We start from the raw sequence: 72,089 nt of genomic DNA, 5'->3' as shown, positions 1-72,089 counted from the left end.
CACGTTCCAACACTTTCCCTACTTTTGCACTTATTGAAATGGGATTAGTAAATTTTACCACTCCGAAATCCAACACTTTCCCTACTGTTGCTCTCACTGCAGTGTGAATAGTAAATGTTGCCTCTCCGCAATCCAACACTTTCCCTACTGTTGAACTGACCATAGTGGGAATAGTAAATTTTACCCCTTGCAATCCAACACTTTCTCTACTTTTCAGTTTATGCAGTGGGAATAGTAAATTTACCCCTCAGCTATCCAACACTTTCCCTACTGTTGCACCTGCTAGAGTGGGAATAGTTAATTTTACCCCTCTGTAATCGAACATTTTTCCTACTGTTGAACTGAGCGGAGTTGGCATAGTTAATTTGACCTCTCCGCAAACACTTTCTCCACTGTTGTATTGAGTGTGTGGGATTTGTAAATTGTGCACCTCCTGAGTACGACACTTTAGCCCTGATTACAATGTTGGTCTGTGTTGCCTGTGACCAACACCGTTTCAGTGAGGATTGCCCGACCATAGGTCAGTGGTTTCGAACACCTGATTACGATCTGACCACACATGCAGTCACAAACTCCTATTTCTCGATGGAAGCTTGTGTTGCTGGCGGAAAACGCCTGCAGCACAATCCCACATTGAGAAAAGGGAGTTTGTGAAAATACTTGCACCATGTGGCAGGCCCTTTATAGTTACTGCCACAGGGTGCAGGAACTTTAGCCCCCCAGACTCAGATGCAGATGGCCAGGTGGGCCCTGCTTGCGGCCCCTAATGTCACTTTCCGACTACCTTTCCATGTTGGAAAGGGCGACATTGAAAGGCTGTCGGAAACCAACATTATAATCCCGACGGTAAAAAAGCCGTCCTTGTCCTAAGGGATTATGAGGAGCTTACGACCAACTAGCAGGCTCCATGAGCCCATTGAAATGCGTCAGTCGATCCCCCCGACTACTGCCTCTGACCGCACTCATCCTAATGCGTTGGTCTGACTGCGGTAGTAGATTCGGTTCAGATGGCAACCAACAAGCTGTTGGTTGCATTCCAAACCGCATCATAATGAAGCCCTTTGTCTACTCCTGTATAAATTGTAGTGGGAATAGTATATGTATTAAACCTTTTTGTAGTTTACTTTATATTGTTTACATTTATATTCATATGTTTTTGGTTATTAAGTTAATATTTTATTTATTTTTAGTAAACTGAAAATGTTTTTGTTTCATTTTTGATTTGTAATAAAAATGGTTTGTTTTAGAAAAAAATGTTATTAGATGTATGTTTATGAATTTATTTTTTACATTGCACTTACTAAATTTGTGAATTCTAATATAAATTAAAAATATTAATTTCATATTAAATTAGATATATGTAAATGCATACATATGTAATATTATATGTTAATTTTTTAGAATATAATTGATAATAAACACACACATATATATACACATATATATATATAGAGCCCATTCACTCCGTCCGACGTCCAAGCGTCTCAGCCACACTGTTTTCGGACCTCAAAAGACAAATAAGCCAAACCCAGATCTGGGGCGTAATCAGTGCTTTATTCCATTTGACAGAATAACACCCAGCAAGCCCGCATGATGCGTTTCGCCTCTAGCCAGAGGCTTGATCACATGATACATTGCTGCAATTGATGAGGGTACTTATTGAGCTCTAAAAAGGGGTGGCACTTGGTGTTCACGGCCTGCCCTTTTAACCCTTTATTTGCATAATGCCTGTGTTTTAACTGGTACGAATTACACAGAATTAATGGCACAGTGCCATTACAGAATTGATGGCACAGTGCCATTGTACCTTGTAATAATATCAGTATGTGCAAAACATAAACTGTGCAAAATACGCAATACGATAAATTAACATATCACATATATTATAACACAATTTGATAATCAAGAGGGAAATATTATTTTTAAAAATTGTGAAAATATTATATATATATACATATATATATATATATATATATATATATATATATATATATATATATATATATATATATATATATATATATATATATATATATATATATCTCCACGGCTCATTGTCGCAAACAAACCTGAGCCTCTTGCAGCAGTGGGCAGTGGCCGGGTCACGGACCCCTATTATCCACCACAATCGTTCCTTCGTCGTCAGTAAAAAACAATGCCACAGCCACTGGATTCTTTTACACAGCGTGTTTATTCAAGTTGGCTTTAGCCAAATCACTTGACGCGTTTCGAAGGAAACCTCCTTTCTCACGAGTTCGCATGAGAAAGGAGGTTTCGTCCTTCGTTACTGACGATGAAGGAACGATTGTGGTGGATATATATATATATATATATATATATATATATATATATATATATATATATATATATATATATATATATATATATATATATATATATATATATATATATATATCCTCCCACTCCAGTTCTGTTTGCCGCTTCTGCAGCGCTCGTTTCGGGTGCGGCGCCCTGCAGCTGAACCATGATGCTCACAATTTTCAACACAATTCCTCCGGACTGGAGGAGCAAAAGGGTCGCACTCCAAAGATCGTTTTTCAATTTTTGTTTATTTTTTACATTCTCTTAAATTTTCAGCAAAGGTAGATGTTAAGATCAACGCGTTTCGGTATATCCAAATACCTTGCTCACTATCAACTGACCACTTGGCTCCCCCTACCTAATGTAGTTCATAATACATCATATTACTTCCTGTTTGGGGGATGGTCAATGCCACTATGCTTTATGGGAGATGTAGTTTTTATTACTTATGCAGTTCTATTTCGCTCATTATTGTACTTTGCACTGATTACTCGCATTTTTACTAAAGCAGGTTGGTATATATTTGATGACCTCTAGGTATTAAATAATTCCCTCTAGTGGGATAATTTTGTAAAGACATCGTAAACCAAGGCATATTTAGCCCTTATCAGGTTTTAACAATTATGTTCCCTCTAGTGGGATTCTATCATCATGTGTTACACTTTTCAAACAATTTCATTACCATTGTAAAAGCATCGTAAACCAAGGCATATTTAGCCACAGTCAAATTATGGCAAATAGGTTCCCTCTAGTGGGATTATATTGTCATGTTCATTTTTCAAACGATCTCATTGCCTTTCAAAGGTACATTCCCACAATGGCTTAGCCATGTTAATATTCATGAAAAATGTATTACTCTCCCAGAAGTTCCAACCCGCTGAGGTATACTAATTTGTCACTCAGTTTTTCAATTATCATTTCACTTTTTCCATGTTCCTTCTCCATAATGGGTTTCTTAATTCATTAAATACAATATTTAGCAAAAATTCATTTAAGGAAGCAAAGTGTTTATAAACTTCAACCGGTATGGGACAGCAACCTTTTTTGGGGGACATGCGTCTGGTTCTGCAACAGAGACAGTGGGAGCAGAACCAGGCCTCCCGCCCGCAACAAAGGGGAAGAGGGAGAGGACGCGGAAGGACACCCAAAAACCGAAAAGGAGAGGAAAAATGAGTAAAAAGCAACAAAAGTGTAAAAGTAGGAACGGAAACGCGCAGCATGCGCCAGACGAAGAACCAATAAAGAATGAACTCCAGGTGGTAAATCTATCCAAAAGAAAGATTTCAGAGACAGAAGAAAAATTAGTCAAAAAGGGAATTAATTTCTGTCCTACAAGAAAAATGGATTTAGCTCAAGTTCGGATAGACTTTTATCTGTATATCAGGAAGATAAAACTGGCGAAACATTTTGCAGAAAGAGAAAAGTATGGAAAAGAAAAGACCCTTTGAATATAAATAGTGGGCCAACACTAACGGTCAGAGACACGGGAGCCTTCATGAATCTGGGGAATTTAAATGTGGAGGAAAATGAAGAAATCCCCCTGGAATTGGCATGTATACAAGTAGGAGCCGGCTTGAGTGGAAAAAAGCCAAAATCAAAATTTTATCCACAGTTGGTTCCAGGCAATAAAATCGACCTATTTCAGGAAGCAGTAACCCAAGACTTGTATAAATTAAAGAATGTAAAACATAAGGACAATTTAACAAAAAATGAGAGGGAGGCGCTTTTGGAATTATCTATAAGTGATCAAATAGAAATCAAAATGTCTGACAAAGGCGGAAACATCGTGATATTAGAAAAAACAGCATATATCACGGAAGCACATCGCCAATTGAGAAACACCGAACATTATGATAAACTAAAAAGAAATCCCACCATGGAGATTAAAGACATGGTGGATGCGAAGCTGGGAGAATGGACAGAGAAAGGCCTGATTGATGAGGAGGAGAGGAAATATTTGACGGTGGCACATCCAGTAACTGCAACTATATATTTCCTCCCGAAATTATATAAAAACCAAAAGATGCCCCCAGGACGCCCAATCTTATCTGCGAAGGGCTCTCTCCTAGAACCAATTGCAAATTACATTGATTCTTTTTTGAATCCTTTTGTAACGTGCCTAGACTCCTACATACAGGATACAAGTGATCTACTGAGAAAATTAGAAAATACACCATGGCAAGATACATACAAACTGGTATCAATGGATGTCATATTCCTATACACAAACATTGGGAATGACATAGGCCTCAAAGCATGCAACTTTTTCCTGAATGACAGAAGTATGGAATTTGGAAACCATAATCGGATGTTATTGGAAATGATCACTATATGTCTAACAAAAAACGTCTTTATGTTTGGGGATGAAGTATATTGCCAAAATAGCGGGACAGCTATGGGATTTTCCTTTACTCCCAGCTACGCCTGTTTAGCGATGGGATGGTGGGAGAAGGAGGTGGCGTGGAAGAGCAGTAATGAAGAACTATCAAACAAAGTCATTAGTTGGAAAAGATATATTGATGACTTGCTAATCATTTGGGATGGCAGTAAAGAAGAATTCCTGGAATACTTTGAGATCATGAACAACAGCATACCAAACTTAAAATTCAGTTATGTAATAAGCAATGAGCGAATAGTATTCCTGGACACAGAGATCTATATAAGGGAGAATCAAATTCAGACCACACTACATCGCAAGTGTACTGCAACTAATGCCACCTTAGAAGCTACAAGCTTCCACCAACAATCCCTCATCTCAAGTATCCCCTATGGGGAATTTCTGAGAATTCGCCGAATTTGCAGTGAAAATGATGAATGGTTTAAACACAGTGCTGCAACCACGGACAGATTCAAAAGGCAGAAATAAAACAAAGGCGTAATTCAAAAATGCTGGGAAAGAACAAATCAAAAAAATAGAGAAGAGTGCTTAGTAAAAAAACAGAAGGAACCCCTAAGTGAATCAGAGCCAATACGGATGATTATGGATTTCTCAAACGAAAGCAAGGAAATAGCAAACATTTTGAAACGTAATTGGAAAATCTTACAGCTGGATGAGACAGCCAAAAAGTATCATGGGAAACCATCCAACAATTACGTACAAAGAGCAAAAAATCTGAAGGACCATTTGATCCACAGCCATTTAAAAAAAACTAAAAATAAAGAGGTATGGTTAAAAACGACTGGATTTGTAAAATGTTCTGCATGCAAGGCGTGCCAAATAGCAAAACCAACAAAGAAGGTGCAAATGGCAAATAAAAAATCATGGGAAATCAGAGAACTAATCACTTGTAAAACAACACACGTAGTATACGTAGTGGAATGCCCGTGTCCCATGCGATATGTGGGCAGCACTGTGTGTGAATTAAAAAAGCGAATTCTGGAGCACGTTCGAGCTACCATCCATCAGGACAGAGCCAACGCGGTAGCCAAGCACATGGAACAATATCATCAAAGTGATTGGAATCAATTAAAATTCTTTGGAATTGAAAGTGTCCCCAAAAAAGAGCGAGGAGGGGACAGAGAAAGACTTCAAAGACAGAAAGAGTCGCGCCATATCCTGAACCTCAGAACCCTTACCCCGAATGGGTTAAATCTGTCGGAATAACTTTATATACATTTATAAACACTTTGCTTCCTTAAATGAATTTTTGCTAAATATTGTATTTAATGAATTAAGAAACCCATTATGGAGAAGGAACATTGAAAAAGTGAAATGATAATTGAAAAACTGAGTGATAATTTAGTATACCTCAGCGGTTGGAACTTCTGGGAAAGTAATACATTTTTCATGAATATTAACATGGCTAAGCCATTGTGGGAATGTACCTTTGAAAGGCAATGAGATCGTTTGAAAAATGAACATGACAATATAATCCCACTAGAGGGAACCTATTTGCCATAATTTGACTGTGGCTAAATATGCCTTGGTTTACGATGCTTTTACAATGGTAATGAAATTGTTTGAAAAGTGTAACACATGATGATAGAATCCCACTAGAGGGAACATAATTGTTAAAACCTGATAGTGGCTAAATATGCCTTGGTTTACGATGTCTTTACAAAATTATCCCACTAGAGGGAATTATTTAATACCTAGAAGTCATCAAATATACAACAACCTGCTTTAGTAAAAATGCGAGTAATCAGTGCAAAGTACAATAATGAGCGAAATAGAACTGCATAAGTAATAAAAACTACATCTCCCATAAAGCATAGTGGCATTGAAAACAGGAAGTGATGTGATGTATTATGAACTACATTAGGTAGGGGGAGCCTAGTGGTTAGTTGATCGTGAGCAAGGTATTTGGATATACCGAAACGCATTGATGTTAACATCTGCCTTTGCTGAAAATTTAAGAGAATGCAAAAAATAAACAAAAATTGAAAAACGACCTGTGGAGTGCGACCCGTTTGTTCCTCCAGTCTGGAGGAATTGTGTGGAAAATATATATATATATATATATATATATATATATATATATATATATATATCAAGCTCCTGGTTGACACACGCAGTTTGGAAGGCACACGAGCAGCTGCGTAAGGCTCAACCTGTTCCTTGAATCACTGGTACGGTAAACATCCGCCTGCAAGCAGAAAATAAATGCAAATCACTTTTTTGCCGTCGGAAGGGCCCCACCCCGCGAACATTGGGGGCCGTTAGGCTTGGTATTCACCTACCTGATCATGGGGCAACTGTGCTGGATTGAGGACAGTGACGCTTGTGGGGGCTCATCCATCCTCCGTTCAGCCAACCACGCCCTCGCCGCGATCCCCCGCATCCGAAGAGCGACTACATGAGGAAGGTCCTTCTCCTACCTGGCCGCCAAGACCTGGAACTCCCTCCCGACCGACCTGCGCCTGACCCAAGACCACCTCTCCTTCAGGAAGAAGCTGAAGACCTGGCTGTTCGAGCAGTAGTGGCACCCCCCCCCTACTCCCAGCGCCTTGAGACCCTACGGGTATGTAGTGCGCTCTAGAAATGTCTTTGATTGATTGATTGATCCAGAGCTTAAAAGAAATGTGCTTCCATTTGAGGATAAATTTTGGACACTCCAATTCCCAGAAATCACCACAGTTCCATTCGGACAGCCCATCTGGGCGTGGCAGATGTTAAATAGACGTTAAAAGCGATGGGGGAGTGTTCATCATGGTATTGCCTCTGAAGAAGTGAATAAACGAAACGCGTCAGGCAAAAAAGTGATTTGCATTTATTTTCTGCTTGCAGGCGGATGTTGCCCGTACCAGTGATTCAAGGAACAGGTTGAGCCTTACGCAGCTGCTCGTGTGCCTTCCAAACTGCGTGTGTCAACCAGGAGCTTGATATATATATATATATATATATATATATATATATATATATATATATATATATATATATATATATATATATATATATATATATATATATATATATATATATATATCGATATTTTAGACACATATTAGCGACAAAAATATTTTTTTCTCGATATTTTTGTCATTTTAATTTTAAGTATAGGAAGTCTATATTTTTTACTTCAATTTTTTTGACTCTATAATTAAGTATGTAGATATTTTGGTAGTTGATATTTTGTCAGCAAACCTTTCAAGCTAGCTTAATGCTCACAGAGCAGTAGCATTGTAACAGTGAATGCCTGCATTTTTACGTTTGGCAAATCCAACCTCAATACACAGAGAATGCGCTTTGGGTCATTACCATTAGCGTGATTTGGCGAGCACCCTGCAGCCACATTGTCTATCACAAACACTTTAATCTGCAGTGGTTTTTAAGAGAGACTGCTCCGTCTTCTGGCCCTGTTTAAAAATCAATGCACAGAAGTGCATACCCCTCAGCGCCCTTACATACTTGGCAGTATATACCGAGGGGTATGCACAGCAAAGTAATATGCAGTGAACCACTGCATACCACTCAGCAATAGTGTCCTTATATACTCGGCAATAATCATTGCAGAGGAGGGGGGTGGAGGGGACCAAGGTACATACTTGTCAAAGAACTTACGGGGATGGGGGCACATCAAACATAGAATTTCTAGGTGGCACACATATCTCTCCACATATTTATTCCAAAGTCCGCAAACTGATGCCCATTTTCGAGGCTGGCCTCTCGCTATGTACACAGTCTTTTACCCAAAACCTACACCAATCCAGATCATTTTTCCAACTCTCAAGGGTAGGAGGCTTCTCTGATCCCCATTGCTGAGCAATGTTCCTTTTTGCACTCATGAAACCTGGGGGCCCATTAGGATGGCGGGTGGATCGCCCCCGCCAGGCCGGCGGTAGCCACCGCCGGCCTGGCGGGGGCGATCCGCCCGCCATCTGTCCTGGAATGACCCCCGCCATATTAGTATTGCTGGGGGGTCCGTGGCGGACGGAAAGCCGGTCCGCTGCTTTTACGCCCCGGTCGCCTCGCGACCGGGGCGGAAAAGGGTCTCTATGGTAGCAGTATCTATCAGACACCGCCAACCATATTAGGATGGGATTTATTAAATGACTTTCTGTGGCGGCAATGCCGCCACGGAAAGGCATGTGGAGTCTGCATTGGGGGCCCGATACGGGCCCCCATGGACTCCGGGGAGGGTGGGGGGTGCACATGGGGGGTACCTATGGTACCCCCCAGCAGTTCCATGCACAGCATGGAAGGCACCGCGCGGTGGGAGGTGCACTTGGGGGGGTACTTATGGTACCCCCCAGCAGTTCCATGCACAGCATGGCAGGCACCACGCGTGTACTGCATGCCTTCCCGCGATTGTGGCGGGCGGTGCTGAGTGCACCGCCTATCACAATGGTAGGAATGCAGGATGCGCCCGCCTCTGTGGCTGGCGCATCCTAATGCCAGGCAAGGGACCCCCGCCCTTATGGCGGGCGGTCCCTGGTACCGTGAGGCTGGCGGGCGGGCAAAGTCCGCCTGCCATCCTAATGGGGGCCCTAGTGTGGTCCATTGTGTTTGTGCCAAGTTAAGATCAGTCGGCTCCCATATATTATGGAGACATCTCCTTGCCTCTGGCAGCACAGCAACCCCCAAAACCTTCCCCATAGTGTTATGGATCTTACCCCAGTACTCGCCGATATATCGACACTCCCAAAGGATATGGAGGAATGTACCCAGAAGACCACACTTCTGTCTACAAAATCTTACATCCGATAACCCCATCCAGACAAGGCGGGGGCCTGTGAAATTAACTCTGTGTAGTATTTTTAACTGAACAAGCCGCAATCGTGCTGGGATCGCGACCACTTTTGGAGTGGACACAGCCGATTGCCAATCCTCATCATCCAATTCTATGCCATCTTGCGTCCATTTATCCCTCAGTTCCCTAAGTAGCTCCGCCCTATGATTTATTAATTTCTTATAGATCAGGGAGATGTTTTTTTCGGGAAGAGGACCGTCTAATATTCTATCCTCAAAAGGTGAGGCCTCAGGTAGGTCCCCATCCTCAGGCAGGGCTGCTTGCAATGCATGGCGGATTTGTGCATAGCGAAAGTACTCAGTTCCCATCAGCCCGAACTCGACCCGCATTTCTTCGAATTGCTTGATCTTCCCCTTGCCCCAGATATCTTTAATGGTCGAGATCCTTCTCAGATCCCACTTATCAAATCCTCTTGTATTCCAAAGCTTCCCTAGACGTTCCGACTCAAACAGTGGGGTAGCTAGCGTCAGCCTATCCCTCCATCCCAAAGAACTCGTGGCATAATGCCAGATCCGCACTACATGTTTAGGTGGCCCTGTCAAGTTCAGCTTTGTTGACTTAGAATACAGTGCCCTGTTGTAACTACCTCCGGGGAGGAGCCACCTATCCATCGCATATCCGGGATCGGCCACTGATCCATATGTTCCCTGGTTGGTTGCAGCCAGCTGGGAAGCCCAGTAATATTGTTTGATGTCTGGTAGGGCAGCTCCTCCATCATACCATGGAAGCGTCAGTTTTGCTAAAGCAATACGGGGCCTGCCCTCCCACAACAAACTACGCTGCAACCCTTCCACCTCACGGAAATAACCAGCCGGCTCTGCATCCAAAGTATTCTGAAGGGCGTAAAGGAAACGAGGAAGAGACATCATTTTAAAGAGAGCCGCTCGACCCAACAACCAGAGGGGAAGTTTCCTCCAATTGGCAGTTTCGCTCCTAAGCCTCTGCAAAGGGGGAAGGAGATTCTTAGCATACCGGATCGCCGGGTCCAGAGAAATAAAAATCCCTAGATATTTGAACCCGCCTGTGTTAATTTGAATAGGACAATTTCGCGGAGGGACCGGGGTCTCACCCTTAAGAACAAACAAGAGAGATTTCCCCCAGTTGATGGAAAGCCCGGAGTTCCTACCAAAGGAGACCAAAACATCACACACAACAATGAGGGACTTCCTAGGGGAGGTCAGATAAAGTAGAATATCATCCGCATACATGGTCCTCCCAATCAGGGGACCACCGAATGCTTTGAATAGATGGCTCCCAGCGAATCCAAGCCGCCAGGGGTTCCAGGGCCAGTGAGAAAAGAAGGGGAGAGAGGGGACAACCCTGCCGAGTGCCCCGTCCTAGAAGAAATGATGCTGAGACATGGTTATTAACCACTATCTGAGCGAGCGGCTCAGTGTACAATAAACGCACCCAGCGAATAAAGTCGGGCCAAATCCAAATTTAGCCAGGACCGCCCACAAATAGGGCCATTCTACGGTATCAAACGCCATTGTTGCATCAAGTGAAGCGATTATGACCGGTTCTTGCAGGGTGTGAGCCCTGGCTATCACCCAATGTAACCTACGTAGATTGTGGGGAATAAATCCCGATTGATCCGGATGTAACAGTTCACTGATCACCATAACCAGCCTATTAGAGAGAAGCTTGGCGAGTATTTTGGGCTCTGCGTTCAAAAAGGAAATAGGCCTATAAGAGGCACAATTTATCTTTGGTTTACCCTCCTTATGGATTACCACCACCGACGCAACTCTCTGATCATAAGGCAGTATGCCCTTCTCCCGAGCCTCAACAAACATATCTTTAAGGCGAGGAGCAAGCTTATCCGGCCTAAGCTTATAGTTCAATTGGGAGCCCATTGGGTCCTAGTGCCTTACCCGAGTTCAAGGATCGAATAGCTTGAGCTATTTCATCAGTTGTCAGGGCACTATCCATAAAATCACGGTCTTCATTGGACAAATACGGGAGTTGTATGTCCCGAAGCAGCAAATGGGAGTCCTCTTCCGGCCAATCCGAGACTGAGGTATAGACAGTTTGAAAATATGTCGCAAAGCTATCGACAATACTCTGGGGATCAGTAAGCAACTCTCCCTCGGCTGTTACAAGTTCTGGGACAACACGCTCCGCCCTGTCCTTTTTATCCAACATGCAATAATTTTCCTTGTTTTATCCCCTAGATCGTAAAGCCTACCCTGCTGCTCCCTTCCGAGAGCCCTGGCATTATAAGTGACCAGAGATCTATAATCATGCTGCTTAAGGTTCAGAATATGCAATTTAGCCCGAGTTACCGCCCGCTCCAGTTCTCCTTCCAAGCGACCAGTCTCAGTCTTTGCTTTAACAACATCCTTATTCCTTTCCTTTTTCGTTCCAGCTATCAATGCGAGAGCCTGACCCCTAATGACCGTTTTAAAGGCTTCCCAGAGAGACACAGAGGAGGACACCAATCTTTCATTCTCCAGAAAATAGTGGTCTAGAGCCTTAATGAGGTCCTTACGAAGTTTGGGGTTACGCATATACAAGGAATTGATAGGGGATACCCTACCCGCCGATCCCAAAGTGACACAAACCCGAAACCAGAGCGGGGAATGGTCGGAGATACCCCTGGCCACATGAAAAGCTTCAGTTATATAAGATGCATGGGCCTCAGGTACCAAACAATAATCTAAGCGGGAGAGACTGCTGTGGGCACCAGAGTGAAAAGTGTATTGCCTCTGGTCTGGGTGGAGCAATCTCCAGCTATCCACTAAACCCATTGCATCGAGAAAATCGGGAAGCCATCTCTGGGCACGCCCCATATCTCGCTGGGGATGTCTATCCATGACTGCAGAAACCACTGCGTTGAAGTCTCCCCCCAAAATCAATAGCCCTATCAGCAGGTTTAACAGGAGCTTTCCCAGATCAACTAAAGTAGTGGCTTGCATACCCGGGGGGACAAACGGCACCAAGAGGGTAAAAACATGCTCCTCCCAATGACCCATCAACCCAGCATATCTGCCCCTGTCATCCTCTAAGGTAGAGTCAATCACCAATGGGAGCGCCTTTCGAACCAGGATACCCACCCCTCTGGACCCAGATGTGAATCCCGTATGGCACACCAACTTGTACCCCATTCTATGCATAGCCTTACAAGAATTTCCCACTAAATGTGTTTCTTGAGTTTCTTGAAGCAAGACCACATCCGGCGCATGACATTTAAGATACTGAAGAACCACACTATGTTTTTGTCCCCCAACTCATTTACATTCCAACTCAAAACCTTCAATTCCCTACCCCTCATCATTATACATGAAAAGGGAGCGAAAATCCTCTGTCCGTCGCATGCTAGTCAAACATAATGTAATGATGCCATCAACAACAAAAAACAAAAAAGAAAAGCAACAACACACAATTAAGAAGTCAAAAACTCCACATACACCCAATCCCTCTCCCCCCACCTTGCACCTCTGCACTCGGCTTCCGCGTATCCCCAACTCGCAATGCGCCTTTCGCCCCATAATCTAACTCACCAACTATCTAAAGGTAGAAAAGAGTAGGAAGGCAGCTCCTATAGACCCCCACCGTTACCCCATAGCAACTATTTCTGTGCCTAATTCGGACCACTGCCTAAAAAAGGCACTGTGCCATCCCACCCACGGACCCAAGCGGCTCTTACTACTCCTGGTCCTGTTCTTCCCCCTCCTCATTTTCAGGTCTCTCAGCCCCTGGCTGGGGCTGTGTTTCCAACCAGTCCGAGGCAATGTCTGGATTGTCAAAAAAACAGGTTTTTACCGTTGGCCTCAATCCTCAGCCAGGTCGGAAACAACATGGCATATTTCAGGCCCCTGTCTCTGACCTTTTTCTTGATCGCCAGGGATTCCCGGGAAAAAGGAGAGGCCGGTGTTCTCAAATCTCAAAGGGCCTACCAACCTGGAGGCTTGCAGGATAGCGTCTCGATCTCTGAAATTAAGTACCTTGCGATCATCGGCCGGGGTAGCCCCAGGCTTTTGTCTCCCACCCGGGACACTGTGTGCCCATTCGATAGTAAAGAAATTACTCAAGCCTTTGGACTGAAGGTGCTTGAGAACAAGGTCCTCTACAAACAAATCCGGTGCTGGGCCCTCTGACTTCTCCGGTACACCAACAATTCCGACGTTGCATCTCCAGGCCCTCCCTTCGTAATCGTCCAGTTTCCGCTTCGTAAGATCCCCAGCTCGTTAAAGATCCCGCACCTCTTACTGTAGTGGCGCCACATCATCTATTAAGCTAGCAGTTTTAATGTCTAGGGACTTGACCTTTTCACTGGTTTTGGTGAGATCGGCACAGAGAAGGTTGACCTCAATGGTCACCGCATCCAGTTTTTGATCCAGCGATTCCATTTTCTGCCCTAAAGACGTTTTCATCCCCTCTATGGCCGCCATCACATCCAGCAAGGTAGGCTCTGGCAGGGCATAAGTTGAATCTCTTCCCGGGTTCTGCACATTCCTTGAATGAGATGGGGAGCCCCTTGGCAGCGTGTACCGGTCCAGATTATTGGCCTGGACATAACGGGATCCTTTAGTAGACCGAGATTGTGGCTTCTCGCTTTTGGGTAATCACGGAGCCAGCTGGTTACTTCCGGGTCCTGCCGCAGCTGTTTATCAATTCGCGGCTGGCCACAGCCTCAACTTTAGCCCCAGGCTTTACCACGACGGAGACCCCAAATCTTATTGCCTCTAGCTCCGATCCCCGATCTCACAGCGGGACCGGAGCCGGGCACCTCAGGAGTTTCCCTTACCCGCTCCTAGGGTCAGCGCATAAGGAGCGTATCAGGATGTGGGGGTGAGGGTTCAGTCACGGCGGAGCTACTACCCTCCGTGGGCTTATTGGGCGCACGCTCGGCTCCCCCCCCTTGCATAATTTTAATGTAATTCCATGGAATTCCCCAGATTCAAATCCCACCAATTCCACCCACCCCAAATAAATACATCCTTGATCTTAGTCCCCACTCAAAACGTACCTACTTTACCCACTGGGGGCGGGACCTAGAAGCAGACAGTCCCGGCGATGCTTAGAGGGTGATCTGGAGGAGGGTGGTGGGGACCTCGATTTGTATTCAACATGGAGCTAGCACCTACAAACTATTATCCAGATGGGACCTCACTCCCCACGCGACCACATGCCGTGTTTGGCAGCTCAGATAGTTGCTGGAAGGGATTGCGTTGAACGAGGCACACTCCCTCATACTTGAAGGACTTGCGCACACATTCAAACCTTTTGGCGGGAAATTCTTCCCCACTCCCCCCCGTAATGATCCATCTTGGCCGGGGAACAACCTTTATAAGTGCTATTACAATGTAGACTTTAAAACGAAAACCATTACAACGCATTACACTGGGGGGACATCCATCTTGGCCACCAGGGAGACTAAGGGGCCTACCTACTAACTCCCCCATCTGGAAAAATGGTATCTTACTTCCAACTAGTTGTTGGACTTAGCATGGCTCAGTGTGAAAGCCCCTTACGATAGCTTCCAGTAAGGTGGTGGGTGCATATATGGTCAAATTATGCTATCGAAGAGTTGACGGCATTGGTTCGTGACCTTATGTATACATTTGAGAAGACCTGGGGCCCCTTTGTTACATATCTGAAAAGGGCACAGAGAGCAGATAGGAGAATTTCACCTTTAGTAAATCTAGTCCTATGCCAATCTGGCATTTTGCAAACTCTTCTGATCGAAGATGAAAGCACCTGACAGGCCTTGGTGCATCGCTTTCTACCGGCAGCCGCACTGACCGATCTGCACTAGTAATCCCATCATTAATTGTAGAGGGCACGGGCACCTCAATCCCAAGGACACATTATATGCACTTTCTGTAATCCTACTTTTAGCCTTGTGCTATCTATTTGGCACTGTTGTATAGACCAGTGGTTTGGGCTTCCCACTCTTGCTTGTTACCCTGTACCACTTTTCAGTTTTTTTTAATTGTTTTCAAATATTTTATGATTTTCTATGCAAGAAAAACGGGAAATTAAATTGTTAAAAAAAAATTGGCATCCAAAGTGCAGTTAAAGTAAACACCTTTTTTAAAGTCCCACTCTAAAAACGTGTTCTCACTGAAGAAAAAGCAACTATTTTGAAGCAGATGTGACCATGTGCATTTGCTTTGTGCAGTCACTCAAACTAAAGAGAGCCAGTGGGTAATGCGGGTTGACCTATTGCCACATGCACTATACTATGGTGGGAAGAAGAAAAATGTGAATGACAACTCAACAGAAGCTGCAGCTGCTGCCAAAACAAAATGGTGGGGCAGTGCGGGAGCAAATAATAAAAAAATTAAACACATCTAACTGCTTCCGCCGCTCCGTCTGCCGGACGCCTCAGTGCTCCTTTCTTCCAGAAGTCCCTGGGCCAGCACAGGCTCCCAGACTCCCCACCCAATCCAGACACTGCTCTCATGCTATGAGAGCAGCGCCTGGATTGGTCTGAGCGGCCTTGTTAAGAGCTTATAAAGGGACTGGGAGCCTGTGCAATTTCCCCACCCAGCTGTACAATGCAGCTAGGTGGAGAAAATCTAAGTGCACATGTCTGTTTGGCCGGCCTAAGACGGGCGGCCAAACTGACCTGCAGACATACAAGAGCCCTCAACTCCTCTTCCCAGTCCCTGGCTGGTGTCAAGAGGATTGCCAGCCCCCTCCATTACCCCCCCCCCCTCCCCCCCCCCCCTCCGAGACTCTGCAGCATCGGCTGCCGGTGAAAAATAAAACCACAATATAATTGCTTTATCATCATTTTAATTTTCATTCTCAGTGGGGCGATATTCCTCCGCCATTGTGGAGGAGCCACTGCTTTTCAACAGACCAATGGATGAAGCATGTGGTTCAAAAATCCCCCTGCCCATTACTATTATGTATGGATCTTTATGGAAAACAGTATCTGGTGAGACAGCTGACTATGTCTCAAATGCCAGGCCTGCAACATAATACTCCCTCCATGCAGTGTTTTTTTTTTCTTTTAGTGACCTTTTAGTACAAAATGTTGTTTTGTTCTCAGAAAAGGTCAGTCTTTAGCAACCCCCAGGGATCTGCAAAACTGTGATAAGCTCCAAAGGCCAACATGCCACATGCAATGCCCACAACTGGTGCTGCTGTTATAGCCAACAGCTGCATTTTAGCATTGAGTAATACCAATGCAAACAAGCATCGGCAAAGCCAAATTCAAGTCAAATGGTCAACATTAAGTGGAATCCTATGATGTTACTTTTATTTTCCATCCAACCAGGTGCACGGCTGCCAAGTGGCTCATTTAATGTGTGACACCTTCAGCCAGTTATGGATTTTTAGCCAACTTCTTGTAGCCTTGATTTTACCATTAGAGGTTCCCCTTCGAAAGTAACATCCAGGCTTCTACAAATCAATATAATGCAACAGGAATTTCAGATTTTTGTGGACTGTAAAAATGGCAAATACCAGCAAGTAAAAGCCCAAAATTCCCAACTTCCAAGATGCTAGAACAGACTGAAAGTGTCACATATGACACTGGGCCTTTTACGCCTATTTATGCGTGTCTGGTGCTTGCATGTCAGTTGTGTGTTTCTGCATGTGTGCTCTTTGTGTTATTTGTTGACGTGCATGTAGGAGAGTAGGATCTGCTTACTATGGTTACCCCTACTTTTTGCTGGTGTTTCACTGTTTTCGACTTTAGTCTGGCTGGGACCCTAGTGCTCACCAGGACCCCAGCCTAGCTTCTTCCTCTCTAAATTGATTGCATGTACATTAGATGCACTCCAGATTGGTTACTGGGTTACCCTTGTGAGTCCCTAGTATATGGTACCTTAGGTACTAAGGGCATAGGTACCCCAGTGGCATACCAGGGGCTGAAGCATGTAGTATGCCACCCCTGGGAAGCCTTCCAAAATGGCACCACATGTCTGCTACTGCAGCCTGGGTAAGGCGGTGCATGCACCCTTTACTAAGACATAGGCTACCTATATCTACATTATATCACTGACACATATAAACCTATAAGTCATTCCTTGGACAATAGGATTCCTGTCACAGAGAGGTGTAACCACCTCCCCAGGCAGACTTTAGTGTATTGGGGCTGGGTGGGTGCATTCAGAGAATGCTTTCCAGACAGTGCTTGGGGCACACTTGTTGTCCGTGTGCATACCCCAGTTCAAACCAGTTGCAGGGGCACTCAGCCCCTGCTCTGGCGTGAAGCTGGACAAAGGGAAAGTGGTGTAACCACCCCCTCCCTGGGTCCACCCATAGGTGGGACCCAAGAGTTAGTCCAACCCCTAAACTTAGTATAAGTGTAGGAACCCAGTCCTTTGGACTTTAGATTACCCTGGACGAAACTCTGCAACTTATATTCTGGACCTTCAACATTCTATTTTGACTAGAAGATGGAAGAATCTCCCTTGGGGTCAAGGAGTGACTCCCCTGTTCAAAAAGGCACCAAAGAAGCATCTTGCAGATCTGCATTTCCGGGGCTCCCGCCGGATCCCGAAGGATTTGTGACACAGGACCCAGACTTCCAGACATCTACGACACGAGATCACAGCAAAGCTGAGACCCGCAGCCATCATGAGAGACGCGGAACTGGAATGCCTGGATGCAAGTGCATTGACTTCCCGAGTTTTCCCGAAGTTGTACATTGGGCTACTTAAGTCCAAGCCCGAGCACCATCCGCACCAAGAATTGTGGGCCTACACTCCACAAGTGTTCTGTGGGCCCACCTTTAGCATTTCCACTTGAGGCTCCTTCACGATCCCTGATCCGTTGACTGGTGGATCCCCATGATGGTAACTCTTCTGTGTCTTGGGCTTTCCTCGTTGCTCCAGACGTGCCTTGACTCCCCTCCAAAGGGTGAGTCCCTCAGATCTTGCTGGTCTGCACCAAAGCTAATCTTTGCTTTCTGCGTGGGTTGCTCTTGCCAAGGCTTGTTGGGTCCAATACGGATACGGACACTGCAGCACTCGACATCCTTCATGGGACAGCTTGAATCCAGCTCCTGGTCATCGTCGACGACTCCTGGTCTTCGTGGCTGAAGAGTCAAGTTTCACCTTCTTCACCTGAAATCACCCATCATTGGTTGGCATCTTCTCCTTGCCTTCCTGGTCACTGGCTAGTGACCCAGACTCTGTCCCCCCTGCTTTCAGGTTCTTCAGATCTTTGATCCACCATTGGATCCATCTGTACACTTTCCACTTGGTCGCCTGCAGCACTTGCTCGCCATTGGAAACGACAATGAAACCAGACACAAAAAGACACCTATGTACCCGGCTTCCCTGGGTAAGGTAACTCGAGTACTGCGGTGCTCCCATGGGTATTGACTCTAAAACTGCCTAGTTCTAAAGGGGTTTTGTCCTAGTCCACTCCTAAATGTCCTTATCTTGTAATTTTCCAACCACAACTTTCCCCCTAGAAGTTAATGGTGATTGGCGGCTGTGTTTAGACACTACATGCATCCCCAGTGGGTCCCCTCTTTCAATACCTTGGGTGATTCCTGGTGACCCCAGCAGTTCTAAAGACTCTAGGGCTTGTATCTATGTCAGTTGTGGTTCTTATACCACTTTCTTAGTATATGGTTTCTGACGCCCCTAGGGCTAATCATATATTGTGCTAATTTAGTGTGTGCTAAATAAATTTACTTGTGTACTTTTGCCACTAGTCTCATAAAGAGACTAGGGGGATGTGTTTAGAATAGATACATATATTTGTATTTATACCTGGTGTGGTTCACCTTTCATTTGGTTATTGCATGAGATTATAGACTGGTACAACAAGCTGCTTTACATTCCTTCAAGACTTAGCTTGAAGGCTGCTCTCCACAGCTACCACTAGGATAGCTTTCTATAAGGTTGTCTTTAACCTACCATCAATAAGGGGTCGTTTGGGCTGGTGCAAGGTGCCCACTGGAATAGTGGACAGCATGTGCCAGGCCAACTTCTCGCATTGGTGTCCAGCGTGTGGGATTCCAGATTGACATTGTTTTTCAAGATAATCTCAAGTGTGTGATCATTTGAAAACCACTAAAGGTACCAGAGGTACATATAATACAAGCTTAAATACAGTAAGTTCTACTGAAATTAGAGTAGTGTGTCAAGGGCTTAAGCATACCCTTTCTACAACTCAAGAGAGTCCAGCAGGTACCCAACTAGAGTAGGTAGTGCATACACCACACCTAACTAGATATGTCTTGAAGGCCAGGAATCAGTGGATCCCTGCCAGATGTCATTAAAATACAGACATCCAAGTATGACACATTCCCTTTTCAAGAGTTAAGGGCTCTGTGTACTATGAGGAAATTGAAGACACCAAAAAATGCCACCACCCAACACCTCAGGGAGGTGTTGATGCTTGATGACCAGAGAAAGGCTTCAGAGCCTGAACGGGTAGGCAGTGTGGTGGATGCAACTGAAGGGGAATAGGCCAGTGGTACCAATCCACAGGACTCAGACTCTGAAGTTGACCAGGGAGGTGACTATGACCTAGACCTGGAGAACCCAGCTCCAACTGGAGATGTAGATGGCCAGCAGGGCCCTCCCTTTGTCCCTCCAGGAAGAGGTGGTGGTGGGCCCAGGAGATCCAGATCACTTTCAGTGGAATCTGATCACTCTGACTCATAAGTAGGGACTCCTGTTTCCTCTGATAGGAGAGTCGCCTCCAAGGAGAGGAGAGAGAAACAGCTGGACTTTAAAAGAGCCCAGCTGGAGATAAGGAAACAGAGTGTACCCTTGGAAAAGGAGTTCCTAGACCTTGAAAGACAAAGGAAAAAGATGGGACTAGAGTCCCATGGTGGCAGCAAGTTCCTCAGAGATAGGAATAGGTCTTATGACCATAAAAACGTAAGCAAGATTGTCCCTCCCTACAAGAGTGGGGATGACATCCACAAATGGATAACTGCACTGGAGAGGGCCTTCAAAGTACAGAAGGTACCCCAGGGGCATCTTGTGGCTCTCCTTTGCAGACAAATGTAGAGACAAGCTCCGCACAGTAAGAGAAGAGGATGCTAACAATTACAAACTCCTGAAGAGTACACTTATAGATGGGTTTGGCCTAACCACTGATCAGTATAGGATACAGTTCAGAGATACCCAAAAGGCACAGACTCAGGACTGGGTTGACTTTGTTGATTATGCTACTAAGGCTCTAGAGGGCTAGTGACTGGGCAGTAAAGTGTGTGACTATACAGGATTGTATAATTTGATCATGAGGGAGCAAATCCTTACAAATTGTCAGAATCAACTGTTGCATCAGCACCTGGTAGACTCTGAACTGATCTCTCCCAAAGAATTGGGAAAGAAGGCAGACACATGGGTCAGGACCAGGGTGAAGCAGAAGGTACCGAACCAAGGTGGTGACCAGATGAAGCAAGATCCTAATAAGGGTGGGGAGAAGAGTAAAGACCAGAAGTCACCACAAGGTACCCAAAAATCTTCTACTGGTGGGGATTCCCAATCTTCTGAGAAAGGAAAAGGCCAACAGAAACCATGGTGTAAAATTGATAAACAGAATAGCCATTGGACTAGTGATTGCACCAAGAAAGATGCACCTCCAGCCACCGTTGCCCCTAAGGCAACTGTCCCCCTAGTTCAGCTTCAAGTGGTGGTGGTACTCAGCAGAAGGTTGTAGTAGGGTTAACCCTGGGTACTGAGATGGGCTCTGGCCTAGTCAGAGCTCCAACTCAGGCTGGGTTAGTCGGTGATGGAGGCATAGATATGTCCTCCTCTGTAAGTCTCAGAAATCTGATCAAATACAGACAACAGCCTTTAATCAATGAAAGTGAGACCTTGGCCTACAGGGACACAGGGGCAAGTGTCACAATGGTGACACCAGACTTTGTGGACCCTGGACAGATCATACTTGGTGAGACTTAACAAGTGACCAATGCTAGCAATGGCAGGACCAACCATGCCCTGGAAGTTGTTAATTTCTCCTGGGGAGAGGTAACTGGCCTTAAGAAAGTTGTGGTTAGTGCAGACCTCCCTGTTGAATGCTTGCTTGGCAATGATTTAGAGACTTCAGCCTGGTCTGAAGTGGAGTTGAGGACTCATGCAGAAATGTTAGGGATCCCTGCACTTGTGTTTGCTGTGACTAGGTCACAGGTCAGTAAGTCTAACACTGAACAGGCCCTGGATTCTGGAATAATGGACCAGGTGCCTTCCAAGAAAAGGAGCAGTAGGGTTAAGGCAGTGTCTTCCGCCCTGACTCAGAGTGAGGATCAGTCTCTGGAGGGAGCTGATTGTGAGCCTGAAGAAGGAACTGTCCCAGAGGAGCGTGAGCCTGATCAGGTTGAGTTTGTGGGGACAGGGGGCTCTTCCAAAAGCAGATGTGAGTCAGGAGCAGCTGAGCTGCCGTTCTCTTGAACCCCTCAGACAGCAAGCTGCTGCTGAGGCTGCTGGGATTGCTAGTGGCACCCAAAAGATTTATTGGGATGATGACTTCTGTATTCAGAGAGTAGAGACCCCAAGCCTGATGCAGCCAGGAGGTTGGTTGTACCTTTGAAGTTCAGTGGCTTCCTATTGACACTAGCCCATGATATTCCTTTAGCAGGTCACCTGGGCCAGAACAAGACTTGGAACAGAATTGTCCTTCACTTTCACAGGCCCCACATGTCTGAAGACACAAAGGAGTTTTGTCGCTCCTGTGTAACCTGTCAAGCCAGTGTTAAGGGAGGTGGCACCACAAAGGCCCCCCTGATACCACTACCTGTGGTGATGGTTCCCTTTGAGAGAGTGGGGATTGACATTGTTGGACCAATGGATCCTCAGACTGCATCTGGGCACAGGTTTATCCTAGTGGTGGTGGATCATACCACTAGGTACCCAGAGGCAATTCCCCTAAGAACCACTATAGCACCTGTTGTAGCAAGAACCATCTTGGGAGTTTTATCAAGAGTGAGTTTCCCTAAGGAAGTAGTATCTGACAGAGGTGCAAACTTTATGTCTAGCTACTTGACTGCAATGTGAAAGGAGTGTGGAGCGAATTATAAATTCACCACACCCTATAACCCACAAGCAATGGTTTAGTTGAAAGATTCAACAAAATCTTAAAGGGTAGGATCAAGGGTCTCTGAGAAAAGCTTAGGCGGAGATGGGACATCCTGCTACCCTGCCTTTTGTTTGCATACAGGGAGGTTCCTCAGATGGGGGTTGGTTACAGCCCTTCTGAACGTCTGTTTGGGCATGCTGTAATAGGCCCATTGTGTCTGGGGAAGGAGGGATTGGAGTTACCTCTCAAACCCCCTAAACAGGACATAATGGACTATGCACTTGGTTTCCACTCCAGGATGGCTGAGTATATGAAAAAAGCGGTCCAAAAGGGGGTGGTGATAGACGGAGCATCTGAACCAATCAAACACTCACACCCAGTCAACAGATCTGGGTTTAATCCATCAACGTTCTTTAGCCCACTCTGCCACCCCAGTTCAGACATGGCCATATGCAAATCAGTCTCACCCTGTGCCTCATGGGAACAGTCCAGCCCGAACTGCCAAGCCATGCCTTCCCTGGACCGGAAACAAGCTTCCTAGGACCGGTTTCTGGCATTACAGCCGTCTTCAGCCAGGCTTGCTTGAATCCAGTGGCAAAGTGAACAAGGGACTCACGTCTGAGCATACCCTGCCAACGTATGGCAAACAAAGCGGTACAAAAGGGGTGGTGATAGAGTCCAGCCCGAACTGCCAAGCCATGCCTTCTCTTGACTGGAAACAAGCTTCCTAGGACCGGTTTCTGGCATCCCTTTTGTATCGAGTATATGAAAAAGGCAACTAAAAACCTTTGGGCTAGCCAGGAATTACAGAACGCCTGGCATGACCAAAAGGCCGTACTGACTGTTTACCAGCCAGGGCAGAAAGTGTGAGTGTTGGAGCCTGTGGCCCCAGCAGCTCACCAAGACAAATGGAGTGGACCCCACACTATTGATGAACAGAAGGGAGAGGTTACCTATTGGGTAGATCTTGGAACTCCCAGGAGGCCCCATAGCGTGCTTCATATCAACAGATTGAAACCATATGTTGACAGGGCAGATATGGGCTTGCTCATGGCTACTGATAAAGGACAGGAGGAAGAGAGGGACCCTCTCCCAGACCTGCTCTCTCAGAACCCTGGTGATGGATCAGTAGATGGAGTAGCCTTAGCAGGAAGCCTCACTGATCAGCAGCAAACTGATTGCAGACAAGTTCTCCAACAGTTCAGACATATATTTTCTCTGACTCCAAGTCAGACTACTAAGCATGGGCGGAAAATCCGTTCCGCTCGCGAATTTTGCGGATTTTCGCTAAATTTGCAATCCGCGAACGCTCGCGAATTTACTGAAAATCCGCAAATTCGCACGCAGCGGATTTTTTTTTCTTGGTGATACAATTTTGCGGCGTGCGGTGTAAGTTCGCAATTGCGAACATGCAGGCAGCAACAATCTCGCACTCGCAAAATTACAAAAATTGCAATTCTGCACAAGAAATCCACTAGCAAGCAGCATAGACCTTCTGAAAATGATGATTTTTATCAGAATAACTCCTCAGGTTGACATTTGCCTGCACTTTTTGGATTTGAGGCCTTTTGACTTTCTTTGGATCACTTTTGGATTAGAAATCAACATTCACAAGTAAGCTTGTTTGGGGCATTACAGTTGCTGTAATGCTGTTCTGCAGAAAAATGAGTTTTGCAAAAGTGAAAGCATTCAGCAGGTTCAAAAGTACAAACCCATCATTAGTAACCATTCCCTGTCGTGCTTCCTGACTGGGGCCCCTCCAGAGTTCAGTTGCTAGTTGCAACAATTGTATGACCCTGCTCTGACCCTCACAGCAGGCTCATAGAATAGCTACAAGTAGGCCATAAAAGGTCCTGGAAAAAAAATTGCACTGCAACAGAAAGCAAATTACAGATAAGGAAGCAGGTGCCAGACTGGAATTTTAAAACAGTGACACATTAATAAATCAACCCCAAATTAATTCATGTCAGTTGAAGCAGGGCTGGTGTGCTTGCTTTTTCCCCCCATAATCTACAGTGATGATGAACCAGAGGGTGGCATTGATGTACCAGAGGGTGGCATGGGTGAAACAGAGGGTGGCAGGGGTGAAACAGAGGGTGCTGGGAACCTGTGATGATGAACCAGACGTAGAAACAACATAATTGCGACCGTTGCGAGCCGACATGTAAGTTCGCAATTGCGAACTGGTACAAAACCCTCGCGAACTGGCAGAAATCCTTGCGAACACACAAAAAAATCCGCAAATTCGCGAGAATTCGCTGACTTTGCGGATTGCGAGTTCGCAAATTCTCAAAATTCGCGAACGCCAGATTCACAAAATTTGCTCATGCTTACAGACTACCTGGTGCACTCATGAAGTGGACACTGGGGGCAGTCTGCCTGTTGAAAATATGATTTACAGGCAACCTGATCATGTCAGGGACTGTATCAGGACCGCGGTCCATAAAATGTTGGATTTGGGAGTAATTGAACCCTCATGTAGCCCTTGGGATAGTCCAGTAGTCTTGGTACCCAAACCTCACACCCAGGGTGGTAAGAGAGAGATGAGGTTCTGTGTTGACTACAGGGGTCTCAATGCAGTCACTAGGACTGATGCCCATCCAATTCCAAGAGCAGATGAGCTTATGGATATGTTAGCCTCTGCCAAATTTCTGAGCACATTTACTCTAACAACTGGCTACTGGCAGATCAGATTAGCTGATGATGCAAAGCCAAAAACAGCATTCTCAACCCCCCAGTGGACATTATCAATTTGTGGTAATACCCTTTGGTCTGAAGAATGCACCTGCCACTTTTCAAAGGTTGGTGAACAAAGTAGGCCACAGGTCAGTAAGTCTAACACTGAACAGGCCCTGGATTCTGGAATAATGGACCAGGTGCCTTCCAAGAAAAGGAGCAGTAGGGTTAAGGCAGTGTCTTCCGCCCTGACTCAGAGTGAGGATCAGTGGACAAAACTCTGCAACATATCTCCTGGACCTTCAACATTCTATTTCGACTAGAAGACGGAAGAATCTCCCTTGGGGTCAAGTAGTGACTCCCCTGTTCAAACAGGCATCAAAGAAGCATCTTGCCGGTCTGCATTTCCGAGGCTCCCGCCGAATCCCGAAGGATTTGTGATACAGAACCCAGACTTCCTGACATCTCCGAGACCGACACGAGATCACAGCAAAGCTGAGACCCGCAGCCATCATGAGAGACGTGGAACTGGAACCCCTGGATGCAAGTGCATTGACTTCCTGAGTTTTCCCGAAGTTGTGCATTGGGCTACTTGTAGTCCAAGCCCCGAGCACCATCTGCACCAAAAATCGTGGGCCTACACCCCACAAGTGTTCTGTGGGCCCACTTTTAGAATTTCCACTCGAGGCTCCCTCACGATCTCTGATCCGTTGACTGGTAGATCCCCACGAAGGTAATTCTTCTGTTTCTTGGGCTTTCCTGATTGCTCCAGACGTGCCTTGACTCCCCTCCAAAGGGTGAGTCCCTCAGACCTTGCTGGTCTGCACCAAAGCCAATCTTTGCTTTCTGCATGGGTTGCTGTTGCCAAGGCTTGTTGGGTCCAATCCAGATACGGACGCTGCAGCACTCGACATCCTTCATGGGCCAGCTCGAATCCAGCTCCTAGTCATCGTTGACGACTCCTGGTCCTCGTGGTTGAAGAGTCAAGCTTCACCTTCTTCACCTGAAATCACCCGATATTGGTTAGCATCTTCTGCTTGCCTTCCTGGTCACTGGCTAGTGACCCAAACTCTGTCCCCTCTGCTTTCAGGTTCTTCAGATCTTTGATCCACCCTTGGATCCATCCGGACACTTTCCACTTGGTCGTCGCCTGCAGCACTTGTCCGCAGCTCGCCATTGAAAACGACGACGAAACCCGACACCAAAAGACACCTATGCACTCGGCTTCCCTGGGTGAGGTAACTCGGTTACTCTGGTGCTTCCATGGGTATTGACTCTAGAACTGCCTACTTCTAAAGAGGTTATGTCCTAGTCCACTCCTAAGTGTCCTTATCTTGTAATTTTCCAACAGCGACTTTCCCCATAGAAGTTAATGGTGATTCGCGGCTGTGTTTAGACACTGCACGAGTCCCCCGTGGGTCACCTTTGTCACTACCTTGGGTGGTTCCTGGTGGCCCCAGCAGTTCTAAAGGTTCTAGGCCTTGTATCTATATCAGTCGTGGTTCTTATACCACTTTCTTAGTATATGGTTTGTGACGCCCCTAGAGCTAATCATATATTGTGCTAATTTACTGTGTGCTAATGAAGTTTACTTGGGTACTTTTGCCACTAGCCTCATAAAGAGACTAGGGGGAGGTGTTTAGAATAAATACATATATTTTATATATATATCTGGTGTGGTTCTCCTTTCATTTGGTCATTATATGAGATTAGAGACTGGTAAAACAAGCTGTTTTACATTCCTTCAAGACTTACCCTAAAGGCTGCTCTCCACAGCTACCACGGGGATAGCTTTCTATAAGGTTGCCTTTAACCTACCATCAAAAAGGGGTCATTTGTACTGCGGCAAGGTGCCCACTAGAATAATGGACAACATATGCCAGGCCAACTTCTCAAAGTGCAGACTTGTACAAAACAGTTCTTTGAACTACCAATCAAAGGGATCACATGAGTCCATATGGACAGCTGAAAATGCTCTTCTTTATCTTCCATATTATCAGGCATGTACGGTTTGATCAATCAATCAATCATAACATTTGTATAGTGCGCTACTCACCCGGAAGGGTCTCAAGGCGCTGGGGGGAGAGTGGGGTCTGCTACTGCTCGAAGAGTCAGGTCTTGAGTTTCATCCTGAAGGAACGGTGGTCCTGGGTTAGCCAGATGTGGATGGGGTGGGAGCTCCACGTCTTGGCCGCCAGGTAGGAGAAGGATCTTCCTCCGGTGGTGGCTCTGCGGATGCGTGGAACCGTGGCGAGGGCGAGGCTGGTGGAACGTAGCTGGTGGGTGGGAGCGTAGAAGGTCTGGCGGTTGTTGAGGTACTTGGGTCCCAGGTCGTGGAGGGCCTTGTGTGCGTGGGTGAGGAGTCTGAACGTGATCCTCTTGCTGACGGGGAGCCAGTGCAGGTCTCTCAGATTTCCGGAGATGTGGCTGTGTCAGGGGATGTCCAGGATGAGTCGTGCGGAGGCGTTCTGGATGCGTTGGAGTCTTTCTGAAGTTTGACTGTGGTTCCGGCATAGAGGGTGTTTCCATAGTCCAGTCGGCTGGTGATGAGTGCCTGGGTGACCGTCTTCCTGGTTTCGGTGGGGATCCACTGGAAGATCTTTCGAAGCATACGCAGGGTGTTGAAGCACGATGATGAGACGGCGTTGACTTGTCTGGTCATCGAGAGGGAGGAGTCCAGGATGAAGCCCAGGTTGCGTGCGTGGTCCGTTGGCTTGGGACCGGTGCCCAGGGCGTGGGGCCACCACGAGTCGTCCCAGGCGGAGGGTGATGGTCCCAGGATGAGGACTTCCGTCTTGTCTGTGTTCAGTTTCAGGCGGCTGTTCTTCATTCACTCGGCGACATCTTTCATCCCTTCGTGTAGGTTGGTTCTGGCGGTGGCTGGGTCGTTGGTGAGGGAGAGGATCAGCTGGGTGTCGTCGGCGTAGGAGATGATGTTGAGGTTGTGTTGGCATGCGATGGCTGTGAGGGGACTCGTGTAGACATTGAAGAGGGTGGGGCTGAGTGATGATCCTTGTGGTACGCCGCAGATGACTTCGGAGGCCTTGGATCTGAACGGGGGGAGGCGGACTCTCTGCGTTCTTCCGGAGAGGTACGAGATGATCCATTCCAGTGCCTTCTCTTGGATTCCGATGTTGCTGAGGCGCTGTACTAGGGTGCGGTGGCAGACAGTGTTGAACGCTGCGGAGAGGTCTATGAGGATGAAGGCCGCTGTTTCCCCTTTGTCGAGCAGGGATCTGATCCTCTGTGGCTGCGATGAGGGCAGTCTCGGTGCTGTTGTTGGCTCGGAAGCTGGACTGCGAGTGGTCGAGGGATCCGTACATCTCGAGGAAGGCGGCAAGCTGTCTGTTGACGGTCTTCTCGATGACCATGGCAGGAAAAGGGAGGAGCGAGATGGGACGGTAGTTCTTGAGGTCGGTGGGGTCCGCCGTTGGTTTCTTCAGGAGGGGGCTGAGTGCGGCGTGCTTCCAGCTCTCTGGGAAAGTGGCGGTGTGAAAGGAGGTTTAGCCTTCCTAGCATATATGTTCCTTGTATCACAGATACTCGTCCTGTGTTTATGATGTCAAGATGTCTATTAGGCAAAGACCGACCATTGAATGAGATGAGCTGCTCAGACGATATGCGTCAACTTGAACCCTCTCACACAGTGCCGACAGCAACACGTTAACAAGGCATCTCCGTATGATAGATCGTCATCTTCTCCCATGACATGTTCCTTTCTACACACCATCCTATGCCCCATAATGCACCTAGCCTTGTGCCCCTTGACTATCCATCACCCAGTGCCCCCAACACATGGAACGCTCCGGAATCTTGTGATGAACAAGATGCATTGTTCTCATGAGGCATAAGTAAGTATGCACTTACTAATAAATCTGCATCCGACTGTATACCATTCTGCATCTGATGGACTCTGGAAAAGGATTACTGCTGGATTCTGTACCACTGCATATGTAAACCTAGCAAAGATAACTGATAAACAATCACCCACAAAGCGTTCTGAGAAGAAACAGCTCAGAAGAGATTGGTACTCAGCAAATCCATTGCTTGGAAGTGCCTTCTCCTTTAGGCTCAGATTGTGCTGTTGAAAAATTGTGAGTGACGAGCACAGCTGCCTCTCAGAAGGTACCATACTGCTCTGGAGAATAATGTCTCTTTCTTAATAGAGCTAATAGCCCCAGTTACAGTCCGCAATCACCCTTCGATCCAGCCTTTAATCAATAGTCCCATCTCATAGAAGAGGCTTTGATGCTACAGAGCTAATGATTCTTAAAAGCACTTTCATTACATCTCTTCGTTGCCACGCAGAGCCTAAGCTAGCTCCTAAAATCACAGTAATACTGCTTTGGATATAAACTAAATCTATTTCTGTTTTAGAAATGCTGAACTTCTCAAACCACATTCATGTCATCACATGTGTTTTAATAGCAGATCCAGTCCTGCTACAACAGCACCCTTGAGCCCAAGACCTAGTGAAACCGTGTTAAACACAGGTGGATGCAGGCTCCACACTTTACGAAGCATCAGTGGTTAATTTGTAAAAAAATAAGTTGCAAGCCCCCCCCCCCCCCCCCCCCCCCCCTACCGCCATTGCCCAGGAGGCCACTGTAGCTTCTGCAACCAACTAGCCCTGCCAATATTTCCAGATACCAGTATAAACACAACATAGTAAGCATTGCACTCCAACAAATGTGACCGCTTGGACACATCCAGACCACTCAAAGCTCTAAGAATGGTCTGGGCATGTTAGAGCTTGGTTTTTAATGTATATATAATTGTTAAACTGATATGCTCTGTTCAGAAATAGACAGGCAGCTCCATCATGTGGTGGACTGTCGTAAATAAGTGCAGGTGTTAAGAATTAAGTGCTGGTGTCGAGCAGCTGCAAATACAAGCACATGTTAAGCACTTTGAAGCCTGTTCTGAGATACAATGTTACAATGTTACAATGTTAGTTGGAATTTGTTAAGCGCTCGTTCGCCCGGAGGCTTCATGGCGCTGTAGAAGGAGCCAAACAGGACAGTCAAAGGACAAGCAGTGCTATCAGTAGTAAGCTTGAGAGAACAACCAGGTAAAACTACTGAGCAGAAGATGAGTTAACTAAGCATTTACTATGTCTATGCAACTCCCCTCTACTGTTTAGAGAACTAACACTTGCCTTGTTCATGGCAGTGATTGGCCTATTTAGAGTCTGAGTAGAGGGAATGTTTATTTTAACCACACTTATGTAAAGATCAAAAACGTCCTGGCCTTGGGGAGAGAGGAATCTCCTTCATGGTGAGCTATGTTGCCTTGTGGTGAAAGCCAGAGATACCTAGAATCCACAAAGCCAATCCACCTGAATTCGACAAAGACCATCACCATTGGATATGGAACGTGAGCACCATGTACGAGACAGGCAAGACAACCAAAGTGGCAGTGAAAATGAAAAAATACAAGCTTGCCCTGCTTGGCATCAGCAAGACCAGATGGACATGGTTCAGACAGAAACAATTGGCTCCAGGAAGAATTCTGCTGTATTCTGAACACAAGGAAGAAAATGCCCCACATACTCTGTGAGTAGCACTGATGCTAACGCAAGAAGCCAACAGAGCTCTGATTGAATGGAAGCTCACAGTCCCAGAATCATCACATAGACCTTACGCAAAAAGAAAAGGAGGATCAACACAAATGGAATCCAGTGCTATGATCCTACGAATGACAGCAAAGAAGAGGATGTTGGACCTCAATGACAAGGTTGAAGGTGACAAGACTGAGCACAAAGACGTCAATGGAAACCATGTCCTAGGTGACATGAACAAGAATGGTGAAAGACTCGCAGATCTCTCTGCCATGAACAGTCTTATGATAGGTGGTACTGTATTTCCACACAAATGAATACACAAGACAACATGGGTGTCAACAGACCATTCAACAGAGAATCAGATCAACCATATCTGCATTGTCAAGAACTTCAGAAAGTCCTTGCAGGATGTGAGAGTGATGAGAGGAGCGGGCGTGGCATTGGAACCAGACAGTGATATAACACCACCCTCCTTAACCCCTTCAGTGCGGCGCGAATTTTTCGCGCTGTGCTGAAGGTTCTAATGGGCCTATCGGCTCATGACGGAGCGGTTCCGTTATGAGCACAGCTCAACCGACGCTCATGACGGAACCGTTCCGTCATGAGCATGGAAGGGGTTAAAGATGCACAAAAATGGAGTGAATACGTAGTCACCCTCAATAAGAAGTTTCAAGTTATGTAAAAACGAGAGTATTTCCGAGATCCAGTAAAAAGTCAGAAGAAGAATCAAAAACAGTGACATTACCCTGCCAGGAGGTACTGCGTCTCCACAAAATCCAAGAGAGAAAGAAAAAGAAAGAAGCAGTAAACACTATCCGGAGAAGAGAAGAAAAAGCAAAAGCTCAAAACAAATACACCAAAAACAACAAGGAAGCAAAGAGAAGCTTAAGAGCAGACAAGCATAGATAAATTGAAGGTCTTTCCACAGAAGACCAGGAAGCAGTAAGCCATGGAAACTTGAAAAAACCCTACAACATAACAAGGAATTTCTCTTGCAGATACAGCAAACCAGAAAGGCCTGTTAAAAAAAAGCTGAGGAGACAGTCATGGCTAACAAAGGTTAACAGCAAAATGGGTGGAGCACTTTGAAGAACTTTGATGGCCTATATCCCAGAAGGGCTAGTAGGCATAAGTGAATATGTACACTTATGAAAACTAGATCAAACCAATTATACCACCACACCACTCTACCACAAACCTACTAACATCATCCTGCCACAGCACTACCAACACCCTACCACCATCCTATTACTACCATATGCCACCCTTCCACTACCACCACCCAAACTACCGCCATCCTATACACCACAACCACCCTATCCACAGGAGCAGCTTCTACCGTATAGGGGTTGTGGAGTGGGGAGGGGTCGGCCACGTGCACAACTCAATTTGCATTGATTTTATGAGTTGCGCTGCATCCGGGCAGCCAGCGCTTCACTCGCACGGCGAAAGGAGGGAATCATCACCTCCTCTACCGTTCATCAAGTCCGATTACTACTTGCACGGACTTGACCAGCAATCGGGCGGCACCCAATCAGGCAGAGGCACCTCCTCCTGATTCAGATACTCTCTACCCCCACACACCTGTCTTGAAAAAGACCCGCCGCGACCACCAACTGGGGCGCATTAGGGTCAAAACATCGACACCCACCCGAGGTCCAGAACCTCCAGGATCTTCCTAAAAGAACACTAGGATTCCTTGGAAAAAAATTGCTTCTGGCCATTCTAACTCTCGTACATAGCTTGTATATATGTATTATTTGATTTCACTGTATATTGCTTCATGCACTGAGCACCCATCACCAATTGTCACCAAATTTCACTTGTTATTGACGGTCCAATTTCGAATCAAATGTTATCATTGAATGAAGTAATTCAGATGTAACATGAATGAATTCTGATATAAAAATGTTCAAAACCATCACTTGGCTATATGAATGTTATCATTAGATTGCTTGAGCATTCATTTCTCATTGCATATATGTATCAGAGAGCTTCTAATTGCTAATTGCATTCAATAGCAATGTCAAAGTAATTTGTCTTACCCAACAGAGCCATTTTTGTATTTAACGTGTCAGCAGACCAGCCCCGCCCCACACTAGGAAACGGAAATCTAAAATGATAATAACGTTGGTTATTATCATTTCCGTTTTCCTTTAGCTACTGCTCGCAGAGCAGTGGAGTGACGCTCCTCCACCTTAGGGGAGGAGCCTCTGCTGCCTAACCACCACCAGATCCACCCTAACTACCACCACCACCTTATCAAGCCTACCACCACCTCCCTACTATTACCATTCTATCATCACCACCACCCTAATCACCATGACCCAAACTGCAAAACCCTCCTAACCACCACCCTACCTAAACAACTGTAACCACCCTACCTTAACTAGCACTTCCCAATCCGCCACCATCATCCCACCACCTCCTACAACTAACCTAAACACCACAACCACCCTAATCAACCTATCACCGCTCTACTTACCACAACCACAACCACAACTGCCACCTCTACCTTAACCCCCAACACCACTCTACCCACCACCCTAACCATCACCATCCTAACCACGACCACCTGCACCTCATCATCCCCACCAACCCCCTTGCCACAAACACTCTAACCACCACCACCCTCACCAAAACCACTCTCACCAAAACCACTCACCACCAACAGCCTTACCACCACCACCATTTCACTCAAAATGGCTCTCAATTCTTCTAGAAGCTCTTCATTTTGAACACATTACTTGAGTGTTGTGTACATGGAAAATGGTGGCCTGTTTGTGTTTGTTTACTCTCATGTTACCTGGGATAACTAAGCATTAAGGGGCAAACTTAAAATCCCATCTATTTGTGCAGTAGACTGGCTAAGTAGACTGCTGCGGCAATGCTGTTTCCATTCCCTATAGCGCGGGGACACGCCGATTTGCGTAACCAGGCGCTCTACAAGCTTCCCTAATATTATTATTATTATTATTATCTAGGTATCTAGTAAAGACTCCGAAACCTTTACACTTCTTCTATAGCAATCTGCCAACCTGTCGGCCTATTCTATGGAAATCAATATATGAAGAATGCAAAAGTAATTTAGGCCCTGGAGAGCATCCCCTTACGTTCTTACACATCCTTATTAGTTTTAAATTCTGTTCAGAGTTTCCTGAGGGAAAAGTATTTGAAAAATAAACAGTGGCATTTATAAGGCTTGAAAACATTAAATTCAAAGTCCATTTCGATGAGATATGTTTGCTCATCTTCCACTATCTGAAACGTCTATTTTACTTGACACGTTGGTCCAAATTATGTGCCATGGTGGGTTGTGATTGGCACTTAAGAGATTGCCAAAATGTGATTGGCACTTAAGAGACCAATGGGTGAAGATGGCTGACCCTTGTATGAATGTGTATACATGTATGTTTTTTTATGATTATTTTAGGAAATATGAGACTGTCTAGACAGCTAAAGCTGTCTCCATGTGAGCATGCAATGTAAACACTTCATCCAAGTGATTATTTCATCTCTGAAATGTAAACATTTTAAAATAGTCTTTTATAAGTTAGATACAAGGGAAAGCGTGGCATGTGATGTGCGTTTATCAATACTCATGTTAATGTGGGAGTTAGAGTGATTGGAATAAACTCCCTCACACCCTCCCAAGGACTTTTTTTTACAGAATAATACAGTCTGGACACCAAGATATGGTGGTAGAGTCTTAGGACATTTGTATCAGCTCTAAATTAAAGGTCAATAACAGGTATCGAGTGGAGGTGTGCGGACCCCGCAGACTTTCACTCCACTGAATTCCGTGGAGTTATCTAAAAGCGCTGCGAGATGCCATCGAGTTCCGTGAACTGCTGAGTTTGGGTATGTTACGTTGCTTGCGTTGATGTTTTTTGCGCCTGGAGCTTGTCCCAAGCTGTAAAATCAAAGTGACTGGCACCACATGGGGCGCCAGAAGGCGCTGCTTCTTTCTGCCGCTTCAGTAGATTTTTTACTCGAGCAGCCGGTTTCTAAACGCGAGTGGCAAGACGTAGTGACCTCCCCCGAGCACCGGCATTGAGAAATCTGACAAGGAGGTGGTCTAGCGCTGAATTTTCTTGGTCATCAACTTAATGTTGGAGAGCCGCGTGTGAGAATAAACTCCACAAAATGTAAATAAATGTTGATGTGGGTGTACTTGTAAAGCGCACTGCAACTCCATGGAGTATCCTGGCGCTGAAGACCCCATCCTGGTTTTCCCGGTGAGATGGTCACTTTCTGGGTATCTTCAAGGTGAAACCAGGCATCCCCGGGGGGCCGTTGGAGAGATGAAGCAAGCTTAATGCCCAGAGTTTCCAAATGTGTTCCCTGGTTAGAGTAGGTACAGAGGCGAGAATCATCGAGTCTGTTTTGACCCTGGTCCATGAGCCTGCCACGTCAGGAATTGAACCCTGGTCCTAGGCCGTTCTCTGCTTACGGGTCTGCCGCCTCTAACCAGTTAGCCACACCACTCCACAACACGCCGGTTGGTGCAGTTTTTCCAAAACTCCATGCTCAAAGCGAAGCGGGCATAACTTCACGAACTCTGCCAGAGGAGCGGAGTTTATTGTCCACCCCTAGTTTTAAGGCTGTTCATTGGGGGTCAGTCCCAGCATGCCAATGAAAAATATTCAATGACTGGCAGTAGCCATTTAGAGCGTGATCTGTAATTACACACAATTGATGAAACTCTCTTTTTACCAGTTTCCAACTTACCTTCCAGCATAACTTTCCACCAAAGGGGTCAGCAGTGAGAAATTAACATTGGCCTATTCATTGATCAGCTCCGAACATGGAGGGGGAAGTATTTTATTAAAGTGCTCTGAAAGTCAAAAATACACAAGGCAAATAATTTGGGTTAATGGCACTGAAATAAAGGGAAGGTTAAAAAATCAATTAAAAATTAAACAATTTTTCCAGTTCTCCTTTCACCCTTTTAAATGTATTCTTGCGTTTGTCTTGCCCAGGGAGCATTTTGGTCTTGCAGTGGGTTTCATCCTTCCTCTTCATATCTAGGATTCTTTTTTTGTACTTTATTTCCAGCACTCCATCGGAGTGCATTAATTTCCTTGATCTCTCTCCCCCTCAGCACTCTCTTTTAGTGCCCTCCTCTGCTCCCTGTCACAATGTATGAACGTGTATCAGCAGCTATTTTGGAATGTTTTTTAAAAAATATATATATTTTTATTGATATGTGTTCGATGTTTAGTACTATTAAGGAACAGTTATATTATATTGCTATCTCAACTACTGCTGCCAGTGCCAACCACTATCTTACATGTCTCGGACAGTCTTCGTCCGCCGGGATCAGTAGTAGGAACCATTTACGCTCTATCGGTACCTATATGCCCATTACTGCTGCCATCACATCTCCTACCTTCCGCCAGTATACCTGTAGCACTGGGCATTCCCATATTAAATGATAGAAGGTCCCCTCCAATCCACACCCTCTATGGCAGCATGTATCTTCACGACGTCCCATTCGGTGCAACACTGACCTAGGATAATACACTCTGTGGAGAATTTTCAATTGTATTAGTCGGAACTATGCTCATATTGCAAACTCTCTCTGACCTTGTAGTACCTCCATCCAATCTTCATCTTCCATCGGGTCAACGCCCCCACTCCCAAGTTGCCCTCAATGAGCCTAGTGTGTCTGGGGCATTATTAAATATTTTCTTATACAGCAAGAAATTGGCTTTTTTGTGCAGCCGTTGGGTCAGTACTCTATCCTCCAGTGGAGACGCTTCTTCCAGAGTCTCTCCTTCACGAATATATTTACATAAGGCATGTCCGAGTTGCAAGTACCATAGCGCATTCCCCCTTCCCCATCTCGTATTCCGTTTGTAGGGTCGTAACCGTGATATATGCCTGTCATCTCCATATGTCCCCCAGGTTCTCAAGACCCAACAGCTCCCATTTAGCAAAGCTCTTTAGGTCGCCGACTCCCTTCAGACGATCACTGTCCCATTGCAGTTTCATCCCTGTGAGTTTTCCTTCCCAGCCCAGATATTTAGTTGCAGCATGCTATGCCTGTGTCACTGTACGGGTATGTAACACTAGGCTCTTCATTACTCGCTAGAAATATAGTAACGCTCGAGGTCCCTTATTACCCATGGCCAGTCTATCCACCCTATATACCGGCCCATTCTCCGAACATCCACCCATTTACAGTGACTAATTGGGCTGCCCAGTAATAGCTCCGTATGCCGGGTGCTGCTAGTCCCCATTCATAAATTCCTTTCTGGAGTTTGCTCAACGCTATTCAGGGTATGGCTCCGCCCCATAGCAGGGCTCGCAGCTTAGCGTCTACTTTTTAAAATAATTAAAGGGGCTCCTTATATGGTGTATTTTGCATTGCATATAATATTCAGGGGAGGGCCATCATTTTGAACAACGCCACACGTCTTATCATTGTTAGAGGGAGGGTCCACCAGTGCTTGGTGTCTACAATCGTCTGTCTAGCTGTTAAGCTGGTATTCCAGGTTATGACAGTAGAACTCTTGGGTGTCTTTCGTTATATAGATCCCTAGATATTTAAAGCCTTGTTCTACAATCTGTACTACACACCTGGTTGTCAACACAGGACTTCCCCCAGCTCAGTGGAGGAGCAAGGACTTGTCCCAATTAACTTTCTACCCTGATTACTCCCCGTAAATGCGGAATATTTGCAGTATCCTGTCAATTGATTGTCTCGCTCTCCTGACATACATGAGGATGCCATCCGCATATAACGAGATACGTTCTTCCCACTCCTCCCCAACTGGGATCCCTCAGATCAAAGGGCTGTGGCGTATCCACGCAGCCCAAGGCTCCAAGACCTAAGCAAATAAGTTTGAGGACAGTGCATTATAAAATGTCCCATATTTTGATGCGATTACCCTGGACACTGTGGCATTGACTCTTATCCAAGCCAATGGTTGTTGGTAGCTTAGTTTCACCCACCCTAAAAATCTCGGTCCCAGGCCAAACTGATCCAAGTCAGCAAAGGGATAATTCCATCTCGACACTATCAAAGGCCATCCTGGCGTATGTGGACAGGAGGGCTGTCTGGTTGTCAGTGGTCGTCCCGGTTAGATGAAGGACTCCAAAAAGCCTCTGAAGGGTCAGTCTGGTTCCTCTATGGAGCATATACCCAGATTGATCTAGGTGTACAAGTGAGGTAATCACTCTGGCCAGGCGCATGGTTAGTAGCTTTGCTAGAACCTTTACTTCATAGTTGAGCAGATAAATTGGTCTAAATGACTGACATTCAATTGGTGGTTTACCTACATTTGTATTACGGCTGTTACCGCGGTTCTCTGATTTATCCCTTCTCACTTTGCCTCTATCAGCATGCCCAGGAGGGGCTCTGCTGTCTCGTTCAGCATAGATTTGTACATCTCCACAGGGAGACCGTTCAGCCTTAATGCTTTGCTCAATTGAAGAGAAAGAGATGCTTCCTTTATTTCATCAATTATTAAATCTTCCTCTAACATCATTCTATCCTCTTCTGATAATCGTGGTAAGGTGATATCTTGTAAGAAATCACTACAGTACTACTCAGTTTTCATGGACGAAGAAGTGTACCTTTCCTGATATGTCTTGAATCTCCCTGCCACTTCTGTCCTGTATCGTATTTAAATCCCTCCTCATGTACCATCGGGGACCCATCTGCCATTCCTCCTCCTCTTATCTATCCATGCCAACAGTTTATTCGCCTTGTCTCTGGTGTCATAAAGTCTGTGCTGTGTGGCTAATGCCTGCGCCCTGGCCCCTTCTTCTAACAGGTGACGTAACTCCTTTTTAAATAGCCGTAGGCACAGTCGCTCTACTCCAGATCCAGATTCTTCCCTTGTCACCCCCAGACTCCAAGTTCATTTTGTTCTTCTCAAGGGTGTGGCATTTATGTAGCTTTTCCATCTTCATGGCGCCTACTTGTGCTTGGCCTCTGGCCCTAAGGACTGTTTTGTCAATGCCAATGCCAAACGTTCTTATAAAGCGCAGAAATCACCGTAAGGTCTCATGGCGCTTTTAAAGGCCTCCCAGAGAGTCACTTTAGAGTAGACAGATCCCACATTATCTGTAAAGAATTATTCTGCTCCCTTTCTCGTATCCTCCCTGAAGTCCCCATCTTTGAAATACCATGGGTCTAATTGTGGGGGAAATGCATTAACTTTCTTGGGGCCAGTCAGCCTTGCTTCTATTGGGGAGTGGTCTGACACCTCTCGCCATATGTGTTCTGTCTATGAATTCCCCTAGGCCCGGCCATTGCATTATGAGCTAGTCTAGTCTGGAGAGGTTCCCGCTCGCTGCCGACATATGAGTGTATTGCTTCTTGGTGGGGTGCTGATGCCGCCATATATCACCCAGGTCCAAAGCCCCTAGAAAGCCCCCTAATCGGCCTACACTCCTCCCTGACATTATACACCTGCCACATCCATCTCTGTCAATAGAATGTCATTCATATCGCCTCCTAATATCAGCCAGCTTTCTGGGAGTTCCAAGAGATGGGGGCCCAGTGCTTCCGGTGTGATGTAACGTAGCCCAGGAGGCACATAAAATGAACATAGGTTTAATCTCTTCCCTTCCCAGGTCCTACTAACCGCTATGTATCGCCCTGATGTATTGGACCAAACCTTTTCCTTGAATAAAGGGGAGTTACCTTCTGTGGAGTCCCCCACGCCCCTGGATCCCGTTGTGTATCCTGCATGTGCCAGCAGAGCAGAGCCATATCTGTCCAGAGTTTTACAATGATTACTCTTTAAGTGTGTTTCCTGTAGACGAACAACATCCGGCATATGCCATTTAATGTATTGCAGGACCCCTGATATTTTAAGTTTACCCTTGAGTTTGTTCACATTCCAGGACCACACCTTTAATGAGGTCATCTTCGCTTTGTGTCCAGCCATGGGTGAATTGGTCTCTGAATCAATTGCCCTGGCAATGTCTGTTGCTCTCTTGTATCCATGTTGCATTCTTTATATTGTAACTGTCTCTTGTTCTGTATGTACTTTCCCTGCATTTTCAACATTACTAACAACTTACCCATGTCCTTCTCCTCCCCACTCTGCTACCTTGCTATTAAGGTTGTGCCATCCCCCACTTCCCAACCCGCATAGTGCCTGCGTCCCAAAACTTGCATCCCACAACTATGTAGGGGTTTTTTGGGCCACCCCAATGTGGTTATAGCACTAAAGGAGGAACAAACACAGAAAACCTGGTATTGGGATCAGACCCATTCGAAACACTCATATTTGAAAGTTCCCTTGCTGTTTCATTGTGGTGAATGAGAACCTCATATCAAAGGGTCTTGGCGTAGCCACGCCACCAAAGGCTCCAAGGTCAAAGCATTATAAAATGTGTCTGCCATAGATTCAAAATCAGTCTCAAAAGGGTCTTTCACTCGACATTCCTCACCACCACCTTAACCTAGCTCGCTCCTTACTCGGTCCCATTCCCATTTACTCATGGAGCTGATTAAGGGACCCTTTCCGCAGCTCGCAGGTCCTGTTGTATTATAATGCGTTTGTCCTGACCTTGAGGCCCTTGACCTCGGCCTAGGCCCTTGTCTCTGCCTCTGTGCCATGTTTTGACCTCTTCAATCACACGGACCTTTGCAGGGAATAGCCTCCTATATTTAAGGTCTCTGTCTCCAAGTTCCTTTTTTACTGCTTCGAAACTTCTTCTTTGCGAATGTTCAATGAGAGTGAAGTCTGGGAAGAAACAAATCTGGGCATTTTCAAGTTGCATGTCCCCTGAGGTTCTGGCTGCTTGAAGGAAAGAATCATGGTCTCTATAGTTAAAAACCCTAGTGATGACTGTCCGCGGGGGTAGGTGGGAGGGCATTGGGAGCGGCACAGGAGCACACTAGGCCCTCTCTCTCAAGTACAATTTTGAGTCTCTCGGGCGTCAGTGTGTTCATGGTGAGATCTTCCAAAAAAAGATCCAGCCTAGGCCCCTCCAACCCTTCCAGGACCCCCACCGCCCTGATGTTATTCCTTCTTGCCCTTTCTTCCTGGTCTTCGAGCTTCGCCACCATTTCAATGGCCTGTTGCGTTAGTGTCTGGACTTGTGCTTCCAGACGATTCATCGTGGACTGGAGTTGTGTTATGTGTGTTTCTGCCAACCGTGACTTTCTCCGAGAGTTTGTGGAGATCGGCTCTATGTAAATTCACCTTGATCTTTACTAAATCGATTTTGGGCTCCATCATTCCTTTAAATCTCCGATAGCCATCATGATCGCTCCCAGTGAGGACTCTGCTGTTTCCTCCTCTTCTTGAATTGTGGGGGGTGGGGGTCGGGGGGGGGGGTTGGGGATTGCGCAGTTATCCATCTTGCTGGACACCTGGGCCTTTTAGCTTCCCCATTTCACCAACGGTTACTCTTGGGGGGGTCTCCGCTTCTTCCCCGGACCCAGAGGAGCTAACACCTCTTCTCCTTTGGTGTGGGGTATTGGATGTTTTAGCAGTTGTCTCTTGTTTAGGGATGGGTAAGTAGTGGATCTAAATTGACTGCCTTTGTCAGGCCCTGTCTCCTGTTCGGTAGCTCCATCAGTTCTTCTGGCTGCTTCCGCTTTATCTTGTTTTGTGTCTTGACCGTTCTCTTCCTTGTTACAGCCCTTCTCACCCTCACTTCTTGGATTTCACTGCCTCTTTCCTTTTCACTGGGTTGCTTTTCTACTGTGTTAACCGCCCGCTCCTTTACATTCAGGGCGTGTTCACGTCTGTCTTGTCGGCCTCCTCATCTTTATACGAGTTTAGGACTCAATCTCGCTTTGCGTCCAGCCTAGTTCACTGCTATGCATTTCGTGTGTCTCTACTCCTGGAATTGTTCTCGGGTGGCCCCCTCGCCTGTCTCTACTTTTTGTTTGCTCAGACCACTTCCAGGCTGGGCGGGCGCAAGCGGTTTCTCATGGTGTTATATGGCGCCTTGGGACATTATCGACATTGCTAAGTTAGCATGAGCTTTGCTGCCATGATGCTGCTTTGGGGCATGTTACTACATGCCTTTGTTTTTACAAGACTCTGTTTGTGCCTTTCACATGAGAATGGGCTACTTTTCGCATTCTCTGCCTTTTGTGGAGTTTATTCTGAAAACGATGTGCAAGGTTGATCAACAATGCCCCTTGTTATTCTGTTCTGATCAGTCCCTAGCACCTAGACATAACATGCTACACACAGCTGCAGTACTGAAGACTGGTGCTTTGATATTACATTGTTGCATGTTGTTTTAACACACTTGGAGAAAGCGGTTCCATGGAGAAGAGCTCTGCTGTTCCTACGATGTAAACCTTACATCCAGGCTTTAAGATATGGGGTCTGCTGTCAAAGATCAGAGATCGTCCTTTTTTATAAAATAAACGTCTTCTTACCAAGGGGAGGGTGGTTAGGCCTCAAAGCCGATATTTCCACAATCTTTTTAAAATGACTTCTCCCTTTTTATTCTATGGAATTGTAACAATGCTAACTGTGCTGAGTTTATGCATTTTGCTGCTAGTAGTGGCACATATACTGTATTGTAGAGCACAATAGTTAAAATAAACATTTTTAACTATTTCAGTGACTCTGCCTATTCTCATTGTGGACAAGTACGAGTGAGTGAGCAAAAGAGTACGTCTTGCTCCCGCGATTCCTGAGAGAGTCTGGAGTGTCGTGTTCTGGGTTGTCTAATCATTTGTAGCTCTGTGATCTTTGTAGGAGAACGAATGAGATGCTATAGCTAGCCGGTTTTGGATTTTGGGTACTGATGTGGTAGTTTGGTACACCCCTATTCACGGAGGTCCTGTTTTCCTGCTCATAGTTCTGTGCAGAATCCCTGCAACGCCGGCACTCCAATGCATGCTGCAGCCCACCTGGTGCGCTCTGCTGATCATGTAAGCAGCCCACGCCCTTCGCACCCTGCCACTCTACCTTCACCTCACTGCGTCTGGGGGCTCAGGCGACAGGCTTAACTATCTTCTCTGCTGTCCGAGTTTAGTTTGCGTTGTTTCTTCTGGACTTTCTTATTATTCGTCCGGATCTTGGAGCATCACCATTCCGTTCCTTTTCCTCCGTTGTGGTGTGCGGCTGGGTCTACTTGTGACAATTACTGGTTGAGTTGCGCTGAAAAACGGCCCGGATGTTCCTGGCGTCTACCTTTCTTTCTTATTTTCGGTGCCTCATTTTGGGGTCAGCAACTGAGCGCATTACGGGGATCAATCCTTTTTCCTGCCGTAGCTCGGTTCGGACGTGGCCATCTTCCTCTGCGGCCAAGCCACGCCCCCCGGATTGGGTTATTTTTTAATAAAGTACCAAGTGTACATGCACGCAATCGACAAAAAGCACTGGAAAATCCAATGGCTCAGCCTTTTAGAGCCAAGGCCCATTGGCTTTCAAAATGCTTGTTTGGGACTGGGACATATTTTTCATCATCAGTTTAGACTAAGGGCAAGAAAGAGAAAGCCAGAAAAGTAAGAATGAAGAGAGAAAGACAGAAAAAAGGTGATAAAGAGACAGGAGTATGTTGTAGAAACAAAGATGCATGGAGTAAACTCAGGAATAGACAGCCTTGGTATTTTGCAACCATTAGCATGCTCAGATCTGCACAGACTTAAAAATTAAACACTGACACCACGCCATACACCACACAGATAGCATACTAATTCCGCACAGTCAGCTAACACCAACAGTTCGTCCAGTTTAGAAATATGGCCATTGGCTGGATGTATCAAAGGGTTTTTCCAAAGTTGTGCCTGTGGCAACATACAATAGAACATAGGGGCCCATATTCTCAACTACCTCAGACACATAGCAAATGGCTGTATGTCAGAAAAAAAATTATACAAAAATATTGTGGCTTAAATATCGACTACAAAAATTATTGTGTAGATAAGTGAATATAGGTAAATAAAGATTGGCTAATCTTGACTCCACTGCTAGGTACCTCAAAGATATATATAGATTTTTTCAAAGTACATATATGTGGAGGTAAGTTCTACCTAAACTTACCTATCTAGTCTTCTTTTCTTTATATTTTTGTAGTCAAACACCACAATATTTTGTTTAACAATATTCTGACAAAGATATAGTGTTAGTAAACCTTACCAATCAACCCAGATGGCACCTATTGGAATAAAACATATCTGTACACATGCATCAAGCACTCTTACTGGGTGCAGGGAAAAGATTGTTTATGTACAGGAGGGGGACCTTCTTGTACATAAACAATCTTTAAATGCCATTTGTCCCACTTACATGTGTGCTGCTTAATGCAGCACACATAGAAATCACAAAAGGGATTTTTTTTTAAACATTACAAATACAAGGCATTTCGCTTTTTCCATGTGTGCTGCACAAGGTAGCACACATGGATGAAGCAAAAATGCGTAGAAATAATGCATTTCTCCTAGTTTCGCCAGCTTAAGACCAGGTTTTCCCTGTTCTTAATTTTAATGCTGCCTCGCTTTTACGCTGCCCTTGTAAATAAGGCACAACATCAAAATCAGTGCCTGTTGCAGTGGAACGCCCAGCGCAACAACCACTGCCCACCCTTTCACGCTAAGCATAGCATGAAAAGGGGCCTTATTTACAAGGCAGCATTAAGCCAAGTTAAGTGGCTTAACTCTGCCTTGTAAATACGGCAATGCCCCTATCGCCACCACAAAGTCGTAAACAGTGACGGTGTGGTGTCTATAGGGGCTTGTACATATGCCCCTGAGTATGATGAAACTATGAGTAGCACTATAAAAAAATTATATGTTTGCCAGAAAGGTGCTGTAGAGAGATGAGGTGCATTGTTGGTGAGTGGTAGTGAGGGAATTCATGGAGGAGGAAACACTCATTGTTTTCAACATTATTTGCCGGATATGGCTCGGGATATGTGGGTGACGGTCGATAATGTAGTGTACCAGATTCCAGAAATTTCTGTCAGGTGGTGGGGGGACCCGACATTTAAAAAAATTCAGCTGGGGGGGGCTCAACCTTCAAAAGTTTGAAGACCTCTGCTCTAACCTGAGACAGTCTTTTTTGATGGTATTGGAACTTTGACATTACTGTGCATACTTACTAATGGCATAATTGTGACAGCGTGCCCATAGGCGAGACCTTTTGGCTTTGCCAGTGCTTTTTTAAATTTATCGATCTCTCTTGAATAGGTAAAAAAAGGTTTTATTTTCATTTTGTAGTCGCACTTGCATAATAGAGCATGCACAAACCTTTAAAATGGCACACCTGTGTCAGTGAGCCTTATTGTTTACTTTGTTGATTTTTTTTTTATTTTCGTCACACTGCAAAGCATCTTGCCATCATGGCTAATAGTCTTTGACAAAACTAATAGGTCACAATGGAGAACTCTATTGACTTTTACAATGCTTACCACATACTGCTGCGCTTTATGAACATAATGCCACAAATAAGCACATTTTTATAAAATATTATGGCAACATTGGAATAAAACTGTGCAAAGTATACAGGTTATTCATAAAAAAACTCCCTTGCAGGAAGATTACTGTAAGAAAAGTAGCATTTTCTGCAGTTTTCATCTACCAACAAATATTTGAGCAGATTTTTTTTCTAGGGGTGGACGGAACTCGCATGGTTTCACTCCATGGAATTCTCTGAGTTACCAAAAACCTCAGTGAAATTCTGTGGAGATCCAATAGTCGCAGAATTTTGACACATCGCACTGATTTTTAACGCCAGGAGCTTGTTCTGTGCTGCAACATCAGTGCAAATGGCACCACAGAGTGCACCAGTGGGCGCTGCTTCGTTCTACTGCTTGAATACATTTTCGAATTGAGCAGCAGCTTTCTCAATGTGAACGGTAGTGACCTGCCGCAACCACCCGTTTTGAGAAATCTCGATGGGAGGCGTTCTAGTGCTCAAAAATCGAGCTAGGGAACGCAAGCTTGTGCTCACCAACTTAGGGGCCCATTAGGATGACGGGCGGATTTGTCCACCTGCCATCCCATCGCAGAAAGTGAACGCCCGCAACAAGGGCGGGGGTCCCGTGCCTGCAATTAGGATGCGCCCACCACAGTGGCGGGCGCATCCAGCATTCCTGACATTGTGGCGGGCGGTGCACTTAGCACCGCCCACCACCATGCCAGGAAGGCATGCTGTGCACTTCATGTACAACATGGCAGGCACTGTGCGGTGCCTTTCATGTTGTGCATGGAACTGCTGGGGGGTACCATAGGTACCCCCCATGTGCACCCCTCAGCTCCAGAGTCTCTGGGGGCCCGCAACGGGCCCCCCTAAGGAGACTCTGCATGCTTGCCGCCACAGAAAGGCATTGTAAAATGCCCATTCTAATATGGCTGGCGGTGTCTGATAGACACCACCACCATATAGAACCCTTTTGCGCCCGGTGGACATATTGACCGGGCGGAAAAGCGGCGGACGATCTTTCGGTCCGCCGCGGACCCCCCAGCCATAATAATATGGTGGGGGGTCATTCCGGCACGGATGGCTGGTGGTGGCTACCGCCGGCCTGGCGGGGGCGATCCGCCACCGATCCTAAAGGGGCCCTTAATGTTGATGAGCAGCGTGTGTTGAAAAACACTGCCACGCAACAGTTGGCAGAATTTGCTGGAACTCTGAGTGGGCAAAATTCTGCCACAGACCGTAATTTTGCGCCCACCCTAATTTTTTACCCAACTTCAATTTTAAATTCACAAAGAAAGTGACCAAAGTTCCACAACTTCATACCCAGGAATGATAAGACAAAAGAGGGAACTGAAAGAGGAACCATGCATTAAGGACTCCTGCTGCATAGATGATAATTGGCTAAGTGCAGATAAATAAGAATGCCCCTCCCCCCCACCCCCCTCCGATTACGGACATTATTCCTCAATGCATTGTGGGTAAATCTGCTGAGAACACGAATCGTTCCATCACACAGATCTTAAGCGGCCCTGAAGAAATGTTCTAATGCTTTTTTGGCTCTTTCTGCGACGTCCTGGAGTAAGCACTCAATATATTTAATAAATGATGAATTAATATGTCCTTATAACCTCTCAGAGGAAGAATCTGTTTTCAGTGGTGGCAGAAGATCAATGAGTATCCGGCTGCTTTCAGCAACCCAGTTTTTATTAGAGGAACAGTTCGAAGAGTGGTGATTGTAACTTACAAGGGAGACATCTTCAAAATGCCAGCAAAATTCGTGACATTTCTGGTCTTCGCGTTCTGCAAAATTTGGGGAAGTCTTCAAAATTTTGTAATATGTGATTTTGCATATTTTGTTTTTTAAACAGAATGTGTATCTCACATAAAAAAGTCTTCCAAGATACCAGCAAGAGACTGGTTCGCACAGAAAATGTCTCGATGAGCAATCTTTTCTGCCCAAACTCATTGCGTGCAGGTATCTCGGGAAATGTTTGTCTGACACGGGGTACCAGAATACCTGGGGCATATTTACAGGGGGATTGTGCCACTGGAGCATCACATTTTACGATGCTTGGTTGGGGCAATGCCATGCACCATATTTACAAAGCGGCGTTAAGCTGCTCTGTGCGGCTTAACGCCACTTTACAGATATCTTACTCTCTCACATAAGTGTCTGCGTGAAAGTGGCGTGCACTGGGAGTTTCTGTGGGTGTTCCAACGCAACACCCATTGCTTCTTGACGCTGCCCCAGATTTGCACGGAAGTGTAAATCTGAAGCAGAGATAAAAATGAACGCCAGCAATAGCAGGCATTAGAGTGACTCAACAGGGAGAAATACTTTTATTTCTCCTCGTTTTTGCTCCATGGCGCGGGGCTGTCTGTGTTGGTGTTAGGCAGCTTTTTTAAGTGCCAGTTCAAGTGTAAACACAGGGGTTTGTTGTATTCTTGTGAATATTACGCATCTCTGCGTTTTTTTTTTTTTTGTATTTCACAATTTTTATTAAATAATGAACAGCTAAATTGTCTTCAGCGCCATTTCTTTATGAATGTGCCCTCTTGTTTTGCAGCAAAAGTGTAATTGTGTGAAATTTGCATATATATATTTTTAATGTACCGAGAAAAAATTATGCGATTTCATACACCCCTAACGTTTATATATTCAATGACTCGGAAGCTGGTGAGCACATAAAAATGTGCATCCTGTGACTCCAAATCATCTTTTATTGCACATCTTCTCAAATCTATTTAGAGATTTATGAACCATGCAAAAATAAAATTGGGGGGAATGGATGAGGTATTCATACAGACAGGGCCTTCTGGCTAGCAGGGGCGCGCCTACCATTGGCGCAGCTGGTGCAGTGCACCTGGTTCCAGAGTTCTGAGGGCCCCATTGAACCTTGAGAATTGCTGTATTTTACTAAACCAACAGCAGTCATATGGGCAACTTTCCTTGCTTGCTCCAGGGCCCGTGCTTCCTTGCTATGCTACTGCTGGCTACTATGAGCACAGTGGTGTGAGGTACCCTGTATAGCTGTAAAAGAGTGTAAATGACTATGAGAAATAGCCCCAAAACCTATTGCACTTATGGGCATATTCACAAAGAATGGTGCAGTGCGACACTGCAGGAAAAGGCTGGGATGCGTCATATTCACAAGAATATGGCACACCTCTATGTTTACCCTTACGCCGGCACTAAAAAAAGGCTGCCTGAAGCCAACACAGATACCATTTTGCCATGGTGCAAGGTTGCCTATGTTGCAGGGATGATTGTTTATGTGCAGTAAGGGACACCTTTAAACAATCATTAAAGGTGTGGTGCTCTTTCTAGTGTGCTACAGAATGCAGCACACATAGAGGGAGCAAAATCGAGGCGGATTGAAAGTATTGCTCCTGGATGTGCCGCTCTAACGCCTGCTTTTGAGTGGCATTCGTTTGTGGCGCTGCCTCACATCCTTGTACATCTGGGACAGCGTCAAAAAGCAAAGAGTGTTGTGTTGGAACGCTCACAGCAACACCCATTGCACGCCCCTCTCGCATAGATATCTGCATGAAAGGGTACGATATTTACAAAGCAGCATTAGGCCGCGAAAAGTTGATTAACGCCGCTTTGTATATATGGTGCACGGAATTGTGCCACCGAAGCGTCGTGTTAATTGACTCTCCGGTGGTGCAATCCCCTTGTAAATATGCCCCTTAGTGTTTCAATAACCGTCGCTGTGGACGAGTATAAGCCATAAAACTCCACCAGAGGGCGGTTTACTCAAACATCACTAGCAGCAGTGCTTTAAATGGGCCGGTTTTGTTTTCATGAACTCTTCTGAGGAATCCTAGTTAAAGTGCAAGCTGAGAGTTTTTTGATCTGTGTAAAGGTCTTGGCCACAAAAGTGCTGCTGGCGAGACCTGTTTGCCCTGTGTCCCATTTCCTTTCAAGGGAGGTTCCTGTAAAACACCAAACATACAATTACTGACATGGTTACCATCAACAAACAACACATGAGCAGAGGCAACAGGTACAAGCTGCCTGGGGGTGGCCAGGAGATGTCCTGAGCCCAGCGATGGCTCCTGGAGCCAACTTATCAGGTGAGCAGGCCCTGCCCAACCACCCAAGCACATCGCTGCAAGCCTGCCGTGGACTTCTCAGCAGACGCAGGGGCGGCCGGTGAATGAGACCCCAGGATGTCCTCCCAGGAAAAGCTGGCTCAGCAGAATGGAGGCACTGGGCACCTTCCCCTGAAATCCGGAGCAGAAAGGATCCGTCTTATTAGGAGAGTGTCTCTAAACTATTTGTGCTGTGTAGTACACACTACAGTAAATAAACAGGCATTAGTGCATAATTTCACGCGTGCGTTGTTTTACATGATAAGGAGAATGCTCCTCATGGTGCCCTGCATTCCCCACTCCATCATGGTATGATCCCTGGAGTCCTGACATGTGTCCCACATAAGAGATATCCATTTCGCATACACAGTTGTGTGTATGCACCAGGCAGTGTCACTGCTACGCAGGTCTGCACCGCTCTAGGTCACACACAGCTGTGTGTATGCAGGGTCGGATTGGGATCACAATTCGGCCCGGGCACTGACGAAAAAAGTGGCGCACATTCAAGAGGCGTGGCCCATATTTAAGGGGCGTGGCCCACATTCAAGGGGCGTGCCCTTTCATGAAACACCATTTGCACAGACAAGGAATGAAAGTGGGAGGATACTGTTCTTGCACACGACACAGGGCCAAGGTGACAATGGCCTACATGCTGAGCAACTAAAAAAAATAGCAAGGCCCCTTTATGTCACAAAATTATTCCAGCCCTCCAGCACAGGAGCACCTGAAAAGCAGCAAAGCCCCTGCTATTACTAACCTACTCAGCCCGCCCCAGACCTTCAGCTCAGGAGCACATGAACAGAGGTAAGGCCCCAGCAATTCGTAAATTAATCAACCATCCAGGCCTTGGGAAAATGTCCTGGCAGGGGAGCACAAAACACAGCTTTCTGGGTCATCCAAGGTAGCAAGGTAGCCAGGGGGGAGGCTGAGGTGAAGCTGGTTCATGGGAAGTGCCTTCCCAGTGTGTTCTGGCAGTTTGAGTATTTACCATTTACCGTAGTATTACCCGTGTACCTGTGTATGGTACCCTTTTGTAACTTGCACAAGTCACTTTTCTCTTGTAACACACTGTTTGCTACCTCTCACTTTTGTTTGCTTTAGATACTTGCACAAGTGCCACCATTGCCTACGTAACGTTTGTTCTTGTGCTGGAGTGTCTGCCGTTAATTGCAGTATTATACCTCTACTTGTATTTTGTACACGTTTGTAACCTGCACACATATCTCTTTTTCCTCCTGTAATGTATCGTTTGCTCCTCTTGTATTTTGGTTGCTCACTATTGTCACTTTTGATTCATGTAACTTAACGTTTGCTTTTGTAACTTGTCCACTTATAATTTTCTCCTCATGTATTATTGCTGTTCCTAGTGTGAAGCGCTCTGACACCTTCGGGTAAAGTCTGCGCTATATAAAAACGCATAAAATATATAAATAAAACAAAAAAATTCCAAACATCACCAGGTCCCCACAGCAAGACCCATTCTTCCTCGCCCACTATGCCCTGAATGTGAAGGTCTGTGGGCGAGGTGTTAAGACTAACAACGTTTCTGGGCTGCATGGGCGCCAGGGGGCCGAGGTGCAAATGGCTCAAAGGCCTGAGAAACACCTGGCCCCCAGGGAGGCCGATTATTGCAAACAATCACCCCTCCCCAGCCCAGCCTCAGCTTGATTGCTTGGCAGGGCAGGGGTGAAAGAGAGGCCACAGCTGACAATCGCTGTCCGGCCACAGCGAGGCTGCTTTCATTTTCTCTATCTCCGTGCACTCTGTGGACCGTTTTTTTTTCTCCCCTTTCCTAGTCCACTCTCTGTGGACTGGGACAGGGGAGAAAAAAACGGCCTACAGACGGCACTGAGGCACCGGCCCTTCGGCCCATTCCCGAATGCCCGCCTTGCCAATCCGCCCCTGTGTGTATGCACCAGGCGGTGTCACTGCTGCACAGGTCTGTGCCGCTCTTGTTCACGCACAGTTGTGTGTATGCACCAGGCGGTGTCACTGCTGAACAGGTCTGCACCGCTCTTGTTCACGCACAGCTGTGCGCATGCTCCAATGTCACTGGTGCACAGATCTGCACCTTTCTTGTCCATGCACAGCTGTGCGAGTGCTCCAGTGTCACTGCTGCATAGGCACGGGTCTCTCTAGCACACGCACAGGAGTGCACGTGCTCCAATGTTCCGGTTGCACAAGCATGCACCTCTATTGTTCACGCACAGCTGTGCGAGTGCTCAAATGTCACTGCTGCACAGGCAAGGGTCTCTCTAGCACACGCACAGGAGTGCACGTGCTCCAATGTTCCGGTTGCACAGGCCTGCACCTCTCTTGTTCACGCACAGGAGTGCACGTGCTCCAATGTTCCTACTGCACACGCATGCACCTCTCTTGTCCACGCACAGCTGTGCGCATGCTCCAATGTCACTGGTGCACAGATCTGCACCTTTCTTGTCCATGCACAGCTGTGCGCGTGCTCCAGTGTCACTGCTGCATAGGCACGGGTCTCTCTAGCACACGCACAGGAGTGCACGTGCTCCAATGTTCCGATAGCACAGGCCTGCACCTCTCTTGTTCACGCACAGGAGTGCACGTGCTCCAATGTTCCTACTGTACAAGCATGCACCTCTCTTGTCCACGCACAGCTGTGCGCGTGCTCCAATGTCACTGCTGCACAGGCACGGGTCTCTCTAGCACACGCACAGGAGTGCACGTGCTCCAATGTTCCGGTTGCACAGGCCTGCACCTCTCTTGTTCACGCACAGGAGTGCACGTGCTCCAATGTTCCTACTGCACACGCATGCACCTCTCTTGTCCACGCACAGCTGTGCGCATGCTCTAATGTCACTGGTGCACAAGCATGCACCTCTATTGTTCACGCACAGCTGTGCGTGTGCTCCAATGTCACTGCTGCACAGGCACGGGTCTCTCTAGCACACGCACAGGAGTGCACGTGCTCCAATGTTCTGGTTGCACAGGCCTGCACCTCTCTTGTTCACGCACAGGAGTGCACGTGCTCCAATGTTCCTACTGCACAAGCATGCACCTCTCTTGTCCACGCACAGCTGTGCGCATGCTCTAATGTCACTGCTGCACAAGCATGCACCTCTATTGTTCACGCACAGCTGTGCGCGTGCTCCAATGTCACTGCTGCACAGGCACGGGTCTCTCTAGCACACGCACAGGAGTGCACGTGCTCCAATGTTCCGGTTGCACAGGCCTGCACCTCTCTTGTTCACGCACAGGAGTGCACGTGCTCCAATGTTCCTACTGCACAAGCATGCACCTCTCTTGTCCACGCACAGCTGTGCGCATGCTCCCATGTCACTCCTGCACAACCATGCACCTCTCTTGTTCACGCACAGCTGTGCGTGTGCTCCAATGTCACTGCTGCACAGGCACACACCTCTCTTGTCCACGCACAGCTGTGCACGTGCTCCAATCAATCAATCATAGCATTTATAAAGTGCACTACATACCCATGAGGATCTCAAGGCGCTGGGGGGGGGAACGCTGCTACTGTTCGAAGAGCCAGGTCTTGATGAGTCTCCAGAAGGTTAGGAGTTCTTTGGTCTGCAGATGGGGAGGATGTTCCTTCCACGTCTTGGCGGCAAGGTCGGAGAATGTTCTGCCGCCGGTGGTCACTATTCGGATGCGGGGGACAGTGGCGAGGGTGAGGTCTGCAGAGCGGAGCTGACGGGATGGGGCTGTAGAGGCTGAACCAATGTCACTGCTTCACAGGCACACACCTCTCTTGTCCATGCACAGCTGTGCACGTGCTCCCATGTCACTGCTGCACAAGACGCACCTCTCTTGTTCACGCACAGCTGTCAGAGTGCTCCAATGTCACTGCTGCATAGGCCGGCACCTCTCTTGTTCATGGACAGCTCTGTGCATGCACCTGATGGTGCCACTGCTGAACAGGCCTGCACCTCTCTTGTCCACACACAGCTGTGTGCGTGCTGCAAGGTCACTGCCGCACAGGCCCACATCTCTCTAGCACACCACATGAGAGCATGTGATCCAATGTTCCTGCTGCACAGACCTGCACCTCTCTTGTTCACATACAGCTGAGTGTCATGTAGTTGCCACCTTACAGTAGGAACTGCACGTTTGTGGACAGCATAACCGTTGGATTTGTGCCAAACTGATCTACGCACCCCCTCAGGATATGTTGTCCTATAGGCCAGCTGGCTCACAGTGCCACCATGAGTACCTCTAAACATGGGCGGGTAGTAAATGGTTTTGGCAACCACTGAACAGGACAACCCTGGTCCTCCAAGAATCATGGCAACAGATCTGGAACCCTATTGCTCAGTCACTCCTGAATTCTTATTCTCTGATAAATATACAAGGAATACACAGTGGGACGTTTTTAATATTTATTGAAACAACGCGATTCTTGTATAAAATGTATGTGCTGTAATGATCAATAGACAGAAGCAGATACATTTTATTAGAAGTACTAGGACAGTGAACAGAATAAAATGTTTTCCGATTGTGGTAAAGCAATGTATATATGTAGGCACATAACACAATAAAGAAATCTGGTGTACTCCTACTATGCAGTCCCTAACCTAAGTGTCTAGTGCGTGTATGTGTGTGTTCTGCCAAGAATCCCTGCACTGGATGATCCAACCGCCACTACCTGAAGGGAAATAATGTAAGTCCCTGTCTTGGTCACAAGCTGGACACCCTTCGACAGAGATAGCATCAAGCTGCTGGGCCAAAGCTTTAACGTGTAGAGACCTCACCAATGACAGCAAACACTCTTCTAACTAATCCCGGAAATGCTTTTATATTCATAATCAAAAGCATCCTTGCGAGTCCCGAGGCAAGCCAGCATTATTATGGTCTATAGATAGACGTGTCGCCTTGTTGATGAAAAATAGAATGACAATGTGTGTCGAGGCCTTGTACATGAAGTTCAAGGAGCCATGATAATGTTCTCGCGATGTGGAATCTGTAAGTAATAGCAATTTCAGAGAAACTAATCCTGCATTGTCACAAACGCAAATGTGTGTAAAAGGTTATTGTGTGAAAAGGCAAGGCAACTTAAACATGTTCATGGTGAAAGATGGCAGCGTTTCTACATGGACCTAAGTAAGACACAAGACATGAGTGCCTGGGCTAGACAATACCATTGATGCACAAACACACGTCACTCTTGTTAATGAACATCCATGTGTTCACATGTCCAGACTACTGCCAGATTCTCTTTTTCAGGTTGAGAATAAGCCCACCCAGAGTCAGAAAGGCTCCTGCTGGGGTATGCCACAACACACAGCTGTAACTCCGGGTCTCCTGCGCTTGGATGGCTCCTAGGCTTACTGGACTGCCGTCAACAGTCACCTCAGTAGGCACATTGGGGTCGCAGCAGGCCATGACGGTCGCATTTGCAATTTCTGACTTTTTTTCATTGGAAGCTTTGTTAACTCTGCAGATGACCATCGGAAGTCTACACATTGTCTTATTATGTGCCGAAGCGGGCAACTGATCGTGGCATAATCCCATATGTACCTGGCACAATAACTTGCCGTCCCTAGGAAAGACCAGCGAATTTTCTCATTCTGTGGCGGAATGGCTGTCCTTTGCTTGGAAAATATGTGACAAATAATTTCTGCTTGTTTTTGTGGAACTCACATTTCTCTGCATTCAGAGTGAGCCCAGCCTGCATGAAAAGTTAAAGGTCCACATCATGTATTGTGTGTGTTGGCTAGAATATTAGAATGTCGTTGCTGTAGTTGAGCGTATTTGCCACCGGCTGTTTGACCCTGCAGATAACTTCTTGGACGATTTTGACTGTTGATTAGATGCCGAAATGTAGGTGCTTGTATCTGAAAAGACACAAGTGAGTGGAAAAGTTGGTGTTGTATCGGCATCCGGCTTCAAGTTCTATCTGGTGATACCCTTTGTTTATGTGGAGTTTGGTGAAAATCTTCAGTCCGTTCAGCTGGGCAATCATGTCCGTTATGTGTGGGCCAAGGTGACGGTCTCGTTCTATGGATTGGAGCATGTCCACGCAGATCCTTACATCATCGGTCTGTCTTTCTTCAGCACCATTACAATTGAGGACTCTTATGGGCAGGGCGAGTGGATGGTTCGATAATGTCAAGCTTGAGGAAGTTTGTGATTTCTTACTTGACTGCCTCTTATAGATGGAATGCCACTCGCCTGTGTCTTTTTGCTACAAGGCGTGGCATCCTCTTTGATGTGGAGGTCTACACGCAAGCTATTTAGCTTCCCTAAACCCCTGAACAGAGCTGGGAATTGGCATTTTTACATCCGGTTTGCATGTGGTAGTTGATGGGTATTAGGCCCATCTCCACCGCTCGGGAGAAGCTGAGGAGGCATGTGCCCGTAGACTTGCCTTTCAGGAGGTGCATGATCGCTTCACTGTGTTACACAGTTGCTGTGGATGACCATCAGCTGTGAAGAGGCTTGGATGTGGTCCACATGTACATTTGGATGTTGGATTGTTTTAGGCTTGGAGGAGATACAAGTTCATTGAACCGATCAAGTGGCATCACATTGATGGAAGCTCTGCTATCGATTATGAATGGGAGTGATGCACAGGTGTACATTTGGGCATTTGTTGTTGCTTTCTGTGAGATGCACATGTAATATCACGACACCCCTTGGAGGCGTGTCCATGATCCCCAATTTGTTGGCAGTGGCTTAGCAGAGAACTCTGGGCGGTGAACCTGTTGTTCCAGCACATAAAATCTGACGGTCTCTTCCTGATCTTTGCATCGGAGTACTGTGGTTAGTTTCCCCAGGCAATGAAGTGGTTTGGTTCCAAACCACACATAGATCATCGTCAGTGTTTTGTTTAGGTGCAAGTGGTCTGGTAGGTTCATGAGATCCTTTCGTACCGTTTTCACTTTCTCAGTAGAATTTGTATGTTTGTTTGGACAACATAAATTTTGGGATGGTGCTAGACTGATTCCATAACCCCCTCAGGATATGTTGGACAATAGTCTTGCTAGCTCACAGTGGTCCCATGTGTACCCAAAAACCTAATCAGATAACTAATGTTTGGGCAACCTCAGAACATGACAACCCTGACTCTCCAAGGAAACCGTGGTAACAGATCTAGAACCTTTTCGCTCAGTCACTCATGCATACTCAGGTGGATACGCAAGACATACACAAGGGGGGCTTTCAATGTTTATTAAACCATTCTGTTTCTTGTATAGCATGTATGTGCTGCAATGATTAATAGACAGAGGCAAATAAATATGAGTAGCAATATGAGGATAGCGAAAAGAATGAACAATTCTACCATTGTGCTAAATTATACTTGCATATAAGTACTGTGTACAGTGTTCTCCTACTATGCACTCCCTAACCTAGTTTTCTAGGGCGGTTGTTCTGCCAAGAAACCTCTTACTGGATTATCTAACTCCCCATTACCTGAGGGTCAGTATACGCAGGTCCCTGTTTTGGTTGCAAACTGGACATCTATTCTCACAGAGGAAAAACAAGAATCAGCTGGACTGAGACTCTGACAACAGCAACAACATCGCAATGACAGCAGAGAGATCCTCTGATTTAAACACAGAAATGCATGTGCATTTATAATAGCATCATCCATGCTTCCGTGTTGAGGCTTCAGCCAGGCTGACATTGCTTATTCTCTTGTGATAGCCATGTTGCCTCATGGACGAATAACAAACAACAACTTTTGCATAATATATGTTCAGGCCTTGTACTAAATGTTCAGGGTGTCATGATAGTATACTTAAGAAGTGGAATTTGAAAGCAGTTTAGTTTCAGAGAAACTAATCCTGCACTATCACACAAGCAAATGTGTGTCAAAAGTAATCGTATAGAAAATAAAGTTACTTAATAAATGTGTTCATGTAAAATGGCTGTGTTTCTTCCCAGGCCTACCATAGCCATGTAAAAAACACAGTTGATGGACAGAATGCAGAACCATGTCTTACATTCACCCCAGTACAAAGATCTGGGCCTAAATCCATCGTTTTTTTGCACTCCGCACCTCCCTAGCTCAGACAATGGCTATATGCAAATCAGCCTTGACCCTGTGCCTCATGGGAACAGTCCAGCCCGAACTACCAAGCCACGTCTTTCCCAGACCGGAATCAAGCATCCACGGACCAGTTTCTGGCTATCAGCCTTCTTCAGCCTGGATAGCTTGACTCCAGCCATGTGATAATCCTGTATACCCAGCACATTAACAGGCATCCAGCTGTCAATAACAAAGTCAACTGTTGTGCCACCCATGAGGAGGTTGACTGTGGGCATCTTATCCACGGGACTTCTTCTCAACAGCATGAGATAACCGTCCTCATCTCTGTCGGTGGTTGTCAATGGTAAGGAATGAGCAAACGACGATGTGGATTGTTGATGTCTGGGTGACGATGCCGTGGTTCGTACATGGTGTCGTACCTTATTGTCGGACCTGTGCATGCAACTGTTCTCTCTGCCTGGCTGTCCCTTGGACCTGCAGCAGTCGGGTGTTGAATGCCTGTTTTGGGCTCAACAGACGGATTTGAAGTGCTTTTCTTTCCTGCACCCTTTGCATACTTGCCCTATGGCTGGGCACTTCCCTGGGGGTAGAGGATCAGTAGCATTTTTGTGAGGTTCCTTTGGATGTGGGCTTGTATTTGCTTTTGTGCGGTAGGTGATTACTTCACATGGCTAACACAGTTTTCTTGTAGGTTGCTCCTGCTCTATGGCAGTTGCTTGTTTTCCAGTGCGTACTTTGACGAGCATTTTTTCAAGACAGTGAGTTTCTCTAAACTTGCGTCTACGGAATGCCTCTGACTGGCAGCCGTCGATAGTTCTGAGCCTTCATGGCTTCCTCATTGTTGAATTTGTAGAACTCGCAGTGCTTGAGGAGGGCTTCCAGGCATTCTACAAAGTTGCCCATTATATCACAATGTTGCTGGCAGCTTTCATTGAATGTGTACCTCTCTTAGTCTACGTTAGTGGTGGGGTCAAACTTCTACATTTTTGTAAGAGGTGGCGTTTCTTGCCGTATTTTCTTTGTCTCCTTGATGGCACCCTCTAGATTTATGAGGCACTGAATCACTTTTGCGTCATCTTTATCTTCTAGCGCCTCAATGAAGCCAAACTTTTCAATCCAGTCAGCCCATTTTACGCCTATGTTTTTTTTTGTATCAAAAGGGGAGGTAGTTTCAGGAAATGTAAATGTAAATGTACAGGAATTTATATAGCGCAAATCACCGAGCAGTTTCTAAGCGTTTGCTTAGGGAACCCGTCCTGGTATTCCCCTGTGAGATAACCCCGGCAGGGTATCCGCAAGGTGAAAGCCAGGCATCCCGCCGCGAGGGGCCGTTGTGGAGATTAAGCAAGCTATTGCCCAGAGTCGCAGAGTGTGAACCCGTGAGTCGAGTAGGCACCGGAGCGAGAATTGTCGAGTCCATGGGAAGGCCTCAGCATCATATGTGGCTGTTCTGTCCTGAGACTGTGTTGTTGGTGTCTCACTGAGAGTCCGGAGGTGGCAGCTGAGGTGAGTATTCCGGCATTCAGTTCGCTGTGTGAGGTGGTGTCAGGAGGTTGAAGCTCACGCGGGGAAACTGCTTAGGCCCACCATGGATGGCAACTGCTGGTCGTAGCTGAGCTTGGGTGATCTGCCCAATCCAAGATGGCCGCAGAGTATGAGCTGTGGGTTTGGGCTGCTACCGGCGGTTGTTCCCCACACAGGCATCGAGGGGCTTGCCACACCTGTCACTGCTTTCCACTGCCAAAGGGGTCACTAGATGGCTGCTGCCTTGATGAAGGTGTCATGATCGGTCTCCTGCAGCATTGTGGTGGGAAGGTGTCAGGCCGGCACTCTCCCAGCCCATCCCATTCTCGTCGCCAGTTGTTGTGTCCCCTGAATATAGGGCCCCAAGAACGACAGATCACTGGTCAGTGTATAAAACCTTTTATTCTTTTCCGACCCCTGACTCTTACTGCTGCTCCCTCGCGTTTTTGCTGTCCTCTGATGTTTCTCTGACTCCTCCCCTTCCGGTCCCTCTCCTCCACTTCCCTGGGCTGCCCCATCCCTCTTCCAGGTTGCCAGCCCCGGGGTCCTAGAGTACGATCCCACAGCATACTGAAAAGTACAATAAATAAGCAACTTTTGTGTAACTTTCACCAACCAGTAGTGGGCAGTCAGGAATACCATGCCATGAACCCCTAAAGCAGGGTCAAAGTTCCCCCCCACCCAAAAAAAATGAACAATAATTACCGTAGGTAATGTGCATCAAAGGCTTTCACAACCTTATCCAGCTTTACTGTCATAGGTGAGGTAAAAACTAAGCAACGTGTTTAATCTGTGCAAGTAAATGTACGGGTTACAGTGCATATTTTCATTCATAGATCACATGCAGGGATGCAGAGAGATGTTTGATCATGTTGTGTCTTCATTGGGCCACCTGGCTTTTTTGAGCTCCTTACAAAAAGAAACTAGATATTATTCAAAATTTAAGTAGGAAAGGTGCAGTTGTTGTTTTACGTATTGTAAGTCACGTGCATATCTTTCACACATTGAGGAGTTGACTGTATGAATAACTCAAAAATGACATTTTAAAACAAGGGGGTACATTGATTGGTGAGTTCAACAAGGGTCGTTTTTCAACAAGTAAAATGAATGTTTTGTTGAATTCATAAAGCGTGGATGCTAAGAGTATGAGAAGTGAGCTTTGAAGTAAAATGCAGGGCCGGACTGGCCGTAGTGGGCACCAGGCAATCCCCCGGTGCTCCACACGGGTGGGGGGCAGTTTTGGGCCCCTGGGGGCCGTTTTCGTTTTAGGCCCGTTTTTGCAGCATAGCTGCAAAATCGTCCCAGTAACAAAATCGGCAGAAAACTGGCCCTGGCAAAGAGCTCAGCGGCAGGGGGTTGGGGGGATGGACGAGCACTTTGCCAGGGCAGGTTTTGGTTCCCAGTCCGGCCCTGGTGAAATGCGTCTCCCTTCTCTGCCGCTTTAGAAATGCACGGGAATGCTCCTGGGAAGGTTTCCTCAGAAACATCCATGGATGGAGTGAGCCCGACAGGACCCGACAGGACCGGACTAGGAAAGTTCTGGAAAGTCCGAGACGAGCTCAGCGCTGTAGAGAATGGCGTCATACTGAGAGGATCATGCATCGTCATTCCACAAAGCCTCCAAGAGCGAGCAAAAATCCTTGCCATGAAGGTCATCAAGGCACAGGTAGAATGAAGTCGAGAATGAGAGAGAAGGTATGGTTCCCTGGTCTGGAAGAAAATGTGGATACCGTCGTGCATAACTGCAGAGCCTGTCAACTCACCGGCAATCCAGAAACCCCGGCGCCAGTAATAACCGAAGACCCTGCTCCGTCACCCTGGTCATGGGTGAGCCTTGACTTTGGGAGCTTCCCGGACGGGAGAGTGATAGCTGTTCTAATTGATAGCTACACCAAGTATCCCATCATAGAGGTCCTGCCATCCACGGTATTCGTCCATCTACAGCCCGTCCTGGAAAAGTCATTTACGCTATTTGGCCTACCACACGTCCTCAAAACGGACAACGGTCCCCCATTCCAGGGCAGAAAGTTGAAGGACTTCCTGACACGACTAGGGGTCAAGCACCACCGTATCACCCCCCAGTGGCCACAGGCCAATGGTGACGCAGAACGATTCATGCGGACTGCAAACAAAGTTCTGCGTATAGCCGTGGCTGAGCTGACGACCCAGAGGTCGCTCTACAGCAATTCCTGAGAGAATATCGCAGCACACCTCACTGCACAACACAAAGATCCCCGTGGTCAATCATGCTGAAAGGGCCCCGGCATGACACGCTACCCATGGCCGACAACTGGAGGCAGGAACCATATGACCCAAACTACACCCAAGCGAGGAGGCAGGTGATCAATGAGAAAGTGAGTCACCGAGGAAGAGCACGAGCCCGAGTGCTGGCGCCAGGATGCTCTGTGTTGATATGAAATCGTCGGAGCGGAGGAAAATTTCGAACTCCCTATGAACCGGGACTGTGGACTGTGAGATCAACCAGAGGAACAGCTATTACTGTGGAGCGAGAAGGAGAAGTAATAACAAGAAACATCTTGTGGTTCAAGAGAGTTCCTACAGCGGATGGTGCAAGACAGGAATCAGAACAATCAGAGGACAGAGAGCCCGTGACCGAAGTGATGATACCTCACTCCGGTGAAGACCTGGCTCAAAGCCCTACAGCGTCAACATCATCCGCGACCCTCAGAACCCCGGCCGGTGACAGAGAACCAGTCAGTCCTAGAAGGGAGCAAGAGAGTTGTCAACACCAATGCAACCTCAGACCGAATCCCAGACCCAATCGGAGATTTGCTGACTTTGCTGTTTGAAGAACTAACTTGGGATGGGATGTAGCGGTCTCGCCTATTGTCCGCTGTGGACAAGACCCCGGAAGCATCACCACACAATGTATCACTCTCTGGCCAGGCGTGGCCAGAGAGCTTAAATAATGGGGCCGAGGTCGCTCGAGACTTCCGGCCGACACCGTGTACTTTAGTGTCTGTGTCTCTTAATTCTGCGCAGCGCTGCGAGCACTCCTGGGCCTCTTAGTGGGTCTTGCCTGCCCCACGACACACAGCATAGCTGTCTAAAGAAAGTTCCAGCCTTTGAGATGCCGCCAGAGTTCGGCTGCGCGCGCCATAGAGAGCTGGATGGTTTCCTAAAAGGCTCCATTATTGTGACTGCTGCAGATAACTTAATATAGGGATGACAGACGAGGGGTTCTCGCAGAGTACCCTTCATAGCTAACAAACCTGTCACACTTGAACACAAAGGGGCTCATTTATCAGCCCTTGCTTCACTTTTGCACCTCCGGTGCATCACTTTTTGTGACGCACCAGCAGAGTAAAAAATATGCCATGTTGCGTCCTATTTACAAAGTGACACATCTAGGTAGATTCGTCACTTTGTAAACCTCTGCGCCACATTAAACCTGCGACTGGTATAATGTATGCAGGATGGGCATTCTGAAGCAAGTAAGTCTCGTAGAAGTGATGTGTCACTTCTAGGACACAAATGCGTCAATATCTTAAGCCTGCCTCACAGCAGGTGTAAGACTGACGCAAAATATTTAAAATGGGACTTGCCCATGTGAAATGACCCATTGATGGAGTTGCGTCACTTTAGTGGCACACTCCAGCAATGCGTCGTTTTTGCACCTACAGATACGTCAGAAATACTGACCTTATCTGTAACTCCTTGTGACATGATGCGTCATACTGTAAATATGACGCATCCAGCATGTCGCAAGGAGGGCGCACTGAGAAGTGACGCATCGCTGTATTCACGCCGCGATGCCTCACTTTTCATAAATGAGGCCCAAAGTTTTCTACTGCAAAGGGCGGACAGCTTAATTCTTCTGAGACTGCATAGTACTGCTCAGACATCAAGACATGGACAGCTCAGTATCCGAACTTCAAAGACACGCGGGTAAAATTAGGATATTTTTGGAAGTTTCATGATGATTTTTCCTGAGCGTCAGACGTCATGTGGTGTTGGCGTTAATTATAGCTGCCCTCGAGGACAGTGTGCCGTGAATCACACGTTTTCCACTGGGTCTACTTCTTGTCTGCAGCCAAAATATATTATTCAAGTAAAGGTTGACCTTTAACGAGCTGCCAGGGTGGCCAGACTCTGCACAGACATCTTGCTGTCTTAAAATGGCCGCCGTCGCCTCCCAGCGCGAGCCCCTGGCTGTCTCGCCACGTACAGCCCGGATGACAAGGTGCCCTTACCGCCCCCGGTCCCCATCAGCGACATGCTGAACATAAGGATGTGAAATACATCATCAGCGCTGTGCAGCTGCGCCTGCGTTCACGGAGCCTGAAATGATGGGGCCTGTCAGGGGAACTCTGTGCACATCTGAAGAGCGCAGGCTGTCACCTTCCGCCGTGCAAGGGACAGCTGTCACTGTCTGCTCCGCCGCCTATGTACCTTCCTCAAGGTGACACATTTTTTGACAATGTTGACTCTACGACTCGGGCAGTAATTAGGGCTGGGCAATAATTGAAGTATGACAGAGAAGTTTGGGTAATTTCGCTTTACACTTTCGCCACGAAATTCCTGAAAATTATAATACTACACTCATTCACGTAATTATGAGCAATTTAGCAAAAGAACTCGACCGCAGGAGCACCAGAACAACAAAATTAATGAGAGCCGGCGACTGCTGCTGTTCGTGTTCTGTTGTGGTTAGCAATATGCTCTTAGCGGTAGCATAATTACGCAAGATTATGCACAATTACGTAAAGAGCGTAACCCAGCATATATCACTATTTTTTTTAGTGCGAAATGCACCCTTGCACACAATCAATCAGCATTTGTTGAGGATGGCACTGTCACTCGTGGGAGTAGCTGGGCGCTGGGGTGCGAGGTCTCCGTCCTGTCAGTTCCCTCTGCAACAGGTCTTGAAGAAACGGTGGGAAGAGGGGAGAAACAAGCAACTAGCTACAAGGGCTCGTTGGCTAGCATCCTGTGCGAGATACAGGGACACAAGTTTCAGAGGTCTTGCACCTTGTTGCTGGCCTCTGCAGGAGTGGTCCCGCTTGGACCCTGCTTAACCCTAAAAGCTGGGACATAAAAACTTTTTCAGCAAATTCTGCTCTGAAAACTGACAGAAGACTGGGACATACTTGCAAGCTGATCCACCAAAGGTGCATTGCACGCTCAGTTCTTCTCCACATCAGCAAATCCTTTTCAGCTGGACCTTTCGATGACAGTATACGGCTTTTATTATTAAAAAGAGCTATAGAGGGCTCAAAGGAACATGCAAAAAGCAATAGCTGGCTTACTGAGAGACACAATCAGATGAACAGAGGGCTTACTAAGAGATAAAACAGAGAAAAAATGGCTTAATGGAAGCCAACGAAGAGGCTTTAGTGGAAGGTCCAACACGAGCAAAAAAGGGTTGATCGGGAAGAAATGCAACGGGGCTTACTGGACAATACAGGAGGAATCAAGATCTCATTGGCAAGAAGTGCAATAGAGGGTTTATTGAATGACATCAGAGGGACAGAAGGCTTACTGGGAGTCACAGCAGGGCAATGGAGGACTTGCTGTGAGGCATAGAAGAAGTAAGAGAGGGCTTACTTGAAGACACAGGAACAGCAGCAGAGAATTCACTGGAAGACACAAGAAGAACAATTTGGGGTTTACTGGTAGACACAGAAGGAGCAATGCCCCGGTTACTTACCGGTAATCTTCATTACTCCGAGTATAGTCTTCCTCGCCGCATGAGTTACATAGTGAGCATCAGCTCCACGACAGGCTGTTGGTTGGGCCGGTCCGCCTCTTATAGAGGTCAGGTGTGACTGGTCGGCCATGTTGGGAGGGGGTGGGAGGCTTTTTTTGCTTTGGAGGGTTCTGTCGTGGAGCTGATGCTCACTATGTAAGTCATGTGGCGAGGAAGACTAACGAGGAGGTAATAGAGGCTTCAAGAGAAGACACACGCAGATGACCAGAGTGCTTACTGAGGGACACTAGAAGACTAATGGAAGTGTATTGTGTCACCTGCCCCTACCACACCCCGTGCTTAGCAGGCACACAAGCACAGAACTCTGGACTGGGAGGCTGTATGTGCATGCGCTGTGCACATGAAGGGGCATGTTATCAAAGACCGGTGTTAAAATTATTGCTTTTTTATCGGCAGGAAACTGCTGATGAAACGGCGAGAATGAGCTTGATATTACGCCCTCGTTAATTCCCATAGAAGCCTTGTTCTTGTGTTAACATGGGCCTCTATGGGAATTAACGAGGGCGTATTATCAAGCCCATTATCGCCGTTTTATCAGCAGTTTCCTGCCGATAAAACAGCGATAATTTTAACACCGGTCCTTGATAATATGCCCCGGAGTTTGGCGTTGCTTGGAGAGACGCTTCACATCTTCAAAGGATGGACAACGTGAGACATCGGAGTGTAATCCAAGAAACTACATTTCCAATGAAGAACTCTCTTTATGTTTGCAAATGGCGGCCTTGGAGTGTCATTGCTAGGCAATTGAGATACATTGTTGCCGCGACCAGGACCTTCCTGCCAGACTTCATGGAGAACCTTGAAGATTGGTTGTTTACATTTTGGAGGTGACTTTAGTCTGAAATGGTAACAGAGAAGTACGGTTCTAATTATATTGTGGACACACACTCTATATGTTAATGTAATGTGCAATTTCCGAGGTTTTCCATAAAGGGGTGTAATGGCTGACCTTTTCTGGCTCCTTTAAGAGGGAGAATGATGGAGAGTGACTCCAGTCTATCAACCTTATAGTATAGGGATTAGGACTATAGATAGGATCTCTGCCTTTCATATAGTAGAGTATTTTCGTGTCCCTTTCCTTAGAGTAGGGCTTATGAATTTAAGTTAGGGGATAGATACATAAGTATTAATCATGATTTGCCTATTTGCTAACGTGTTAGGATATTTTCCATGGAGTTATGCATATTGCGGGCCCCGTAGGCCTTAAACGAGACAGACTCCATCTTGCTCTCTGCCTAGTATGTCGAGAGGCCTTCTAGGTCAAGTGTAATGTTTTAGTTTCAAGCTGTTGTTCGCTTGGAGAGAACCGGCTCAGGCTGGCCCTTATCGAAGGAATGTATTTTTCTCCACTCCGAAGACACAACTTCAGGCCGGCCGGCTGGGAACGTGTCCTTGGTACGGGGAGGTATAAGAATTTGGTGGGCGGCAGGTTGCTGGCCGTAGCTTTCCATGAAGGAACAGGCTTTGATATTAGCGAAGGTGTTAGTTAGTCGACAGTCAGTCCGTAGGCGGCATCTAGCCGTTAGCATCTCTGCCATTAATCATTTCATGGCGGACAGTCGCCATCTTTGAAGTCCGAGAAAGATTTAAGACCGAAACTCTCTGAGAAAGACTGAAGGAGAATTAGCGCGGAGCGCACTGAAACAGAGAGAGAGAGAGAGACGGTAGCTAATAACCAGCAAGGTTCCAGTGGCCTGGAGGGAAGCAGACGAGGTTGAGCCTAGCGGTGCAGACGTGTACTTGTGACGGCTGGGGTGTGACTGCGAGACGAGCCAGGACACAGAGACGAGAAGGGAACCTAGATGACTGCCGAGTCCCGACTTTACGTTAACAAGGTGATATCCGCCCTCTTTATGATAAGCGCGCATTCTAATCCTTACCTTTTCCTTTTCTTTGCATAATTCATGTTGCATAGTATTGTGTTATATGTTATTACAATAAATACCCTAGTTCTTAGTGAACGGATGTGTGCCGAGTATTCTTGTTCAATCTTGGTAAACGTGGCTTCTAGGTGGTTGGTGTTTATGTGAATGGATGAGTAACCCCAATCAGGTAAGTGTTGATCACATAAATAGGGAGCGAAGTGGACCTCTGATGCCAAGGATAAGGGGCACATTATACTATTTGGAAACCGTACTAAATTCTATTATTATAGTTTTATCCCAAGTAGACAAAGGAGAAATTATTCCGATAGGTACTCATAGGAATGTGGTCGTCGTTGATATACGGCGTTAGTGAGAGCGCTGGGGTGGATTACCAGCGTGTATACCCACAGGATTGTGGCTTGTGTAAGTGAGAGCGCCAGGGGGGATTACTGGCGTGTAGGTTTGCCGGATTGTAAACCGTTTGGAAAAGAGAGCATTGGGTTCTGCAGGCCCATGTGTAGACGCACCGGATTGTGTGTCATGTCTGCCCTGGGGTAGATCAGTCTGGGTCGGAGTGGCCGCGAGACTAACTGATGTGAATAAGATATAGTAGAAAACTTATGCATGCTTATTGCTATTTCCCCATCCTTAGGTACGAATTGTACATACATATATATATATATATATCTATATCCATTGTGAATACGTTCTAAGGAGGGAGGTGAGTACGTTTTGGCTGGGTTATAGGGGCCCCTAGGGGCTGATTCCATCTAAGCGGAAAATCCGGCCATTACATCTGGCGTCCGAACAGGATGAATGGTTTGTTAAAAGAACAATTACGTAAATTGACAGACGACCATTACAAGAATTGGAGAGATTTTTTGTTTCAGGCATTATTAATTTTAAATAATCGCCCTGTATTACATGCTGAATCCCCTTTGATGCGTTTGTTTCCTCCAAATGTTGATGTGAAACCTAATTCCTTGTCCAACACTGTCATGTATTGGGAAATTACCCCCGGTGCTTTGGCTCCATGTAGAGCGACCCCAGGTTCCGCAGGCCTAGACCTGCATGCTTTAAATGATGCAAATTTACAAGGAAAAGACCGAATCATTGTTGAAACTGGCATTGGTGTCTGTATACCTGCCGGTAGTTTTGGATTAATTGCCCCCAGATCAGGCCTTGCCCTGAAAGGTATTCAAGTACTCGGAGGAGTAATTGACAGTGACTATCAGGGAGAGATTAAGGTTCTCTTGCTTAATAGCAGTGAGACTGACTTATTGATCAAAAAGTCTGACCGTGTTGCTCAGTTACTGATTATGCCTGTCTTCAGTGGTGGGATCAAGAAAGGCTCTGCCCCAACATTGCTAACTGTGCGAGGACAAAAAGGCTTCGGATCATCTGATCTTCCTGGAGCTAAAATATGGGTGCAATCGCCTAAAAATCCCCCTGAACAGGCTGATATTATTGCGACCGGTCATGACAACACCGTTTTGGTGATGAAGCCAGGGAAAGATAGCTGGGAAGCTGTCCCGGCTGATAAATGTTACCTACGAGAATGATTAAGGCCTGTGTTTGTGTTTTTTCAGATCATTCTCTGGACTGCTGCTGCAGGATGTGTCGCCGTTGGACTCCTTTTGGCCTGCTACGCCGGGAGAGGAGAGGATCCACCGACTTCGGTTGATTGGAAATCCCAAGTTCCGCGTTCTTTTTCTGCATGGTCCTCCTCTTCCAATTTCTGGATAACTTTGGCTAAGAGAGTGACGAACTCTCCACATTTCTGTCTTACCCCATGAGGTCTGTGACTGACATTTTGGCGACCTGCCTGGTTGCCGTCCCAGCGTCTACTGAGACTTTACGGCATATTTTTAATATTTTGAATGCCCGACCAAATGTTATTCTGGGCGATTTTGCGGCCCATGAATTTTGTCCCTTATGTACTGCTCTTCCTGACCTCGATATCCCTATTCATTCCCAAATCACTACTTTCAACATTACCCCAGGTGATTTATGTTTTATGATGACATGTGATCCCAAAGCCATCACCGAATGCCTTAGGTTAAAAATACAGGCTGCAACTTCTTTTTCAGCTCATCAACGATTGCTGTGTTTAAAGAGACTTCCGAATTCGTGTGTTTCTGTTAAAAACAATATGACATGTAAACGTTTATTAGTTGCCCCTAGTTATTACCGTTCCATGTTATTACCTTCTGGGTGGCTCTTTTCCTGCGGGAATTCGTCCTGGCCATATATTCCCGCAAATATTTCCGGTGGTCCATGTGCTATCACTAGATTGAGTTTATTAATGTTTTCTTCACATCCTAATTCACATTCCCGTATGGTCCGAGATTCAATGTCATTACATGAGGACTGTGATTCCTCCGTTCATCTTTACTCCAAATCGGAATATCTTGGTTTAGCTTTTTCTATTATTGGAGTCCCTGCATTGGCCGTTTATAATGCCAAAACAATCGGCAAGATGGCCTGCTGGATGGTTAAATCCATCAACCAAACTTCTACTGTTTTATCTGATCTGTTATTAGATGCCCAGGGTGAACGTAGAGCTATTTTACAGAATCGCGCAGCTATTGATTATCTTTTGTTAAAACATGGACATGAATGTTTTGATTTTGAGGGCCTATGCTGTTTTAATCTGTCCGACCATTCCAAATCAATCCAAGCCCATATTGACAAACTCCACGACTTGACTGCAGAAATTAGACAACACATTGATCAGGGCTTATTTGACTGTTTTTTTAATTGGTTACCTGACTTGCATTCTTTACGACAGATTTTAGGGGGAGTTATTCTTGCCGTTTGTGTTTTAATAGCTGTTTGTTGCTTTATTCAGTGCATTCCTTCCCTGCTCCAGTTTTGTAGACTTGGCAAGAGACATAGGTCAGTTAATTTTGTTTCCTATTATTCTTCTACTGATGTGAGTTCTATATAGATTGTAGTTAATAGACTGGAGTCAAGGGGTGTAATGTAATGGCTGACCTTTTCTGGCTCCTTTAAGAGGGAGAATGATGGAGAGTGACTCCAGTCTATCAACCTTATAGTATAGGGATTAGGACTATAGATAGGATCTCTGCCTTTCATATAGTAGAGTATTTGTGTGTCCCTTTCCTTAGAGTAGGGCTTATGAATTTAAGTTAGGGGATAGATACATAAGTATTAATCATGATTTGCCTATTTGCTAACGTGTTAGGATATTTTCCATGGAGTTATGCATATTGCGGGCCCCGTAGGCCTTAAACGAGACAGACTCCATCTTGCTCTCTGCCTGGTAGCTCGAGAGGCCTTCTAGGTCAAGTGTAATGTTTTAGTTTCAAGCTGTTGTTCGCTTGGAGAGAACCGGCTCAGGCTGGCCCTTATCGAAGGAATGTATTTTTCTCCACTCCGAAGACACAACTTCAGGCCGGCCGGCTGGGAACGTGTCCTTGGTACGGGGAGGTATAAGAATTTGGTGGGCGGCAGGTTGCTGGCCGTAGCTTTCCATGAAGGAACAGGCTTTGATATTAGCGAAGGTGTTAGTTAGTCGACAGTCAGTCCGTAGGCGGCATCTAGCCGTTAGCATCTCTGCCATTAATCATTTCATGGCGGACAGTCGCCATCTTTGAAGTCCGAGAAAGATTTAAGACCGAAACTCTCTGAGAAAGACTGAAGGAGAATTAGCGCGGAGCGCACTGAAACAGAGAGAGAGAGAGAGAGAGACGGTAGCTAATAACCAGCAAGGTTCCAGTGGCCTGGAGGGAAGCAGACGAGTTTGAGCCTAGCGGTGCAGACGTGTACTTGTGACGGCTGGGGTGTGACTGCGAGACGAGCCAGGACACAGAGACGAGAAGGGAACCTAGGTGACTGCCGAGTCCCGACTTCACGTTAACAAGGTGATATCCGCCCTCTTTATGATAAGCGCGCATTCTAATCCTTACCTTTTCCTTTCCTTTGCATAATTCATGTTGCATAGTATTGTGTTATATGTTATTGACAATAAATACCCTAGTTCTTAGTGAACGGATGTGTGCCGAGTATTCTTGTTCAATCTTGGTAAACGTGGCTTCTAGGTGGTTGGTGTTTATGTGAATGGGTGAGTAACCCCAATCAGGTAAGTGTTGATCACATAAATAGGGAGCGAAGTGCACCTCTGATGCCAAGGATAAGGGGCACATTATACTATTTGGAAACCGTACTAAATTCTATTATTATAGTTTTATCCCAAGTAGACAAAGGAGAAATTATTCCGATAGGTACTCATAGGAATGTGGTCGTCGTTGATATACAGCGTTAGTGAGAGCGCTGGGGTGGATTACCAGCGTGTATACCCACAGGATTGTGGCTTGTGTAAGTGAGAGCGCCAGGGGGGATTACTGGCGTGTAGGTTTGCCGGATTGTAAACCGTTTGGAAAAGAGAGCATTGGGTTCTGCAGGCCCATGTGTAGACGCACTGGATTGTGTGTCATGTCTGCCCTGGGGTAGATCAGTCTGGGTCGGAGTGGCCGCGAGACTAACTGATGTGAATAAGATATAGTAGAAAACTTATGCATGTTTATTGCTATTTCCCCATCCTTAGGTACGACTTGTACATACATATATATATATATATATATATCTAAATCCATTGTGAATACGTTCTAAGGAGGGAGGTGAGTTCGTTTTGGCTGGGTTATAGGGGCCCCTAGGGGCTGATTCCATCTAAGCGGAAAATCCGACCATTACAAGGGGTATTAACTTTTATGTTGTTTTGTACATCTTAGCTTATTTACATGTGGAACAATAGCCTTAAATAGTTTACAAGACGTTGATACTTTCTCATGTTGTATATATTTTACTAGAATAATGGTGTACGATTAAGGTAGTATTTATTTCATATCAATATGGGAAAAAAAGCTTGCATATATATTCATACCAGAAAGTTTATTCTCACAAAATGGAAGGTAGTTACTCTATCAGTGGAAGGAGTAAGATAAGTCCAAATCCTTAAGAGCTTGATTTCATAAATATTATTTCTCTTTCAGTTTGCAGGAATTTCAGGGTTTCATTAGGAAATAGCTAGCCTAGCAATTCGAGATATTCTGATAGTCTATCATTTATAATTTCAGGCATTAGACACTGCACTGAACTGATAAGATGCAAAAGAGCCTAATCTTGTCTTGTGGCATAACTTATGACCCACAGAAAGTAATTCACAGTAGAATGACGCGCCACAGCAATGTTGCGTGGTGCCTCCATTTTCTCTCATATCCCTTTCTCCTTTCACCCAGTCTATTGCTAACCAACATATTTCTCTAATGGATGATTTACTGAAGACGACAAAAAACAGAGAGCTCACTGCAAATATAATAAGACCTGTTGAAGACTTTCTGGCCACCAAAGGTGAGTAATAGAGTACTTAGCGGAAGACTTTGGAAGAGCAATAGAGGACTTCCTGGGAAACAGAAGAAATGCAAGAAACATTGTACTGTGAGAAACAAAACAGGCAAACGAGGCCTTCTGGGAGATACAAGTTAGAAAAGAGATGGGTGGCTTACTGAGAGACACAATAAGAGGATTACAGGGGGTATTGAGAGACACAAGGAGGTAATAAATTGGAGATACAAAACGATGAAAGAGGGGAACTGAGACATAAAGACAATAAAAGCGTATTGGCAGACACAAGAAGAGAAGGGAGAAGGTTCAATGGAAGATACAAGAGGGGCAACAAAGGCCCAACTGACAATAGGAGAAGAGCTGTAGAACGTGTGCCGTGAGATATAGGAAGACCTATAGAGAGTTCAGAGAGCTACAGCAAGAGCAATAGATTGCTCACTGAAAGGTATGAAAAGAGAAAT

This window comes from Lissotriton vulgaris, chromosome 5 (genome assembly GCF_964263255.1).
Source record: "Lissotriton vulgaris chromosome 5, aLisVul1.2, whole genome shotgun sequence".
In the NCBI taxonomy this organism is placed as follows: domain Eukaryota; kingdom Metazoa; phylum Chordata; class Amphibia; order Caudata; family Salamandridae; genus Lissotriton; species Lissotriton vulgaris.
Note: the sequence above shows the minus strand (reverse complement) of the source record.